General features: G+C 38.7%; 2 protein-coding genes across 2 annotated transcripts in view; both read left to right on the plus strand.

Annotated features, from left to right (window-relative positions):
* The first annotated feature begins 3,181 nt into the window (after window positions 1-3,181).
* LOC127946850 (beta-1,4 N-acetylgalactosaminyltransferase 2-like) lies at window positions 3,182-38,128 on the plus strand. The gene is made up of 11 exons (XM_052543673.1): window positions 3,182-3,425; window positions 24,878-24,928; window positions 25,042-25,179; window positions 25,253-25,359; window positions 25,769-25,806; window positions 26,241-26,421; window positions 27,284-27,370; window positions 33,280-33,461; window positions 33,548-33,691; window positions 37,031-37,256; window positions 37,630-38,128. Exons 1-11 carry the CDS (start codon window positions 3,313-3,315, stop codon window positions 37,809-37,811), a joined length of 1,449 nt encoding a protein of 482 aa, XP_052399633.1. The 5' UTR covers window positions 3,182-3,312; the 3' UTR covers window positions 37,812-38,128.
* Window positions 38,129-64,438: 26,310 nt separating this feature from the next.
* The window catches only part of LOC127946880 (beta-1,4 N-acetylgalactosaminyltransferase 2-like), a 22,582-nt gene continuing 14,931 nt past the window's right edge, over window positions 64,439-72,089 (plus strand). Inside the window, exons 1-6 of the mRNA XM_052543704.1 lie at window positions 64,439-64,443; window positions 65,906-65,956; window positions 66,046-66,183; window positions 66,257-66,363; window positions 66,752-66,789; window positions 67,255-67,435. Coding sequence (XP_052399664.1) covers window positions 64,439-64,443; window positions 65,906-65,956; window positions 66,046-66,183; window positions 66,257-66,363; window positions 66,752-66,789; window positions 67,255-67,435 — 520 coding nt within the window. The remainder of the gene's footprint in view (window positions 64,444-65,905; window positions 65,957-66,045; window positions 66,184-66,256; window positions 66,364-66,751; window positions 66,790-67,254; window positions 67,436-72,089) is intronic.

Raw genomic sequence — 72,089 nt, forward strand, 5'->3', positions numbered from 1 at the left:
ATTGGGCTGGCCACTACATAACATTAATTTTGTTGGTTTGGAACCAAGACTTTGCCCGTTTACTAGTGTGTTTTGGGTCATTGTCTTGTTGAAACAACCATTTCAAGGGCATGTCCTCTTCAGCATAGGGCAACATGACCTCTTCAAGTATTTTAACATATGCAAACTGATCCATGATCCCTGGTATGCGATAAATAGGCCCAACACCATAGGAGGAGAAACATGCCCATATCATGATGCTTGCACCTCCATGCTTCACTGTCTTCACTGTGTACTGTGGCTTGAATTCAGAGTTTGGGGGTCGTCTCACAAACTGCCTGTGGCCCTTGGACCCAAAAAGAACAATTTTACTCTCATCAGTCCACAAAATGTTCCTCCATTTCTCTTTAGGCCAGTTGATGTGTTCTTTGGCAAATTGTAACCTCTTCTGCACATGCCTTTTTTTTAACAGAGGGACTTTGCGGGGGATTCTTGAAAATAGATTAGCTTCACACAGACGTCTTCTAACTGTCACAGTACTTACAGGTAACTCCAGACTGTCTTTGATCATCTTGGAGGTGATCATTGGCTGAGCCTTTGCCATTCTGGTTATTCTTCTATCCATTTTGATGGTTGTCTTCCGTTTTCTTCCACGTCTCTCTGGTTTTGCTCTCCATTTTAAGGCATTGGAGATCATTTTAGCTGAACAGCCTATCATTTTTTGCACCTCTTTATAGGTTTTCCCCTCTCTAATCAACTTTTTAATCAAAGTACGCTGTTCTTCTGAACAATGTCTTGAACGACCCATTTTCCTCAGCTTTCAAATGCATGTTCAACAAGTGTTGGCTTCATCCTTAAATAGGGGCCACCTGATTCACACCGGTTTCTTCACAAAATTGATGACCTCAGTGATTGAATGCCACACTGCTATTTTTTTGAACACACCCCTTTCAACTAATTCAACTAATTGCCCAATTGCACAGCCTTAAGAGCGTGCATATCATGAATGCTGGGTCTCATTTGTTTACTGAGAATCTACTGAACCTACTGGTAACTTGTTTGCCACGTAGCAATAAAAAAATATACGAAAAACCTTGATTATTCTGGTTAGTCACATTGTACTGCTATTATTTTGAACAATACTGTAAATTCAAAGTGAGAATTAGAATAGACCCTATACTTAAAATCACTCTTTTTTTTTTTTTTCCTTCTTGTACAACCAACCAATCACTGTTTTCAAAAGATTGTGTCATACATAGCAACGGGGTCAACCCCGCCTCCTCACTAAGATGAAAGTTTTTGTCTTTTCCTTACTCAGAGTTGCTCTCAGATCGAGCTAAGACTCCTACGTAAACGTTTTTAAGCTAAATTAAGAGTTGTCTGAGAGGATTCTTAGAATCTTTATGAATACGGGCCCTGAACTATATACCTGAACTAATTGTGTTATTGTTGAAAGAGTTTTGTTATATCACCTCTTGTTCAGATTAAAATGATGCCATGCTTGTATACATAGGTTTTTACAGATACTAGAGGTTTGTGAAGTTTTTTGAAAATTAATTCTTAATTTTTCTATTGTAAAAGGAAAGGCTGCTGATTTTTACTTCGCGCAGGAAATACATGCCTTTAACGAATTTGAAAGGTTCTGGAGGAGTTAATGGGGAAATGACATGGTTTTCACATTGCAATACTGGATCTGCAGGGGTCGCTATATTAAAAGGAAATTTCAGATGTCAGACGCAGACTATGGATATAATGATAATGTAAAAAAGATATCACACTATGTTACTTTTTACAATGTTTATAAACTTCAAATTGTGTAAATTCTAATATCATAAATAAAATAGTTTAAATAATTAGTTTCAGATGAAGGTAAAATGACTTCATTATTTGATAGCAGCCAATCAAAGTTATTTGTCATGTGCCATGTATTTTACAGTCGAAGCTGTGGAAGCTGTGGAAGCATTTTTTCTGCTCCATTAGACACCGATGGACAGAGGAGAAGGACAGGTCTGTCAGGTAACAGGTTATTGATATGCCTGGTTTTCCAGTGAAGTGGAAACTTAATCAGAATGTGTAGTCTTTTATAAACAGACATTTATAAAGTCTTTGATAAACTAACAAAGACTTTATTTACTTTGTTGGAACAGCAGTTATGCTAATGATGTCTCTATTTGTTTCTCTGTTTTGCCATGGGACACAAGCTCCAGTCTGGACCCAGAACACCTGAGAAGAGATGATTCTGACCCCTCAGAGGACCCCAGATGATGATAACCCTGAAACCACAAACAGAACTAACAAATATTGCTTCTTACTATGCAATCACATTATAATTGTTGTTACTAGTGTTCATCGTCTGGTTGACTATGTCTTGTATTAATTTTTCTTAAAAATCCTGTCATATGCACATAAACTGACAGTCACAACTTTTAAGCTACTACTTAATATTGTAGACTTAATCTTCTGTAGAGTTGCTTTGCAATGATATGTTTTGTAAAGAGCACTATACAAATAAACTTGAATTGAATGAACATACTGAATACTGGGTTGCACTTCTAAATTGGTTTAGGGCTGGTTGCATTTTTTTGCTCCAACTGATAATGCTTGCATCCTGGTCCTGAAGCGTTCCAGGGAAGCATTGTTGTAAAACCAATAAAATGTTGTAAAATCAATATATTCTCAAGAGGTCTAATGTTTGCATTCCTGATAAATTTATCCATGTTTACATTATATACAAATATACACGTGAGACGGATTTTTTTTTTTTTTTTTTTAATTTAGCTTAACTCACCTCTCAGAATGACTTTCTCATAATATTCTGTGATATTATATTCTGTGATATCCCCCCATCAAAGGATGTCGAAACAAGGTGGAACTGATTTTCGGACTGATTTTGAATAGTAGGCTAATTGGTCACCCCTGAAACGGGTCATAGGCTACCACTGAGCTTTAAATAAATCTGACCTCTTTAATGCTGTTAAAGAGGATGCACGAAGCAAACTGCTTTCCAGTTGAGCAAGATACCCCCAAATAACATAAATTATGCGTGTGTGTATATATATATATATATATATATATATATATATATATATATATATATATATATATATATATAGTTATAGTTATCGCTGATTATGTAGCTCCAAACAGTCACATATCCGTCCTCTATGGTCGGTCACTCCCTTCATTCAACTCTTCCTCTTCAACAGGTAACATCCGATACAATTTATTTTGACGCTTATTAGCGTAATTTGAGTTTCAAAGCTTCATTATGATGTGGATATAGACCGCCTATAAGTAAATATTACATTGTTTTTATTTGCGACAGATTTAATCATGTACGGATCCCGCAGAACTTTATTCATCGCCATTGTTTTAATAGGCTTCATTTTAGCCTTATTTTATGCTGGCATGGATTTTTGGAGTAAAACTTCACTACCGACACTAAGGTAAGTGCCTTGTACATCAATGAGCGTTATTTCTTTTCTTTTATTTGTTATTTAGGCTATTTATTTATTTATTTTTTGTCGTGGCCAAATTTATTTAGATATATTTGGCCAAATAACAACATATAAGCTATCTCACTTGTATACGATTAATTCAGTATAATACAATACTTCTGACTTAGATGAATCCAATAATGATGGAGAACATTTTATAAGCTCGATATAACGTAGAAATATGTCGTGTATGGACTCTTATACCTACTTGATAGTCCGTGTCAATCAATTAAAAATGATGTTTTTATACTATTTAATACATTTCATAGTAATTCCAGCTTTGCAGGGAAACAACAGTGCACGATGAATCAAAAACGCCCTGTAAAGTTAAAGTACAAAGAAAACGTAGGCCTAATGGACAATACAAGACAGTTGTTAGACAACGACAAAAAAAAAAAAAACCTTCCATTACAGTGACGAGGCATCCTTGTATGGTAGGCTTCCCAGAACCACTTACCATTGAGGAGTTCATGAGGGATAAGTTCTGCCTGGTATTAAAATAGCAGAGGTGTAAAGAGTACCCGAAAACCATTAAAGTAAAGATGCCTTACAGTGAAAATGACAACTCCAGAACAACTTGAGAGTATCTGATTTTACTTATACTAAATATAGCCTACAGTGCCTATAATTGTTTTCATATAAAAATAAATAAATAACACAAAACAGTAACATAATAAAGCATGAAAAAAAATATAGGGGTATGAATACTTTTGCAAGGCACTGTTGGCTGAAAGATGCACTAGTCAAAGAGACATGCCAGTGATAAACCACAAAGAGGAGGGCTATCATGTTTATTTTCTAATACCCAAAATTGAGTTTTAGAAATTTTCTTGCACTGGATGTGCAGACATGACCTCATCTCATATATACAATACCTGTAATTTACAACTGTTTGTTAAAGAGCTCACAAGCATTGACAAGTTTGGGTGAGTAAGGGCAAAATGCACAAGATTTAGTATATTCATTGCCCTGTAGTTGCGATATCACTTCTGTTGTAGCAGAAGTAAACTTCTGCAGAAAAAGCTAGGTGTCATGCAAAGTGTAATGTGTAACTGCCAAACTCATTACTAAAGTAGTGGAGTAAAGAGAACAGATCCTTATTCAAAAATGTAGTGAAGTAGAGAGTAAAAGTTGCTAATAACTTTGATAGTACAAATACAGAGTCTCCAAAAAGACAGTCAAGTAATTAATTACATTTAAATACTTTACACCTCTGGAAAACAGTTCACGTTTTTTATGCAATCCAAAAGCGGTCAGATTTAAAGAGCCTGTAAGATGAAAATTCTAAGCTTCCTATCACTGTTTATAATTCCTGTACAACAGGTTTAAATCCATCCAAGGTTAAAAAACATTGTCATTTTGTCAAAATATCATTTTAAAATTACCTCAATTCTCAGAGATCCCCAAACGGTTCGCGCGAAGCTGTTCAAAAGATTCAGTTTCCTTAAACCCCACCTTTCTGTAGCATACTGTGTTCTGATTGGTCAACTAACATAGTCAGGTTTGATTGGTTGTTCCGCACACAACTTCACGGTAAACAATGCGTTAGCATCTTTTTGGGGTGAATTATGTCTTATTCCTCTCATCGCGAAGCAAACAGTAAAATAAAAAACTTGAACAGTCTCGCTGCTTTTTCTTCTGTGTGGGTGTATTCAAGCCGTGCGCTTCAGTTTGAATCTGAATAGCGCGTTCAGCGCGGGGGCGTGGTCACATTAGATATAATTAAGGGAGACATGAAAGATTGGACATCACGTTGTTTTCATATGGATTACTTTATCACAGAATATCTGTTTTTGGCAGCACTTGTTTGGTTTTAAAGTAGACATGTCAAGCTTTCTATAGATATCTATCTCATGTCTCTTCGTTGAGTATTCACGGAGTTACACTTCATTTTAATGACGTGTTTGTAAATGAAGATCAGCGCCGACTTTTTCTGGGTTATCAGGGGAAAATTACTCATAACGCGTATCCGCGTTAATCGACTCCAGAGGGTTTTAACATATAACTGTTAGTGCTAGCACGACATACTGATAAGATGCTTGGGAGAAAACAAACACATAACTTCATAATCATACTTCGCGTTGTGATTCGGAGATGCTTGTTGGTCTAAATAAAGTTGGTAATGAACCCTCTTTTATGGCCAAACGCTTTGAAAATCCCGCCTTGAACTCACAAAGATTAGAAAAGCAGTCATCAGTGAAATGCCATTGGTTCTTCTGATCTTCATTGTTTGGCAGTGAAAATAAAACAAACTTGCCTTTATAATTAAAAACACACTGTCTCCTCGACATGATGCTCTCACACCAACCAGAGCGTCTGTATGTGTGGGGGGGTGGGGCAGGTCAGAGGTCCGTTTCTCTCAAGACGGTAGGCGGAGATTATTATGCAAAGTGTTCCTAGTGACGTACATAGAGATGGGCAAAAGATTTGAAATCTATAACGACTCGTTTCAGCGATTCAGAGTCGACTCCTTACTTTAGAAGCCAATAACTTTATAAATCGTGTACTTTTTGGTTCAATTACTTTGCACATTGTTTACACTGATGGACAGCTACATTATACACTGTAATACAGGTAATTTTTGATTTCCCATCTGTGTGGCTCTTTAAGTCTGAAACCAGATAATGTAAAGTCTTGTCTGAAAACCTGCGACTTGCAAGTGACCCCTTTAAATTATTTCTAGGTTATAGTGAAGGGCAGGTGTGCTGATTCTTAGATATGATTCTCGATCATCGCCATGGAGTGTCAGTAAGGAAACAGAGACAGGAATTCCAGTTAAGTTACTTTAATGTCCATCAAGTTTGCTGGTTACATTGGTATGTTGGCATTGGTCTACAAACTTGTGCATGGTCGTGTGGATATACATGTATAGGAGTGAGTCACTTTCCTTTTCTACATATAGTTTTGTATGAATATTTGTAACATTGATTAAAGCAAAGCAAATAGTTCCATCTCTTTGGAGAAAAGTGATGTGGAAATAAAAATCAATAATAGACTGAACATGATATGTCTGTAACATCTACCACTCTCGTCTTTTATGTCAAAAGGCACTAGGTATGTGTGTGTGACATTATTATTTTGAACAGTTTTTACACTGTTAAAGAGTTGGATTCCCATGCTAAACATGGACAAAGTTTCAAAAATTAAGTTGTACGTTTGAAGGAGTATTTTTGTTCCCAAAATACTCATTCCGGTTTGTCACAAGTTTCGGAATTTTTCGAGTATGGCTCTATGTGACGTTAGATGGAGCGGAATTTCCTGATATGGGTCCTACGGGCACTTCTGCAGGAAGAGCGAGCGCTCCCGTAAAACGAGGCTAAGCACAGACATTTCACTGATCAGAGCGACAGCGTCACGAAAAGTCACAAAAGAAGTGTGTTTTTGGTTGCCAGGGCAAGACAACCTTGCACAGATTACCAAAAAAAAAAAAAAAAAAACAGCATTAAGGGACCAGTGGATGGAGTTTATTTTTACAGAGCATCAACGGAGTTGTGCAAGTGTTTGTGTTTGTTCCCTGCATTTCGAAGATGCTTGTTTTACAAACAAGGCCCAGTTTGACGACGGATTTGCGTATCGTTTATTTCTTAAGGATGATGCAATCCCAACGAAAAAGGGTCACGATCGTGTTTTGGAACCGCAGGCGGTGAGTAAAACTGCTTCAAATATCTCTGCCTCCTTGTTAGTGCATCCGCCTCCCATCGGAGACCCGGGTTCGAGCCCCGCTCGGAGCGAGTCGTTGCTGCTGCTGCTCTCGTTCAGTTTCAGCCTCGGGATCTGATTCTGGATCATAAATATATGTCTGAATCTGACTGTAAGCCATGGTTTGTTTTGGATGATGGTTTTTCCCTCACGGTAATGTCACAGCTTCCAAATGCTCTCAACGCAAAAGCCTACTGGCGCTCGTGATTCTTTAGCTCCGCCCACACTTCACGCCTCCAGCTGGTCGTGTTTTTCCGGGAAAAATCGGTACAGACTATCTTTCTCTTATGAATATAATAAAAATAAAGACTTTTTGGAGTTATGAAGGATGCAGTACTACTCTATAGGTACTCAAGATTAACAGGATATTGAGTGAAAACGAGCATCTCACCCCCCCCCCCCCCCCCCCCTTAAGTTAATTTTATGAAATAAATGAGTAATATTAGTTTTATTACATACTAAATTGGTTAATGTTTCTCTTCTTAGTCGTCTTTGTTAGGCTTGAGAAAGCCAAGATATATTTAATCATTATTGTTATTTATTATAAGAGTAATTGACACCGATTAGAACTTTAATGGTTCACCAAGTTCAGCTCAGACCTTCAGACTCGTCTGACTCGCATTTCTTTATAAGACTTACCTTCCCAAAAAAATCCTATTGACTTTCGTTATCTGAGAAATGAAGGCCTTAATATTTAATGTCCACTAGAGGTTGGACAGGATTTTAAAAATCCAGTCTACTCTTTTTCTGTTTACATCAGTTTAAATGACAAATAAATTAATTAATTTCATGTGTACTGCCATGAATATGCCACATATGTGTACAAGAATAAACTTGACACTTAAAGCTGTACAACTACTTAAAACTTCCCTTTCTGGCTTTCTCAACCTACCTCGAAATTTATTTTAAGATATTGTTTATTCACACTGGTTCATGCATTTAATGTTTGTCCATCTGGAACTTTTAATTTTCATGAGCTGTATATTTTAAGATGCACTAGGTGTTGATAAATCACATGCACTGAATGTAAAGAGCAAATGTCAAGGCGCTCAGTCCTGCTCCTGGAGGGCCAGTGTCCTGCGAAGTTTAGCTACCCCAAATAAACACACCTAAGCTAAGCAAGGTCTTTAGGACTAGTAGCAATTTCCAAGCAAGTGTGTTGGAACTGGTTGGAGCTGAATTCTGCAAAACATGGTTCTCCTGGATCAGGACTGGGTTTTAAATCTATAAATTAATTTGTACATTTGGGTGTCTGCATGTAACGGTGAAAGAAGGTGCGGAAGCAAATGCAAGTAAATGGATATTTAATAAACACAGTAAGACACACAAGTAACATAAAACGGAATAACAGGTGGGTGAGGCAAAGTCTAATGGCGATCCGGGAAGTAACAATGTCCGATGGTGATCCAGGAAGTGGTGGTGAGGAGGTGCACCAGGAGAGCGTGACACAGGAACTGAGATGAGCGAGACGTGGGGGTGAGAGGTATAATCTGTGGGTGGTGAGGAGTGGATGGGATTCCAGAGAAACAGACAATCCAACGAAGAGAAGAACACAGAGAACAGGAACGAGAGACCAGGCATAACACAAGGGACAGCAAAAAAAAACAAACAAAAAAAAAACGCTCTGACAAACACAAGACAAAAGACAGGGCAATAAGTAGGGATCGGGTAATGAGTAGCAGCTGGTGAAGATGAACAATTAATGGAAACAATCAGTGCTGACACAAGGCACACAAACTCCTATATAGGTGTAAAGTGGCATTAAAGTTCTAGTCGGTGTCAATTACTCTCATAATAAATAATAATAATGTTCAAATATATGATGGCTTTCTTAAGCCTAACAAAGACTAAAAAGAGAAACATCAACCAATTTGGTAAGTAATTAAGCTAACCAAATTATATGCATGAAAAATAGGAATTTTATTTGCCTTAAACCCTTTTAATATTTGTCAGTAAGGTGCGTTCAGATTCTACCTTCTCTCTTTTCTATCTCGTTCTTTTCATGTGAACTGACTTGGCTACACATGCCCACATTCATAAATTTAAATGTTATTTCTAATTTATTTAATAAATTGAAATGTATTAATTTACACAATTATTTATTAATTTCACACACACACACCTAGTGCCTTTTAACTTAAAAGATGAGAGTGGTAAATGTTACAGATATATTATCATGGAACTGTTCAGTCTATTATTGATTTTTATTTCCACTTCACTTTTAACCAAAGAGATGTTTGCACTGTATTTACCAGTGGGACAATATTAATACAAAACTATACTTGGGTCACTTGCAAGTCACAGCAGCGTGAATTATGTGCCCAGCAACATCTGATTCAATTATTATGCTAATTAACAGTGAGCGGTGGTTTCAGACATTACAGTGCTGCACTCGTAATGACTCTTATTCTGTCTGAAACAATGAAAAGACCATGCTGAAGGCAGAGTGATTCAACCAATCAGATGAAAGGAGCATTTCAGCACTTCCCACACGTGTGAATTGACTATTGAACCCATAAACGGATTTGTAAACCTCAAACAAAAAAATGAGAAATCCAGCCAAAATCGAATTTTCCATTTGTTAAACTAAAAGGAAAAATGAATAAATGAGCCATTTTTCAATTTCTTAATATTGCATTCTAAATAGGAAATTAAATTATCAAAACGTATACGTATACGGACCCTTGTCACATCTCGTTTGTTTGTGAAACAGTTTGCGTACCAGACAGAGTTGTCAGCGATTCTTCCTATTGTAAAGCCATGCAGTGTGAAACCTTCTGTCAGCGATCCATCGTGCAGTGTGAACACAGCAGCGACTGAATGCTGGCCAAGATAGTCTTCTTTTCTATTGTTAAAACATATTCTCACTTTGCCAACTTGTTTTTGAATATTGTATAGGTGTCTGCCCTTTAAATCATTGTACCACATTTCCTGCCACTTTTTATCCATGTATTCTTTGATTCTTCCTTTTATTTTTTCTTTGCTCAGTGGAATTTGTACCTCAACGTTCATAAATTTCAATGCTTGTTTGGCCAGTTTATCAATGATCTCATTTCCTAGAACTCCTACATGTGCAGGTACCCCTATAAACCTCAGGTCTATACTCATTTCCTGAATCCTAAACAGATTTATAAGTACTTCAAAGATGAAATCCTTTCTTGATGTTAATTGTTCACTTATTAAACTATTTACAACTGACATGGAATCCGTACAAATGACTACCCTAGTAGTCTTAACTTCCTCCACCCATTGAATAGCTAATAAAATTACTATTAGCTCTGTTGTTAAGACTGATACAAAATTAGTTATCCTTTTCTGAATTTTGACTTGTAATCTTTGGATATATACAGCTGCAGATTAATTTCTTATGTAGGATCTTTAGAGCCATCTGTGAAGATATGGAGCACTGAAGAGTAATTTTGATCTAGATATTGTTGAACAACAACCTCCTTAGATATCGTTTTCTCATTCTTAACCATATATTGGACAGGAAGCATCCATGGAGGAATATTCAGCATAAATTCAGATACATTTTTGAACATCATATAACATATCTCATCCTTTCCTGGTGAAGTTTTTTTTTAACTCTACCGACAGCACTCTTTAATTCATTTATTGAGAAATCCATATCAAGATGTACACTCAAAAAAATATTTAACCCCAAAAGTTAAAACTTATTTAATTCAATTAGATGTCAATTTTCCATCCAATGTAATCACATAAATCCAACGCAAAAGTTAATATTTGTTTAAGCTTCACCTTTTCATGTTCAGTTAATGTAAATGAATTAAATACATTTTATGAAAACTGATGAACTGTGATTTAAGCTTGTATAATACATGAACTTTACTCATTTTCAATAACTTATTGTTACTTGCTTTATATAAGCACCTTACATTTTCTTAATTCTATTAAATAAATGGACAAAACATGTTACATTTTCAAACCTTTATTGTTGTAATTGAAAGTGACATTCAGCAAAGTATTGTGAGCCATAACCAGAATTTGTGCTCTGCATTTAACCCATCCGAAGTGCACACACACAGAGCAGTGAACACACACACACACTGTGAACACACACCCGGAGCAGTGGGCAGCCATTTATGCTGCGGCGCCCGGGGAGCAGTTGGGGGTTTGATGCCTTGTTCAAGGGAACCTCAGTCGTGGTATTGAAGGTGGAGAGAGAACTGTACATGCACTCCCCCCACCCACAATTCCTGCCGGCCCAAGACTCAAACTCACAACTTTTCGATTGCCAGTCCGACTCTCTAACCATTGGGCCGCAACTTCCCTATTTTTATAATTTTAGCTAATTTGGCAGGTCCTCAACCCAACCACAAGCTCCACACTTCACCACAATGGTAACTCGCACAAAATACACCAATATAAAGTCTTTTAAAATGCCCACATAATAGAGCATTAGACATGAAAAAGTCTCCTTATTATCACATTTTACTAAAAACTGCATAAAATAACACTTTATTTCAACATTTTCTCTCCCCATATCCAGTCCTGTGCAAAGCATGATGGGAAGTGTAAAACTTATTTTGAGGTACTTGATTGAGAACACACAGAAGTGGTGTGCACATCACATGAACCCAAATTTGGGCCAGGTGCAAGACAACTGGATATGCAATCAATAAATACAAAAATGCAGTCTGCACACTGAAAAATACTGCTCCATACAAAACGAGGCACGTGCCTGATGAAGACCTGAGGGTCGAAACGTTGCCTTGTAAATAATTAAATACACTTTTGTATGGAGCAGTATTTTTCAGTGTGCAGACTGCATTTTTGTATTTATTGAGGTACTTGATTGAAACATGTTCTTTCAAAATGAAAACTTTATGTTAAACCAACGAGTGACAGTTTTAAGTCAGTTTAACATGACACAATCATGTTGAACTGAAAAGTAGCCAAAATGACATTAATTCAACATGAATTGTTCAGGTAAAGTGAACAATTATGCTGAATTATGCTTTGTTACATAATTCAGTCCATCATGGTACTGATTTCTTTCTTATTCCCCTTTACTCTTCCCCATAACCTCTTCAGCTGTACTGTACAATACTTCACATAATTTCTTGTTATATTCTTCTACATCCTCCATTTCCTCATTTACGCTCAACTCTTGAAACTTAACATCAGTAATATATTTAAATACTTCCCAATTTGTGGATTTAAATTTCCATCTACCTATCTTTTCATCTAAATCTTCACTAACACTTACATCTACACATATTTTACAACAAATCACATAGCGATCACTTCCAATAATATAAAAATATAAAAATATAAAAACAGCTTCCCTGAGCCAGGTCAATTATAGTATCTCTACCATCTTTCATACACACCAGACCTTTCAAATCCATCATTTTTTTTGTATTATCTTACCATTATGATCAGTGTTTTCACTTCCCCAAAGAATACTGTGCACGTTAAAATCCACACACCAAATCACTTTTTGATTACCTATTCCCAAGATACTTTCTAACTCTTCCATACTAAGTCTATTGCAAAGATTATAATAATTAATCACTGTGATACACTGTCCTTTTAATAACACCTCTAGTATGATTGATTCATATTCATCACTCACTTCTATAATGCTATGTGAAATTTATTTTCTAACAAATGATCAAGATTCCTGGGGCAGACACAGCAGATTTTAGAGCGGAAAACTCATTTTGATGTTAGACAGTAAGGTGTTTTTTGTTTCTTTTTTTTTTTTTTTTTTTACTAATCAAAGCTAAATTATGATATCTGAGTGTATGTAGTTATTTTTAATGCAAATGTTTTGGTTGTTAGCTTGAAGGTGAGCTAGTTCACCTAGCTACAGGACTCGGGGTTAGTTGTAACATCAATGAAACAATTTGCCACCTACCCCAAGCCAATTTTAGTTTGATTAGTATGTTTTCTTTGAATTTCAGTATGGTTAAGGCTTGAAAGAGAAAGAGAAACTGAGTGATATCTCTCAGCATTTTGAATTTTAAACGACAGTAACAAACATGCTCCTAAACAAACTATACTTTTATTATGGCCAATTGCCATTACTGACAGAAAAATGCTCACATACATGAAACTTTAATCTTTTTTATTATTATTATTTTTATTTTATTTATTTTATTTTTTTAATGCTTATTTCATAATGTTACATTTCCCCCCCCCCCCCCCCGGTATGTTACAACTAACCTGAACTATAGGATGAATTGTAACATTGAAAGCAAGGGTTTGAAGGGAGCCCTCTGCAGTGCTGATAGAACCACTGCGAGGTCCCAAGAGGGGACTTGCTGAGGACAAAGCGGATTGAGCCTCCTGGCCCCTCTCAGGAAGCTGATGATTTTTTTCAATTCAATTCAAGTTTATTTGTGTAGCGCTTTTTACAATTTTTGCTTATTCTACAGTATTTAGTAGTAGCTTCTAAGTGGTGACTGTCAGTTTGTGCGCGTATGACAGGATTTTTCAGAAAAAAATTAATACAAGACGTAGTCAGCCAGACGATGAACACTATTAACAGCAATTATTATATGATGCAGTCACACTTGTAGCAATATTTGTTAGTTCTGTTGTTGATTCAGGGTTAGCATCATCTGGGGTCCTCTGAGGGTCAGCATCATCTCTTCTCAGGTGTTCTGGATCCAGACTGGAGCTTGTGTAAATCCTAGTTACAGAACCCTAATGATCAGATCATGCTTCCCAAGAGACCTACCTTCAACAGGGTCATGGTGAGCCAAAATGGGGGCCACATAGACCTTCAGGGTGGAAGGAGACAGCCTTCATTCCAACCCTTCCTGAAGGAAGGAAAGCACTGACCCGATCAGGCATTTCCAGGGGTCCTCATGACGTGAAGAACACCAATTGATGAAGAGGTTCCACTTCAAAACATAGGCATGCCTGGTTGACACGGCTCTAGCTGAAGTGATGCTAGCTACCACCTGAGATGGCAAGGTACCTAAACCTTCTGTGACCAATCCAGAACCCACACATGTAGGTTTCAAAGATCGAAACGTAAGTGCCAGAGTGTGCCCCATCTCTGAGAAAGAAGGTATTTCCTTTCCTCAGAGGAATTGGTCAGGGAGGGGCTGTCGCTAGGAGTACAAGTACAGGGAACCAGGTCCGACTGGGCCAAAAAGGCGCAACCATGAGGACCTGCTCCTCATCCTCCCTGATCTTGCACAACATCTGTGCAAGAAGGCTCACTGGGGGAAACGCATACTTGCACAGGCCCAGCGGCCAGCTGTGTGGCAGAGCGTCCGTGCCAAGGGTACCCTCGGTCAGGGAGTAAAACTGAAAAAAAAAATCTGGAGAGGCAAACTGTTTAAACTGAGTGTCTTCGAAGCATTCCCAAATCAGCTGAACCAACTGGGGGTTGAGTCTCCATTCCCGTGGACAAGACTGTTGCTGTAAGAGCTTGTCAGCTGCATGGTTGAGCCTGCCCTGGATGTGAATGGCACGAAGTGACCTCAGATGATTCTGACTACACAAGAGGAGATGATGAGCAAGTTATGACATGCGGTGGTACCGCCCTGATGGTTGATGTACGCTACAGTTGCAGTGTTGTCTGTACGGACCAGAACGTGCTTGTCCTTCAGCAGGGCCCTGAAGCGGTGCAGAGCAAGCCGTACTGCAAGCAACTCAAGGCAATTGACATGCAACTGAAGTGGGGTTCCTGCCCAGGAGCCTGAGGCAGCATGCCCATTGCACATGGCACCCCAGCCCATAGCAGAGGCATCTGTTGATACTACAACATGTCTGGACACAGGTTCTAGGGGATCACCAGCCCATAGAAACGAGAGGTCCAACCATGGGGTGAAGGTTCAGAGGCAGGCCAGAGTGACGGTCACTCGGAGTGTGCCCTGTTGCCATGCCCAGCTCGAGACTCAGTCGTGAACCCAATGCCGAAGCGTTCTCATATGAAGTAAACCGAGCAGTATGACTGCCACTGCGGATTCCATATGCCCCAGGAGCCTCTGAAACAGTTTCAGTGGAACCTCTCTCTTGCCCTCGAATTGTCTCAGGTAATTCAGCAGTGACTGTGCGCGCTGGTTCATGAGCTGCGCAAACATGGTGACCGAGTGTATTTCCATACCGAGAAAAGAGATCCTCTGCACAGGGGAGAGTTTGCTATTTTCCCAGTTGACCCGAAGACCCATCCGGGTGATGTGTCTGATCACCAGATCCCTGAGCTCACACAACCATGCTCGAGAGTGAGCTAGAATCAACCAGTCATCGAGGTAGTTGAGGATACGGACACCTCGTTCCCTGAGAGGAGCCAAGGCTCCATCAGTGACTTTCGTACACACACAGGGAGACAGGGCCAACCCGAATGGGAGAGCCCTGTACTGAAATGCCTGACCCTCGAAAGCAAACCGAATAAACGGTCTGTGTCAAGAAAGAATGGAGACATGAAAGTACGCATCATTCAGGTCGATTGCTGCAAACCAATCGAATGGACGAATGCATTCGAAAACTCACTTGGACGTTAGCATTTTGAACAGAAGTCTGTGAAGAGCTCGGTTCAAGACACGCAAGTCCAGGATTGGCCATAACCAACCTGTTTTCTTGGGTACTATGAAGTAGGGGCTGTAAAAGCTGGACTTCATGTCGGCTGGAGGGACCGGCTCTATCGTGCCCTTTGCCAGCAGGGTTGTGACCTCCGCATGTATGACAGGAGAACGAGAGCTGCGAGGAAGCCCATTGCCAACTGTCATTCGCGGCCTCTTGGGACCCGGAGGTATAGGAAACAGCTCTTTTAGTGGAACAAAGGATTCTCCCCCGGCCCTCCTCTGGGGGAAAGAGTGGTCCTGCTACCATCTCCTGACGAGTTGAGGTCACCCGTCTCAGGAATGTAGGTAATTTGGCTCTTGGGCGAGATCCCATTCGTCAGTCTCTTTCTGACGTAACATAGAACGTGACCGACTGAAAGGGAACACTCGTTCTTATGGAGACGCGGTGTGCACGGTGGTGAGGAGATGTGTGTGCACGCAAGTGAGTAATGCACACATTACAGTTTTAATTAGTTATCATTTATATATATATATATATATATATATATATATATATATATATATATATATATATATATATTAGGGATGTAACAATTCACTCGTTTTTTCGATGTATCGATTACAAACCCTGTCGATTCATATGCATCGATCTTGAAACATGATTTTTGAATCGTGAATCGCCCGATCTTGAACAGCAATCGATTCAAAATGCTAAGAATCGAATGAATCACGATTTCTATAGCGATTCAATGCTTTCAAAATGTATACATATTCAATTACTACACGCACAAATTAATGGAGACCTTGAAGAGTGTTCGTGAATCGTGCCTCTTATCTGTCCTTCACGTGCTCCACTGTTTACCGCCTGAGACTGTCACAGGATTGCACTCGCGCTCCGTTCGTCTCTGACGAAGCTGACGTGTGATCTAAAGGACTCGTGGCCAGTGCGGGAGCCGTCGACAGCTGTATTTATTGCATGGACGGAGCAGAAATGTAAGTGTCTAAATCATACGCACAGATCCACTGAATGATAAATGTTTTTAAACATTGCGGATGAACCGAATATACGAAGGAAACTTTTAAAATTGACCACAGCATTAACAACGACCTTGAAATAAGCTCGAGACTCAGTCGTGAACCCAATGCCGAAGCGTTCTCATATGGAGTAAACCGAGCAGTATGACTGCCACTGCGGATGCCATATGCCCCAGGAGCCTCTGAAACAGTTTCAGTGGAACCTCTCTCTTGCCCTCGAATTGTCTCAGGTAATTCAGCAGTGACTGTGCGCGCTGGTTCATGAGCTGCGCAAACATGGTGACCGAGTGTATTTCCATACCGAGAAAAGAGATCCTCTGCACAGGGGAGAGTTTGCTATTTTCCCAGTTGACCCGAAGACCCATCCGGGTGATGTGTCTGATCACCAGATCGCTGAGCTCACACAACCACGCTCGAGAGTGAGCTAGAATCAACCAGTCATCGAGGTAGTTGAGGATACGGACACCTCGTTCCCTGAGAGGAGCCAAGGCTCCATCAGTGACTTTCGTACAGACACAGGGAGACAGGGCCAACCCGAATGGGAGAGCCCTGTACTGAAATGCCTGACCCTCGAAAGCAAACCGAATAAACGGTCTGTGTCGAGAAAGAATGGAGACATGAAAGTACGCATCATTCAGGTCGATTGCTGCAAACCAATCGAATGGACGAATGCATTCGAAAACTCACTTGGACGTTAGCATCTTGAACAGAAGTCTGTGAAGAGCTCGGTTCAAGACACGCAAGTCCAGGATTGGCCGTAACCAACCTGTTTTCTTGGGTACTATGAAGTAGGGGCTGTAAAAGCTGGACTTCATGTCGGCTGGAGGGACCGGCTCTATCGTGCCCTTTGCCAGCAGGGTTGTGACCTCCGCATGTATGACAGGAGAACGAGAGCTACGAGGAAGCCCATTGCCAACTGTCATTCGCGGCCTCTTGGGACCCGGAGGTATAGGAAACAGCTCTTTTAGTGGAACAAAGGATTCTCCCCCGGCCCTCCTCTGGGGGAAAGAGTGGTCCTGCTAAAATCTCCTGACGAGTTGAGGTCACCCGTCTCAGGAATGTAGGTAATTTGGCTCTCGGGTGAGATCCCATTCGTCAGTCTCTTTCTGACGTAACATAGAACGTGACCGACTGAAAGGGAACACTCGTTCTTATGGAGACGCGGTGTGCACGGTGGTGAGGAGCTGTGTGTGCACGCAAGTGAGTAATGCACACATTACAGTTTTAATTAGTTATCATTTTTATATATATATATATATATATATATATATATATATATATATATATATATATATATTAGGGATGTAACGATTCACTCGTTTTTTCGATGTATCGATTACAAACCCTGTCGATTCATATGCATCGATCTTGAAACATGATTTTTGAATCGTGAATCGCCCGATCTTGAACAGCAATCGATTCAAAATGCTAAGAATCGAATGAATCGCGATTTCTATAGCGATTCAATGCTTTCAAAATGTATACATATTCAATTACTACACGCACAAATTAATGGAGACCTTGAAGAGTGTTCGTGAATCGTGCCTCTTATCTGTCCTTCACGTGCTCCACTGTTTACCGCCTGAGACTGTCACAGGATTGCACTCGCGCTCCGTTCGTCTCTGACGAAGCTGACGTGTGATCTATAGGACTCGTGGCCAGTGCGGGAGCCGTCGACAGCTGTATTTATTGCATGGACGGAGCAGAAATGTAAGTGTCTAAATCATACGCACAGATCCACTGAATGATAAATGTTTTTAAACATTGCGGATGATCCGAATATACGAAGGAAACTTTTAAAATTAACCACAGCATTAACAACGACCTTGAAATAAGAGCACGAAATTTATCTCATAATCAGATGAAAGTAGCGTTTGTTTCATTAGCAAACAGACATCTGGCACGTTTTCTCTCAGAATCATTCGCTGATGGAGAGGAAAAATTAAATAGAGATGAAGACGTTTTCACAATGAAAGAGAAGCGATCTCACTCTCATAGACGTGCCAGGCTATATCTGCAGCTAAACTGAATAAAAGCAGAATGAACTGATGAAACAAAAAAACAAAAAAAAACACAAACAGTTTATGAATGATGCAGTGCTAATTGACATTTATTATAGTACAGAAACTATAAAGTTTATTTTCTACCTTATTCTGTGCAGAAAATTTAAATAAATGCTAATTAAATGTAGCCTAGTATATAAAACAACCATAAAATTGCCATTAGGAAAAAAATATCGATTACAAATGATTGATTGTTGTCCAGCAGTGTATTTGATTTATTACAGCTAATTAAAAGTAATTAAAAAAGAAGATAATTCCTTGTAAAAAAAAAAAATATATATATATATATATATAATTATAATAATAATAATAATAATTATTATTATTATTATTATATAGGCTACATGCATAAAATGATTGTATTTGACATTTCTGTCACTTCTGAAATTATGGCTACGCGCCTGGTGTGACAAAATGTTAGCTTATACATAATACTCAACAAACAAAACTTGGCTTACATAAATTTTTACGTATGCCATGTCGCATCATTAAACTAGCATTTAACAATGGACAAAAGGTTTTTTTTGTTTTTTTTCTAACCTATGGTTCTCTAACCATAAATGCTACTGTAATTTGCCCCCTGACTAAGCATTTAAGGAATTTAGTAGAAGCATTTAAATAATCCCGTTAATGCACTTAAAGAATGCAGAATCGAATCGCTATTATCGAATCGAATCGAATTTAATTGTGAATCGAATCGAATTGAACCGTTCTAAATTTGCAAAAATTGTTCTTGAATCGCATCGAAAACCTATGAATCGTAATCTAATTGAATCGCTGCCTTGCCAAAGATTCACAGCCCTAATATATATATATATATATATATATATATATATATATATATATATATATATATATATATATATATATATAATATGCCTTTTTTTCAGTTAACGTCAAAGTTTTTCCCCACCTAGTTTTCATTTTTTTAGTTTGTTTTCGTTAACAATTTTAACCTTGGACCCCCCCCCCCCCCCAAACTGTAATGTGCTTTGCATGTTTTCTCCTCCCCCGCTCCCAATTTTGGTGGTTATCAGTGTTTTACAAAGATACTAAAAAAAAATCTGAACTTCAATAGGTTTGCATATTAACATTAAACACTTAAAGAAATATGCTTTTTAATTGTAAATTTAAGTTAAATGCGTGAAACCTAAAATGTTGCTTCCGTAATTCTTAAGCTAAAATTTAACTGTAAATTTTCTGGATTTTTGTCTTTTACAGTATACAGGTACCATATTATGCTCTTAAAAATGCTGGGTTATTTTTCAACCCAAACACTGGGTTGAGCCTGTTTTTTTGTTCTTTTTTTTTTTTTTTTTTTTTTTTTAGTTTTATTCTAGTTTTTGTATTAGTCAGCTGCTTGGTCAGTCTTGCAGACAGCTGAAAACAAATTCACCCCTCCTCCACCCTGATGTAACCCAGCCAGTTGAGTGCAGGTATTTTGAATTCTCTTCAGGAAATAGCAACTCTCAGCGCCATAGATTAGTTGCATTTTTGAAAAACTGTTTCTTTATGGGCAGCAGACAGGGGCGGACTGGCCATCTGTGTGATCTGGAGAATCACAGAACGGCCGGTACTCCAGGACGGCCGGCGAGCCGGCCCACCACCCGCCACACACGCAGTCATCACCTGTTTTTTTTTCCCCGCTAATCTGTTTTACACTCCAGTACTGTAGGTGGCAGCAAAACACCTTTAAACCGGAGCAGAAGGTGGCAGTAATGCACCAAAAGCTGGTTGCCAACCGCCGTTAAAAACAAAGAAGAAGAAGAATACACCTTTAAGTTGGATGCAGGGGGCAAGGACCTCGACCGGAAGTTGAAGTCGGGTGGGGGCTGCCATCTTTTAGCAGAACTTCACTTGCGTTAGCATTCCCATTGACTCCCATTCATTTTGGCGTCACTTTGACAGCGAATAACTTTACATCTGAGGCGTTTAAAGACTCCATTTGTCCATTATTTATTTCTAAAGATAGACGACAATGTATAAAGGGCTCCATTACCTTCTATGTTACATTATGGACCCGTATAAACAGTTTTTTGTAAAAAATAGGCTAACGATTGCGTCATAACCACTCGTCTCTCTGTCGCATTACCGTTCAGACAGGAGGAGAAGCTCGCAGGCAATTATCTTAATATGGCGTACTGGCGTTACATTTTAAAATACTATACAAAATAATTAATCAGAATACTTACTCCTGCTCACTCACGCCAAAGAACTCCCCACTCAAGCTCGCCGTCTCTGCAAGATTAATGATGGCAGTTTGCACGCACAGCCACTTAGAAGATTTACATCTGTCAGACAGGTTGCTGACGTCGTCAAGCTTCGTTTGAGTCTGCGCGTCAGAAACGGAAGTGCTAAAAAAAACGCTAAAAATGGGCTTCACTTGTCTCAATTGAGTTCCAATGGGGTCCCTGTGTCCATTTCTTTTACTGTCTATGGTTGGATGCCAGCTGCACTGGCCGTGGCCGCCAAGTAAGAAGAATAAAAAGTGGAAGAGTAGGAAGAAATGAACAGCAAAGACGTTAACTTTAGATAGAAGAAGCATAGAAACAAACAAACAATATGCATAACGTGGCCGCGGGTAAAAAAAACGGAAAGAAAAGGGTGAGGCTGAGAAGGCGAGAGAAAAAAAAAGCGGAATTTAGATACTGAATTCCGCTAAGTTTTTTAAACTAACTGAAATCTATAGCAATATTTTCCAGCAGCAGCACCTCGCAGTTAAATATTAGTAGCAGTAAAGTGAGCCAGACATCTATGCAGCAACATGCCACCAGTGATGATGATGAGGGACAGAAAGATGAGCTGGTTCCACAGGCAGATCCAGATCCAAGTATGGAACATTAGAGGAGAAAGAAAGTTACTTGCTAGGTATGATGTTAGGAAGTGAATTTCAGGTTGCTACATTTTTATTGATTACAGTAGTTAAAACAGGTAAACTTCAACATTTTAGCTGTAAAATGTCACATGCAGTAGCTAATATTAAGACATATGTTGTGCTTTTACTTTTAAAAATGTTGGTAACATTACAGTTAATGCTTACAAACTTTGAAGATTTTGAATACAGAATTTAAATTTGTAATGGTGTATTTTCATTTAGATGTGGTATTATTATGTGCAGTAAGATTAATTAATTACTGCATAATTTAAGATTATTAAGTAATACATTTATTTTAAGACAGAATGGAATAGATTGTATAATATTCTGTTATAACAGCATATTATATAAACTATTCCATGCTATCTTGGAATAAAAAAAAATCTATTCCATCGTTGTTTATTCAGGTTGAGCTTAGACCAGAGAAAGACACCCACTCCAGCTCAACATCTGTGCTATTGCTATAATTTGGATGGTATGGTATCATGAGCCACAATTAAAGTCTTGTGACACTAATGCCAGGCGTTATTGTTGTTGATGTTGAGTTTACGCGTGCCGATTGCTTTGGGCCGGGCCTAGTCAAAGTCCCGGGCTGTATTTAAGTCCCAGTCCGTCCCTGGCAGCAGGTTACACAGTCAGTCACTGCAACTTTTGACTTTGAGTGAAACCAAACGCCCTTCAAAGCAAAGTTCACTCAACAGCCATATTTGCAACACATCAGTCCAGCCAATGCGCATGAGCAGTTTTAAGCACACATATACTGTCTGAACGAGTAGGGTATTCCTGCATTACCGGAGGCTTCAGTTGCAGGATCGCATTTCCAGGACCCTATTTCTTGTGACAGTGCAACCTAGCCAATTCTGTTCTCACAGAGGAGACCTGATGGGTGGAAACTGAACTGAACAAAACTGCTTCCCCCATTCTTAGTAATATTTGTATATCATGTTTGTATTTCTAAAGTTTTTGGGTTAGCCCACCATGCAGTGGCGGTTCTACATTGAAATACACCCTGGGCGAGACCCCTTTCGAGCGCCCCCCCCCCCCCTGAGGGCCAGTTAGCAGGGTCGGTTGACAGAGGCTCATCCTCACCAGTGGGGCTCAGTGGGGGCTCAGCTCCAGGCATTTCTATCAGACAGCATATTGGCATATTACTCAAAACACATAGCAGTGAAAAAACACAGTCCTACTCAAAAATTATCAGAAATATTAAAGTTACATTAAATTGCAGTTATACAGTTGTCTTGTAGCCCACACACACACAAGCAAACATGATATGCACACCTGAAAGCTCATGCTGGGGAGAAGTAGAGGAAAAGAGGTCTTCATCCTCAATATCAGATATTTGTGGAGACATATGTGTAGCGGAGGAGGTGGTTGGCTCATCCTGACCAGTGGCAGAGGATGCTCCAAAATATTTTAGAAGTGCCCCTGAAATTGCAATTGAACTGCATTTGAAATCAAAAGACCATAGGATAATGTTTTATAAAGCTAAAACAGCCTGGGGTCAAATTGACTCAAAACATAATAGAAGGGTTACATAAACATGCTCTTACACACTAAATGTACTAAATGTCATTACACGCTATATCCTCCTAGACCCGGAAAAAAACATTTATTTATTTTATTTTTTCCCCCATGTCATCACATTGTTTAGAGCATAGAAACAAGTAGTAAAAAAATATATATATATTGAAAAATTCTATTTTATTCATGTTATGCTATGGTCACTGGGACTCAGTTGTTTAAAAAAATAAAATGACTTTAAATTATATGTATAGGCAAAAACAATGGGATTTAATTTTTTAATCACCAAAAACTTTTTGGGTTTCAGGATATTTTTCAGCCCAAATGTGTATGTTAATCTAACTTTCATGGAGGTACCATTAGCCATTAGGATACTGCCTCAAATTATACGCATGACACACTTTTAGTTATGACTTGTAAAACTATATTTAGGAAACTATACTTTGCATACTGTGTAGCAAATAAATTGCAAATGTTCATCTTTAAGCTACAGATTTGAAAATGCCGTTGGTTATTTACAGGGCCTAACGTTAAAAACATGATGGAAATGATAACTGAACTTGTAACAGTTTTATTGCAAAGCACAATATTATAAATTAGATCTCGTGATTGAGTTGAAACCAAATTATTGTTGTATAAGCATATCAAGCATCATAGCAAAAAGGATAAGCAAAGAGTTATACCCACCACCAATTAACATTAGCCCTTCATTCATGAAATGGATACTGTAATGATACAGAGACAATAGTTGCATACCTTTATCTTTTGCTCGTTTCTCCTCTTCTTCTTTTCGAAACTGGGCACCTGATGGCTCTGATGTTTTCTTCTCCATCTCTGTTTATTTGGCACTCGACAATCAACAGATTTCCCATGCCCCCAACTGTCACTCAGGACCAGAAGTCAAGACTAAACCAATTCACCTTGATGACCGCATAATCGTCTTGTATTACCTAGTTTCATTTGCAGGAACTATAGGCCTGTATTATAACATTATGAATGAAATGTGCGTTATTTGGAAGAAAGTCGAGGTGTGTGACTGACTTTAGCCTATTATTAATTATATTACTAGTGTGGATCCCCCGTCCCCGTCCAGTCCGTTCCATTTGAGAGAGACCCAGAGGTGAAATGTCGCACGCGCCTCTCGCCCCACCCCCTTACACTTCTCTCACAACACAAAGCTTCTGTTTGCATTTTCAGTGTACATTTTCAGCAAGCAGGGGCGCCGGCAGCTGCAGGGAGCCCCAATTTGCCAATTCCACACACAGTGAAATTATATAAATGATGAAAAACCGCTTCGCGACACAGAGGATTTTTTGTTTATCTGCTCGTGCTGCCGCCCCCCAATGTGTCACGAAAAAATGACGCCCCGGACGGCTGCCCGGTTCGCCCGTGCCTAAAACCGCTACTGCCACCATGCATTCTGAAAACACTTAAAACAACCCAAACTGGGCAATTTTAACCCAGGAGATTGAGAGTGTATAGCTACAAATAAAAATATTACTTATTAATTAAAATGTTAACTCTTACAGGTAACCCTTAACATCTTTAACATACCACAAAAGTGATTTAATTCTGGTGTGGGAAGATATTTCATACAATCCACTCGTGTTTAAGTTTTATTTGGTTGTAGACAATAAGTCCATGCAAACTGTTCTCAAATTCATTCTTTTTTCTCCCCACTTACACAACTTTCTCAAGATTCTCAAATTGCAGCCATGACCCAGAGATCCCAGACTTTCCCAAACCAAAGTAAGTAGATTCATTTTTTCAAAGTAAGTAGATTCATTTTATTTTTATGAGTGACCCTGAAGCAGTGAATTCCTTGTTTCTGATTTTCACATGTTGCTTGTTACACATCTCAGTATCGGGCCTTTTCGTAATGAGAATCCAGCACCCTGTACTTGCCAAAACACAAATCCAGCAAACCAGTTTGTGTCAGAAGATGAGATGGATGACCTGCAGAAACGCCGGGCAGAAGAGTTCAGACAACACCAGATCAGGTTACCCACAATTCCTCAGATCTCTTTAGTGTGGCACACACTTATTCCTCTGACTGAATGAGCTGTCTTTCAGATCAGGTAAAGAAAATGATGTTCTTCTTCTCGTCCCGGCCAACACACCGCTCCAGTATCCGATGAGAGGATTCAGAGTAACTCCCATGAATAAAACACTCATTCCTGGTGAGTCTGATTTCTGTCTGTCCTTTATTTGATTGCTAATGATCTCAGGTTTCTTAAATGCATCTCCAGAAGGTTACAGATTAAAAAAAAAAAATTTTTGAATGCAGTCTCTTATTCTTATTCAAATGATCCTTCAGAAATCATTCTAATATGCTGCCGTTAAATAGTTTAGGGTAAGCAAGTTTAAAAAAGAAAAAGAAAAGTTATTCATAAAGGATGAATTAAATTGGTTAATTAAAAGTGAAAGTAACAACATTTATGATGTTAAAAAATATATTTTCAAATAAATGCTGCTCTTTTTAATATTCTGTTCATCAAATCCTTCGATCTCCTATACAATATAAGACTGTCAGTTGTTTTATTCATTTTTAACAATTTAATTAATTAAAGAAATGTATCACTATTAAAGGTCTAGCCCTGCAAACACAAAAGAGAGCGCTTTACAAGGTTTGTCCTGCTGAATATGGTGTTCTCACTAAAGGTGGTGGGTTTTGTTATATTGATCGTAATAATTTGTTTGTTTCAGACGGTCTCTGAATGGGGGTCTGCTGTTTTTCCTTCTTTTAATTGATGCTTTGTGAGCTTTTGATCTAAAGCTGTTAAAGCTAGGGTAGGTGATTTCGTAGAGGCTAGCAATAGCAAGATCCCACCCTCTCTGCAAATCAGAATCACAATCAGATTATATATATTCCACAGATGATAAACAAATAAATACATTTAGACCACTTAACTATTGATTGCTATTGGGACGTTAATAGTCATTCAACCAGCATGTTTTTGAACCAAATCACCTACCCTGACTTTATTTTGGGTGTTTTTCAAAAGGATTCATCAAGTGTGAAATGTATAAAATGAGGTCAAATTATATGAAACCTCTCCAGGTTTCTCTAAGGGTGCATAAAGGAGTGCTTTCAGTGATGAATGTCCAGGAAGGAGAGCAGGTGGAGGGCCAGAATGAGCAACATCTGAGCATCTCATCCAGCAGCCTCCAACAGCTCAACGACCTGCTGAGCAGACTGACCTACACCAGCACCATCTACCACATCAAGACCGAAGACCTCGGTACGTAACCTGTGACTTAAAGAATAGTTCACCTGAATTATATCATTGTCATGTCATTCTATACCTGTTTAAACTTCTTCTGCGGAACACAGATTTTTGTTGAAGAATTTTAGGTTCCAAAAAACATTGGACCCAACTAGCAGAAAAAAAAAGAAACCGACATTTAACAAAAAATGACTTGGGGCTTGTCCAAAATCCCACACTTGCGGTCTTTGCACTTGACCACTTGTTTACATGCCTGATGTATTTCCTGTATTTGACCCAAGTTTTCAAGTGAGCATGAAGACCAGACATGTGTGTAGAGCTTTTCATTATGCGATGGGATACACTTATGGTGTTTACAAAAATGCAAGTGTTTACAGAACTTTATTTTGATTTTAATCAATTTTGCATTCTATATGTCTGTTCAGTTTAGTAATAGTGGTGCTTCTAATTAAGTTATTAAAAAGCAGTTGGAAATGTTGTACAAAATAAACATACTTATCCTAAAATGAGCAACACTTTGTTTTACTACCAAATCTAATTCTCTTTCATATTTAACTTACACTGGAAAGGTTTCCACAACACGTTGTGAGATCTCTGCAAAAGTCTCACGATTTATTTTCAGAACATGATGCATGATGGGATACTCTTAGCCTCAAATACCGTTCCAGAGCAGTATTCAGGGTGTTTTAAGGGTGCTGCATTTTGGTGTTTTACTTCCAGTAGCATGCACATGCTCTCAAATGGCCAAGACCACAAATGTGGGTATTTGGACAAGCCCTTGAAATATAATGAGTCACACAGGGACAACTTTTATGATTATTTTTAGTTAAACATTAATCTGAATGTACTGACTTTACACATGCATTAATTTCCATAGCGTACTTCTCTTTTGAGAATCATGAGGTCATATTCCCGATTGAGATCAGACGTTTGTCAGTTCCTGTTCTGTTTGACCCGGGGAAAGGTGAGCTCAAATACTAATACTTACACTGTACAAAAAATTACAAATATTTTTACACTGCAATAATAAAATAGATAAATAAATAAAATAGAACTACTACTTATAACAATAATAATAATAATCTGTGAAATTTATTGTAAGCAATATCTCTGTTACATATGGTAACCTGAAGGAGGGAATAGAGACGTCTCTTCGGTGACAGACTAATTGGGATCCCTACCAAAGCACCATGGTTGCTGTCCCTTTCAGTGCCCTGTGCGCCCGCCTGTGCCCCTACTGGGTGTAGGCCGGGGCTCAGCACAAGTAGTTCCACTCACGATTGTCAAAGCACTTCCTCACTGAGTGAGACTGGTTAATACTGGTAAAATGTACCGGTTCAACTTTGAACAGGGATGCCGCAGAATCCCCAACCTTCCCGAAGGAGTTTTCAGAAGAAAATGCACTCATAGCATCTATTTTGGTGTCTAATGAAAAATTTGAGGTGATTAAAACCCTTCTTGGGAAGGCAGAAGTCTGCTGGGGAAACACAAGCTCTAAGCCTAGAGAGCTGAAGAGAGCAGGAGAGCACCACTGTAATCCTCAAATGACCCGCACTACTGCTGGAAGTGGTTCTCATCTGTTGGCCACCGGAATGAGCCCCAGATCGCAGCAGCCCCAATTTGCCTTTGAAGTTGTCCAAATGAATTCTTAGCAATGCATATTACTAAAAAAAAATTAAAGGTCCCATTTTCGTGCTTTTTTGAAGCTTTGATTGTGTTTACACTGTGCAATATAACATGAGTTCATGTTTCGCGTGTAAAAAAACAGTATTTTTCACACACTTCACCTTTCATTCACAATTCATCTGTATACCTCTATTTTCACTGTCATAAAAACGGGCTGATGACTTCCTTGTTCTATAAAGTCCCTCCTTCAGAAATACGTAACAAGTTCTGATTGGGCCAGCGGTTCCTGTGTTGTGATTCGACACCAGCTGAGCGCGCGCTGCCCTCCTGGAAACATGATTGGGCTAATTTTGAGAAGCAAGTGGGTAGGATTTGTTTTGAAAACCTGGCAATCCTGATCTGAACCATAGACAGTAAAAGAACGCACGTGCTGGAGATGTACTTCTAATCACAGGAGCGTTTTTTACTGACAAGATGCGCATGAAAATCGCGTTCGTTTTTTTTTGCACAGCCCTAACATCTAGTTAACAAAGCTAAGTAGCGTTGCCCTTTGTGTAGTAAGTTACAGAAACTGTTAAACGCACCAACTTAAATAATAAAATACACTTACCAGTTGTGGTCCATAAACAACGCCTTGTCCAGACAAAGAGGGAACTGCTCCATCTTTCAAGAATAATCTTTGTGCGAATCCAGCATTAAAGGTTAGTCCAAAAATTGTTTTAGTGATGTCAAACGGGTAATTTTTTTTAGGTGAATTCTGTTAAATAAAATATCTCGCTTGGCATTGAACTTTGAGCTTTAGAATTTTACAGATATTGTTTATACTCTAACAACAGTTAGAAAGGGACCTTTAAAGTGACAGTAAGTAGGAATTACTCCCATCTAGTGGTGAAATTGTATTTCGCATTCAAACTAATTTTGCTCTCCATCGCCTCGCTTTTTCAAATGCGCGTAGCATCTACGGTAGGCGATATGTACCAAAAAGCTTTGACGGGATGTCTTCTAATAGCACTTCGTTGAGTTTTCCTTCAGGTGAACAGGTGTGTTATTTCAAACAAACTGCAACATGACAACAAACAAACGAATGTTACAGTATGAATTACTGACTGTGGAAAACATGAAATATTGTAATTAGTAGTTATGTCTTCTTTATTCGTTATATTTTCTGAATAATGTGCATTGTTAGATATAAAAAAAATATTGTAATATAGATTGTAACACTGTCTTACCTGTCGAGAAGAAAACTGGCCACTTCAGCGTCTCTTTTGAAATCTTTATCCAGCATTAGCTCTTTCCACCTAGAAAAAGCTTAACTCTTGTTTTCTGTAATCTACGGTCACGTTTCCTTTTACGTTCTATTTTTGACTGTTTTGGCGACGATGTTTTCTTCTCCTGTGGCGTGGCATATGTATGGTCCATAATAAGAATGCAATCCAGACTTTTAAACTTGCCGGTGCAGTTTCAAGCGCCTCTCACTGCTCTGCACCTGCGTTTCTGGCTCTGACCGAAAATGCGTTGTGGAAACGCGTTGGCTTAGTACTTTTTGTCCCTCTCTGCTATCCCAGGCCTACGCTGGCGCCGATACAGGATGGCTGCCTCCGTGACGAGCTCTGCATATGTTTTTGTGTTTTTGTTAGTTTGTCCTGTCTTTAGTTATATTCCTGCCATCAGTTTCACCAGGGAAGAACTGCTGAACATTCGGCAGAACGCACCACAAGATTTTTTTCCGGATTTCAATTATTCAGATGTTTTACTGAACGTTGTTATCGGAGGAGCGGCGGCGCTGATCAAGCGCTTCAGGACGCGCAGACGGGGGAAGCGAGCGGGAGCGCTCGTCAGACTCAGGAAGCGCGGATTTCGAACGCCGTTGCCTAGCATCCATCTGGCAAACCTCCGCTCTCTACCCAACAAAACGGACGAACTCCTTCTGCTTTCTCGGACTAATAAGGATTTCACACACTCTGCTGCTCTGTGTTTCACGGAAACCTGGCTGAATGACACCATACCGGACAGCGTGCTCCATCTGGCGGACTTTCAGCTGTTTAGAGTGGATCGCGACGCAGAATCAACTGGGAAATCGCGCGGCGGCGGGACATGCTTTTACATCAATGAACGGTGGTGTACAGATGGAACTGTGTTAAAGAAGACGTGCTGCTCAAATCTCGAAACACTCTTCATTAACTGCAAGCCGTTCTATTCGCCACGGGAGTTTCATTCGTTCATTCTGGTCAGTGTTTACATCCCTCCGCAAGCGCATGTGAGCTCAGCTTTACAGAAACTCGCTGATCAGATCACAGACACAGAACAACAACACCCGGACTCTGTTTTAATCATTCTCGGGGACTTTAGTAAAGCCAATCTGTCCCATGAACTGCCAAAATACAGACAGCATGTTACTTGTCCTTAAAATAAGGACTCAGTTCACTTCCAACGACTCCGCATCAGTGTGGAAAAGTCTAAAGAAGATCACCAATTACAAGACACCACCCCCCAGCACTGTAGAGAATCAACGACTGGCAGACAATCTGAACGACTTTTACTGCAGGTTTGAAAGAACACCCATCACCTGCCCTGAACGTCTCCCCACACAACCATTCACACCCTTCACAACTCCTGCAACCAGCCCTGAATGCCTCTCCAAACTACCGTTCACACCATTAACAGCTCATGCAACCCATCCTGAACACCTCTCCAATCAAGCACTCTCACCATTCTCACCTCCTGCATCCCCCCTCTCAGGTGGGGCACCTGCAATTCAGATCAGCGAGGATGCAGTGCGCCAGGTCTTCCGGAAGCAGAAAAGGAAAAAAGCACCAGGCCCAGATTGTGTTACACCAGCCTGTCTGAAATCCTGTGCTGACCAGCTGGCCCCCATCTTCACACAGATCTTCAACAGATCGCTGGAGCTGTGCGAAGTCCCTTCATGCCTCAAACGTTCCACCATCATCCCCATCCCTAAGAAACCCAAAATTACAGGACTAAATGACTACAGGCCTGTGGCTCTAACGTCTGTAGTCATGAAGTCATTTGAAAAACTGGTGCTGGCCCACCTGAAGGACATCACTGGGCCCTTGCTGGATCCTCTTCAGTTTGCCTACAGAGCAAACAGGTCTGTGGACGATGCAGTAAACATTGGACTGCATTATGTTCTGCAACACCTAGACAGACCGGGGACTTATGTGAGGATCCTGTTTGTGGACTTCAGCTCGGCCTTCAACACGATCATCCCAAACCTCCTCCTGCCCAAACTAAATCAGCTCTCCGTGCCCACCTCCGTCTGTCAGTGGATCAACAGCTTCCTGACAGACAGGCAGCAGCTAGTGAGGCTGGGAAAATACACATCCAGCACCCGTACAATCAGCACCGGAGCTCCCCAGGGCTGCGTTCTCTCCCCACTGCTCTTCTCCCTGTACACTAATGATTGCACGTCTTTTGCAATCATTTTGCAACCCCTCTGTCAAGCTCCTGAAGTTTGCAGACGACACCACACTCATCTGCCTCATTCAGGACGGTGACGAGTCTGCTTACAGACAGGAGGTAAAAGAGCTGGCTGTCTGGTGCAGTCTCAACAACCTGGAGCTTAACACGCTCAAAACAGTGGAGATGATCGTGGACTTCAGGAGAAACTCCCCTGCACTTCCCCCACTCACCATCATGAACAGCACTGTGACTGCAGTGGAGTCATTCAGGTTCCTGGGAACCACCATCTCTCAGGACCTGAAGTGGGACATTCACATTGACTCCATTGTGAAAAAGGCCCAGCAAAGGTTGTACTTCCTCCGCCAGCTGAGGAAGTTTAACCTGCCACAGGAGCTGCAGAAACAGTTCTACTCCACCATCATTGAATCCATCCTCTGCACTTCAGTAACTGTCTGGTTCAGCTCAGCTTCTAAATCTGACCTCAGAAGACTACAGAGGGTAGTCCGGACTGCTGAGCGAATCATCGGTTCAACTCTCCCATCTATTCAAGAACTGTTCTTATCCAGAGTGAGAAAAAGGGCTGTCAAAATTACTCTGGACCCCTCACATCCAGCACATTCCCTCTTTGAACTGTTGCCATCTGGTCGACGCTACAGAGCACTGAGCACTAGAAAGACCAGACACAGGAACAGTTTCTTCCCCAGGCAATCCATCTTATGAACAGCTGATAATAACTGCGAACACACTACACTTTATATTTATATACACACACACTTATTTATCTAACACACATACTTAGTATACACTTAAATTTTGCACACAATATATATGTACATACATAACTTCATTTTGTAATATACCTGCCTACAATTGTCATTTGTACATTGTCATTCACTATCTACATATTTGTATTTTTTATTCTTTTATTATGTGTTTTATGTTCTGTCGCTGTCATTCTGTTGTACTGCGGAGCTTCTGTCACGAAAACAAATTCCTCGTATGTGTAAACATACCTGGCAATGAAGCTCATTCTGATTCTGATTCTATAGTTTTGCAAGATGGCGGAACTACATGGAAGCCTCCGTCGACCTACCCGTCCCATGTATATAAAGATAATAAATTCTTCATTTACGAGGATTAGTTTAAACATTGGCATAGGTATTTGTACACCATTGAGGGCATATTTATGAATAAAAATATTGATTTTAGATAATAAAATACCTAAAAAGTTACTTATTGTCCCTTTAAGTTTTGATATATTCACGGTAGGAAATGTACTACATATCTTCATGGAAAATATTTACTTATTATCCTAATGATTTTTGGCATAAAAGAAAAATCTATCATTTTGACCTATACAATGACTCCAGGGGCACATATGATGAGTCAATGTTCATGCACATTTCTATATATATATATATATATATATATATATATATATATATATATATATATATATATATATATATAATTTTTTTTTTTTTTTTACATGATTACATGAAAATTGCCAATTAGATTTTTTTTTTTTTTAATAGTAAGTTTGGACCACAGCACTTTTTTTAATTAATATTTTTACACACAGTTCTTATAGAGTTCTTAATGTGTGTTTCTGAACAGTTATTTTAGTGTAATTTATATACTATTTTAGTTTTATTATTATTTGGAATAGCATTTATTTTTATATTCAGTTTTCATTTTAGTTTTAGTGATTTTGTTAAGCACTTTCTGTCATTTTTTATTTTATTTTAATATTACAGTTTAATCACAGTGTCTTTATCATGTGAACACAAACACCATAATAATTGCCCCCCCCCCCTCTCTCTGTAGATGTGAACTCTCAGGTGACTGTGCTAGTAAAAGCATTTCTGCGTTACAAAGAACTAAATGTCCTCATCAACAGTATCCGTGTGAACTACCCAAAAATAAAGATCATTGTTGCTGATGACAGTCTGAACCCAGAGAAGGTGGTCGGTGACAATATAGAGCACTACATAATGCCCCCAGCACAGGTACAAACATCAGGTTTTTCAAGTTGACTGTTAATATAATCTTCCTGACGTGTGAAGGTTACTTGTTTCATTGTTTGGCTTTTCAGGGCTGGTTTGCAGGAAGAAATCTGGCAGTGTCGCAGGTCACCACTAAATATTTCCTGTGGGTGGATGATGACTTTGTGTTTCTCAATGAGACGCGCATTGAGAGCTTTGTGAACATTATGGAAGCCGTTCCTGAACTAGATGTGGTAATTATGTCAATTCTATAATCTTGATGACATTTGCAATTACAAATAATAATAATAATAATAATAGCATACAATTTAAAATAATCTATTTCATATACATTAAAATATGATTTATTTCTGTGATCAAAGCTTAATGTTCAGCATCATTACTCCAGTCTTTAGTGTCACCTGATCCTTCAGAAATCATTCTAATATTCTGATTTGCAGCTCAAGAAACTTTTTGTATTATAATCAATATTGAAACAGAAGTGCTGCCTAAAATTATCATGGAAATTTTGGTCCATTTATTTTCAGGATTCTTTTATAATTAGAATAACTTAATTTATTTGAAATTCTTTTACCATTATAAATGTATTTTACTGTTACTTTTGGTTCATTTAATGAGTTATTATACCTGTGAATTTTGGACTGTTTCACATGTGCATGTGCAATAAATGTTTATGGTTCACTAAAGTAGCTATGAAAAATATTGTTCAAACCAATGAAGACTTTTATTGTGTCCAGATCTTATTTTTATGTTTGTGAAAGTGTCACGCTGTCAGTCTCTGTTTTCCTGGGTGTTCCCTAGTGAGCTCACTTCTCCTTAGGCACTTCACCATAGGCACCTTAATTCCTCTAGTCTGGTTCCGTCTTCACAGTAATTGCACTCCAATTAAATCACACAGGTGCTGACAATCCTTTGTCATTAGTCTCCCTATGTATAGCTGTCTTTCTCTGTCATCTGTATGGAGTCCTTACCCTATGTGTCTAATGCTCTCGTCTCCCGAGACTTCCCCTTACCTTCTCGTTCCTCCGAGTTTCCTATCTGTTTCATCCGGTTCCCTCTTTTGTTTTGTTTTGTTTTGTTTGTCTCTCAAGACTGTTTATTTTGTATTTACCCTCCTGTTAATAAAACCAATACCTTGCAATTGGATCCTACCCTCTCCTTGTGTTTTTCCCTAAACCAAACCGTCACAGAAGGACTCCATCAACATTGGATCCAGCAGTATGTCTACTACCATTTCCTCCCCAGCCAGCAAACGGGAGAGAAATGGTTTTGAGGGCTCTCACCTAGTGGTGTTCCGGGGGACCAGGGGAGGTCGCTCCGGAGCAAGCGGTCGAGAGGATGTCCGGCAGCGATCTCCACTGTGGGCTCCCGTCGACCCGGGATTCGGTTGGGGGTTGCCATTTCCCCAGCTTGTCCCGAGAGGAGAAGGGAGAAACAGATCGGCCGAGCCAGCGCCGTGGTACCAGATGGCCGCCAGTCCTGTGCAGCGGTACAAAATGGCCACCAGCCCAGCGCCACCGCACAAGATGGCCGCCAGCCCAGCGCCACCGCACAAGATGGCCGCCAGCCCCACGCCACCACACAAGATGGCCGACTCAATGCCTGAGTCGCCAGTCAAGGAGCCACCAACTCGCCATCATGGAGGTCGGAGGAGGAGGAGACAGGCGTCTGCCGTTCCTCAAAGCCCGGAGGACGCTCCCAAGCGGGCCGTTGTCGTCCAGGAGGACGTTCCCGAGGTGGTCCCCGATGCTGTTCCGGAAGCCAAGGCGGTGCCCGATGCTGTTCCGGAGGCGGAGGCCATTCCCGAGGAGGTGCTCGATGCTGTTCCGGAGGCCGAGGCGGTGCCCGCTGCTGTTCCGGAGGCCGAGGCGGTGCCCGCTGCTGTTCCGGAGGCCGTGACCGAGGCCGTTCCCTATGCGGTGACCGAGGCGGTGCCCCAGGCCTTTCCAGAGGTCGAGGCGGTGCCCGCTGCTGTTCCGGAGGCTGATGCGGTGACCGAGGCGGTGCCCGAGGCCTTTCCAGAGGCGGTGCCCGAAGCAGAGGTGTCTCACGTCTCCACAGGCAGTCCAAAGTCAAGTCAGGTGCCCATTGACTGTTCAGAGTTGAGTCAGTTTCCGGTTGACCCTTCGGAGTCGAGTCAGGTGTTCATGGACCCTCCAGAGTCAGGGTTAGTCACCATCGACCTTCCAGAGTCAGGGTTAGTTACCGTTGACCCTCCTGAATCTGGGCTAGTTCCTGTTGACCCTCCAGAGTTGAGTCAGGTGTTCGTGGACCCTCCAGAGTCAGGGTTAGTCACTGTCGATCTTCCAGAATCAGGGCTAGTTACCGTTGACCCTCCTGAATCAGGGCTAGTTCCTGTTGACCTTCCAGAGTCGAGTAAGGTTTCCGTGAACCCTCCAGAGTCAGGGCTAGTCACTGATGACCTTCCAGAATCAGGACTAGGTACCATGGACTTTCTAGAGACAAGGCTAGTCACCGGTGATCTTCGAGGACTGAGTCAAGTCACCGGTGATCTTCGTCCTCCCATTGGGCCGACCACAAGAACATGGTGGTCTTCCACTCCGCCCTGGGGGACTCCGGCCTCGACCGCAAGGACGTGGTGGTCTTCCGCTCCGCCCTGGGGGGGGCTTCTGCCTTGACCACATGGGTGTGATGGCCCTCTGTTCCGCCCGGGTGGGCATCACTTAATGTACCCCATGTACCCATGTTTTTGTTTTCATTTTGTTTTTCTATTTATCTCCTCCTTTGGACCTGGCCCTCCGTCCCTCCCCTTCATCCTCCGCCGGTCCACCACCCTCCTGGACTCCTTGTTTTGTGTTAACACTTTCCTGCCTCTGCCTTTCCATTCCATCTGGTTGTTCCGTCTCTGTTTTTTCCATTTTACCTGGTTGTCCTGTCTTTGTCTCTCCATTCCACCTGGTTGTTTTGTCTCTGTCTGTCCATTCTCTATGGTTCTCCTGTCTCTCTTTTCTGAACCTCCGTCCCTCCCCCTAGTCCGCCGCCATTTCACCTCCCTCCTACCTCTTTTTCTGTTGGGGTTTTCCTGGGCTTCAGGTGGAGCATCTGGGAGCTGCTCCGTAGGGGAGGGGGTAATGTCACGCTGTCAGTCTCTGTTTTCCTGGGTGTTCCCTAGTGAGCTCACTTCTCCTGAGGCACTTCACCATAGGCACCTTAATTCCTCTAGTCTGGTTCCGTCTTCACAGTAATTGCACTCCAATTAAATCACACAGGTGCTGACAATCCTTTGTCATTAGTCTCCCTATGTATAGCTGTCTTTCTCTGTCATCTGTATGGAGTCCTTACCCTATGTGTCTAATGCTCTCGTCTCCCGAGACTTCCCCTTACCTTCTCGTTCCTCCGAGTTTCCTATCCGTTTCATCCGGTTCCCTCCTTTGTTTTGTTTGTCTCTCAAGACTGTTTATTTTGTATTTACCCTCCTGTTAATAAAACCAATACCTTGCAATTGGATCCTACCCTCTCCTTGTGTTTTTCCCTAAACCAAACCATCACAGAAAGACCTTGACTGATTTTGACCTTCTCTTTTTGTATCTTATTCTTTCTCTCTCCATCAGGTTGGTGGTCAGGTAGGAGGAAATCAGTTTGTCTTCCAGCTGCAATACGAGGAAGGGAACAGTGAGGAAGGCGGCTGTATCACGCGTGTCACTCGTACCCATGCGCCCCTGCCGGGTTTCAACGGCTGCTTCTTTGCAGATGGAGTCGTCAACTACTTCCTGGGCCGGACAGAGGCTGTGCGGAGGGTCGGTTTTGACCCATTCCTCAAAAGAGTGGCTCACACTGGTGAGTGGATCTTAAAACATTCAGATCAGATGAAGTCAACCATTTATTTTAGATTAAGTCTGTTATCAAAGTTGACCAAAGACCTGCTTATTATAAAACTATAAATTTTAACAAACTATATTCATTCATTGTAGTAAAATAATTAATGGCATATAGGCTTAGGTCTTAGGTATTTCAAAGCAATGGGTATGGTACAGACAATCTTGATATATTGTCAAAGAACAGTTTATGACAGCTGACAAATGAGAAATGTGAATGGAGCTTATTCTTGATCCATGGTGAACAAATCATTTACATGCCAGCTATAGAGATAGAGATGACAGAGATAATAAGTTTCATTCAAGAATCTGTTTTTATTCTATATTCCCAACAGAATTCTTCGTTGACGGGCTTGGAGATTTATTAGTTGCCACCTGTAAAGGTCTCAGTATTGGTCATCAAAAACACAGTTCCACGAACAAGTATGGTTCCTACAGGCATCCTCCCAAAAGTGATTCACAGGCGAAGATGACCCACCATTTTTTCAAGAACCATCTGAAATGCATCAAATACTAAGGAGCATTTGAGGTGAAACATGCCATGCCTCACACCTCATTAATCATTGGATTTGTTTATTGTTTTATTTAATCTACAAATCAAAGGTTTGGTACTACTCATTCACATGAAAAGGTGTTTTGTTTTTTTAGTTTTTTACCACGGAATAAAAAAATGCTAATTTTCAAAATTTAGATTTTTTTTCTTCACTATTCTGATTTTACATCTCAAAATGTAGACTTTGTTTCTTGCAGTTCTGCCCTTTTTTCAGATTTTATGGTTTAAATTTCTAGAAACTTTTTTTTCCTCATAAGTCTGAGAACATATTCATTTATCTTTTTTTCCCCAAAATTTTTGCAAATGTTTTTCTTTTTTTTTTGCAATTGTAAGTTTATATAACAATTATTAAATATTTACTGAACTTAATGGTTTCATGGTCTGTTTTTTTTTTTTTTTTTTTAATGAAATTTAGTTTGTGCAAATGAAGTAATGGCCTATGGGTTGAATGTTCATGTGGGTAACTGGTAATGATTTCAGGATAAGGAGGGTGAAAATGATAGTGTTACATTCCTGTTTTTTTATAAGTGGATCATACACAATTTTCACTGAGAGTGCAGAATTAAACTGCAGTTCATTTTTGCTCGAGGTAGAAAAATCTTAACAATATCTTTTAATTTATACTTTTTCAAAAAATTTGATGGTGTAACCTGCATATTACTTATTTATAAAAGAGTCAGAATTGTATTTTATTTGATAAAATCAACATGCCGGCAAAGTCACCATTGTCACCACTTTAGCTTTGCATGTTTACTGGATCAATATGGACACTAAATACATTGCAGTGCCAATAAAGATTCAATGCTCTGTTGTCATTTTATTTTTTGAGAAAATAATTTATTTGTTTCTACTCTTCAGCTTTTGTATCCACTGTAGAAGTAAGCTATTTCCTGCAAATGTCCAACTTCCGATTCTTTAGTTAATATAGGTAAATAGCTAGAAGAATAAAAAAGTGCAGTAAACCTTAAACTTGTGCTATAAACCAATGTGTTCATGATTAGGACAACACATTAAAATATTATGATAGCACATGTATGTATTTCACGTCTGGCTAAAAAGTGTACCCAGGTACATTATGCCATGAGACCAGGTAGGCCATTTTTAATACATAAACTGATCCAAATGCAATAATATATAAAAAATGCTAAAAAAAAAATAATAAAAAAAAACTACACCCTATATGTAATTTTAAGAACATTCATCCTGAAGTAAAATCTCCAAACAACCAGATGCATTGACACCGGATCCTTGTGTCGTCAGGCTGAGAGTCCAAACAGCTGATAAAACTTAACAATACTCCACAAGTAATCCATAACACTCCAGTCCAACAATTAACATCTTGTGTTACATAACTGAATTATAAGGTTGTCCTAGGTAGTTAAAAGTAGCACATGTAAGAATGTTAAATGCTTTATGAGCAAAGCAATAACATTATGCTCTCTATACCCACTCTTTCAAACTATTTTCAATAGAAAAGTCACTAAATTATCAAATTGATGTCACTGCATCACCTTTTCATCAGACTGGTACTGTATTTTAAATCACTCAATTCCCAAAAACACTGTTCTCATTTAGATTTCTGTTTTCAGACAATGGACCAAATTCGAAATAGTAACTTAAACACAACCCATTATAGGGGACATTGAATGACATTTTCAGACAAGTTAATAATCTTTGTTCAAAAAATACAATTCTTAGTTCATGTTAAAAAATAACACAGTTGCAACTTTTGATTTTAACAACGTGTTTTTAAATATTGGAATACCTAAGATTAATGCATGTTCAGAAAAAAATTTCATTGGCAGATTATGTTAACTAATGAATTAACTAATGTTCATAAACAATAAATAATCAAAACACTTGCAAACAATATTTTCGACATGTTGTAGTCCAGATTAAATAAAAAATAAAAATAAAGGTTTGAAAATGAATAGCCAATTAAGTCTAAATATTTAAGTATTGGGTGCTGTGATGAACATGATAGCAAATACACAAATCTGAATGGCTATTTCAAATTATTTAATTATGTTTAAGAAAGTAGCCAGCTGCTTTATTTATGGGGTTTCCAGGCTGCATTTTCTGCAGCTTAGCACCATCTGCTGTCAGAGAGTGAATGTGGTTTCTCTCTGTGTTCCTCCATGTGCTTCTCATGCGTGCTTGTTTACATCAGAGCATGTGTCTTTTAAGCAGCATACAGCGGTGTTTAACATTTTTACAAGTTGATGGGAATATTATTCTTAAAATGCATTTCAAATTCAGAATAATTTGAAATATATAATTATTCACGGTATTTGGAGTGCCCACAATAATAATATCGTGCACATTCATTACTGTGATTTATTGCATTACAGAATACCTGCATATTTCTAATATATGTATAGTTGCATGATATATTATTTATGAAGCACTAATATCATTATGTAATAAGCTGGTTGTCATTGTGTCTACTCTGGTGCAGAGGAAGAAAAGAATGTCTCCGATTAAGTAATTGAGGTGTTCTGTTGTTGCATGTATGTAATAATGATCATAGCAGTCGTCATTTACTCCTGACATCTGAGCTGCTGAAGATGCAGAGGATTAACGTTACTTTCGTTTTGGAGGGAATGTGCCGATCCCCAATCTACCTAAATGCTTATATGTTCGTGCTAATCATTAGTGATCGGGCTTTGTCTACAGAAGAAATTAGTATAAATGAAGAAGGTTTTTTTATGAATCTTCGTAAATTGCCTTTCCTAATATGAGCCAGTAAGCAAGCTTCACGGCTAAAGTATACTGCCCACTATTTTTTATTTTTTTGGCATGGTGGTGGAAAGTGTATGACCTAGAACCTTATGTCCGAGTTCACCTCCTCCAGGCAATGGAAGAAGCCTGCTTAGACATAATAGATGCATGCCAGGGATGGATTAGGCATGCACAAGGATTTTACCCCAGCTGCCTGGATATAGGGCCAATATAGCCTGTGATTCAGACCAGATTCTATGGCCTGACCCAGACCAGAGACGGAATGCTGAGGCGGAATAATTTTTGTGTGTGTGTGTTATTGTGACATATCAGGACACAACTCTGTATAATGACATGGGTATGACACCGGTATTACAAGGAGAGTGTGATGACACCGGTATTACAAGGAGACTTATGAGATCATAACCCATGTCCCCATTTTTCAAAATTCTTATAAATCTTACAGAATGAGGTTTTTTTTTTTTTTTTTTGAGAAAGTAAAAATGCATAAAGTTTCCTGTGAGGGTTAGGGTTAGGTGTAGGTTTGGTGTAGGGCCATAGAATATTCAGTTTGTACAGTATAAAAACCATTACGTCAATGGGATGAACCAACTTTCCACGAAAACAAACATGTGTGTGTGTGTTTGAGGGCTTGTGTGGATGTTTGGGGAATTGGGTGAGATGTTATGGATTTGTGTTTACTGTTCTGAGAATCTGAGAACATGATAGTTTCAAGAAATGAGTTTAAGCATTCAAAGGAAAAACTGTACCTACCTGTAGAAGGATTACAGGTTGGACTACTTTTAAACTGTTGCTGGAACAATTTTGATTATTTATATAAGAAAATAAGGGTCAGAATAAGGGACGGTCAAAATATTTTGTCATTTCCGTGTCTGCAGGTAGGTAAATTAAAGGTATAGAAAACTCAGAAATAATTACATATGTTTTGCCTATCCTATTTATGCACTATTATTCTAAAAGGAACTGTAATGTCATACCCAAAAAATTTTTTTTGAATGTCACACTTACTACACACAAACCATTGGCCATTATAAAATAACCATTATAGAATTGTGACTGAACAAGTAATTCAGGAGGTGAATATACTTATTGTTAAAATACATACATATGGCATAAAATCTGAAAGCATAACAACTGAACGTGTATGAAACGTCATTTAATAGAGCAGTTTGTTTAAATAATGGCACTGGAAATTGTTAGCTAAAATAGCAACAATAGGCTATAAATAAATAAATGCAAACATAATTTCCTTTTAAAAATACTATCACTGAAAGTATAATGTTACGTTATGACGCGTTAGGATTGTTTAAGCATTCATCAGTTTGGTTTTTTGTTCTCATGTTTCAGAGTATCTTAAGGTTAGTCTCACAGAGGTGTTTATATGTTTATATGTTTATATATATATATTTTGAAGCTGTCTGCAAACAAAACATATGCACTATAAATACATACATACACACATGTATACACATACATATACAGGTCCTTCTCAAAAAATTTACATATTGTGATAACAGTTCATTATTTTCCATAATGTAATGATAAAAATTAAACTTTCATATATTTTAGATTCATTGCACACCAACTGAAATATTTCAGGTCTTTTATTGTTTTAATACTGATGATTTTGGCATACAGCTAATGAAAACCCAAAATTCCTATCTCAAAAAATTAGCATATCGTGAAAAGGTTCTCTAAACTAGCTATTAACCTAACCATCTGAATCAACTAGTTAACTCTAAACACCTGCAAAAGATTCCTGAGGCTTTAAAAAACTCACTTTCATTACTCAAAACCGCAATCATGGGTAAGACTGCCGACCTGACTGCTGTCCAGAAGGCCATCATTGACACCCTCAAGCGAGAGGGTAAGACACAGTAAGAAATTTCTGAACGAATAGGCTGTTCCCAGAGTGCTGTATCAAGGCACCTCAGTGGGAAGTCTGTGGGAAGGAAAAAGTGTGGCAAAAAAACATTCCTCATAAACGAGAAGAGGTGACCGGACCCTGAGGAAGATTGTGGAGAAGGACCGATTCCAGACCTTGGGGGACCTGCGGAAGCAGTGGAGTCTGGAGTAGAAACATCCAGAGCCACCGTGCACAGTCGTGTGCAGGAAATGGGCTACAGAGAAGCAGCACTGGACTGTTGCTCAGTGATCCAAAGTACTGTTTTTGGATGAAAGCTAATTTTGCATGTCATTCGGAAATCAAGGTGCCAGAGTCTGGAGGAAGACTGGGGAGAAGGAAATGCCAAAATGCCTGAAGTCCAGTGTCAAGTACCCACAGTCAGTGATGTTGCCTGGGGTGCCATGTTTAGCTGCTGGTGTTGGTCCACTGTGTTTTATCAAGGGCAGGGTCAATGCAGCTAGTTATCAGGAGATTTTGGAGCACTTCATGCTACCATATGCTGAAAAGCTTTATGGAGATGAAGATTTCGTTTATCAGCACGACCTGGCACCTGCTCACAGTGCCAAAACCACTGGTAAATGGTTTACTGACCATGGTATTACTGTGCTCAATTGGCCTGACAACTCTCCTGACCTGAACCCCATAGAGAATATGTGGGATATTGTGAAGAGAAAGTTGAGAGACGCAAGACCCAACACTCTGGATGAGCTTAAGGCCCGGTATCAAAGCATCCTGGGCCTCCATAACACCTAAGCAGTGCCACAGGCTGATAGCCTCCATGCCACGTCGCATTGAAGCAGTCATTTCTGCAAAAGAATTCCCGACCAAGTATTGAGTGCATAACTGAACATAATTATTTGAAGGTTGACTTTTTTTGTATTAAAAACACTTTTCTTTTATTGGTCGGATGAAATATGCTAATTTTTTGAGATAGGAATTTTGGGTTTTCATGAGCTATATACCAAAATCATCAGTATTAAAACAATAAAAGACCTGAAATATTTCAGTTGGTGTGCAATGAATCTAAAATATATGAAAGTCTATTTTTTATCATTACATTATGGAAAATAATGAACTTTTATCACAATATGCAAATTTTTTGAGAAGGACCTGTATACGTATGTATAGTGCATGTGTCTCTGTTTGCGAACAGCTTTCCCTGCCAAACAAATAAAAATCAAAATATCAAGTGGGTTCAGGAAATGCTTAGAAATGCTCCACGTCTCATTGACTGGTTCATGCAAACCGTGACCTGAAAGCCTTAGTGATCTGAAACAAAGAGACGACAACCAGAAGGTGCACAGTAATATGCTCATGCTTATAATGGGGAGGGAGGGTTGCGTGCTATTTGAGCATACTTACCGAGCAGTGGTGCCACGTATATATGTCCCGTGTCTAATTGGAAAATGGTTGTGATTGGAGCGATGACAGCTGACCGCATCAGTTGGTCGCAGCCTGCCTCCGTGGCCTGACTGAACTAACGCTAAAAAGTATGATAATAAAAAAATGATAAAAAATACATTTGACTCTTTAGACATGCATAACTCATGCAGTGCAATAATGATGTGATTTTCAGCTGTCGCACTTTTCATAATGCCATTATTGCATTTTATTTTGAAAATGGAAGTAGGCCTGCCCCCTACTAAAGATTGTTCAAGCCAACTAGTCGCACGTTTTATTAAATTGATTAATATAATCATATATTAACCATACTTTAATTGCCTGAAAGCATCTGCAAAGGGATTCTGACTTTGTCAGAGGAAAGACATTTTAATTATTTATTAATAAACTAGTGCTTTCTGAGTCCGACGCTGACTCGCCATCTCCACATGGACGTGCCTTTAATAGAAATTATAGAATATTACAAAATCGAGTGGGCAAATTTTCCTTATATTTATTTTATTATTCATATGAAAAATAATAATAACCTGTTTCGGTTTTATTTATAGTATTAATTTCAGGTCTTCAGACTGCGACTGACTACATTTTGTGAGCGGACAGATTGGCACAACCACCGTTTGTTCAATACGTAAAAGCTGCCATTTCTGTTGCATATGAGAAACATCAAATTCAACTCGTTTGACCTGCGCAAATAAATAATATAACTTTTTTATTAAAAACACACACACACACACACACACACACACACACACACACACATTTATGAACTTTTATTTCCTTATTTGGTCATCTTCCTTTTCTTGTTTTTGGTAATTGATCATTCCCCACCTGTCACCAGTTCCCTCATTACCTGTGTGTTTAAATTACCTGGTCTGTTCAGTTCTCCCTCATCCGTGATTGTCTATGCATCTGTCTATGTTAATGCCATATGTATATTGTTAACCTGAAGTAATACTGTTATTGTGAAGTTAATATTTGTGCTGTATATAGTCTGTAATCTCTGTCGTCATCCAGTAAACTCCTCATTTGATCACCATCCTCTTCAAGCTCTTTAGTTATTTTCAAATAAAATAATGTAGTTTTTCAAGAATTACAAAAATAATAATCTGAATTTAGAGTTTGACAATGGACACATTGCAACCAATGCTTGAGACGACCCACATAAACGAGCACAAATGCATTATGTCTTGAAATAATTTCTAAACATTAAAAATTGAACAGTCTTTATTCACCTGCTTCTCGTTGTTTCTCATTAAAATTAATTAAAGTGAAAAGTCTAAATTACATTGTTAATGTCATAGAATAGCACATTGCAACGCAGTGTTTCAAAGGTACCTCATCTGTGCTAATGGAATTTAAAACTGTTTAGTGTCTTCTGCTAGAGATCAAAGCAGTAAAAAAAATGATCCATAACAGATTGAAGATTAAAATAATAGAAGATTTGTCTCATTATAAATGAATAAAGTAAACTGAGATGAAAAATTTACTTTGACAGAATTGGAATTTGACAGTAGTAAAATAAATGTTAAGCGATATCTTCAAAAGATTTATGAATTTTAGCAAAGAAAATTTGCCCGTGAGCGGAGAGATTTGCGCTTGCACATTGTATTAATGTTTTCGCACTACAGTAATGCGCTCTTGACATTTGTCAGTAAAAATAAAGCCATAAAAGGCTGATTTATACTTCTGCGTCAAAAATACGCCTAGGTTGTGCGTAGGTCTAGAGTGAGCGAAGGCCAGCTTGAGCAGAGGCAGGTGGGTTTGAGAAGGAGGAAAGAGCTTGCAGCAACCACATGTGGCGACCCCAGAGCTGGACTCCGCTTCGTCCACTGTGTAAGCCGATCAGCTCCAACTATAACGAAGCAGATATCGTCCTCTTTTGGAAGGCCAAACAAAGTAGTTTCGCTCTCACAGTGAAACACACAGCGTCTATACGACATGGCAGTGGCGGCAACAACAATACTACAACGACAATAAAAGGTACGCCGTTTCTTTGCGTGAACATCTGGGGTGCATTATGCAAATATTCCCACATAGGGACGTAGATTTGGGGTCATGTTAGAATGAGCCGTTTTAGGGGGGGTGTGGATGAGTCTTAACTTTTATAAAGAATATCTCTTTGGATCTGAGACTTTAGTCTTTGAAACTTTACATATCTTCTTTATGCACCAAGAGCTTGTTACACTCCAAAGAGAAAGAAAAAATTTAAATTGCATCATATGACCCCTTTAAGTAAATTATCTGTTCTTTAATGTTTATTTACCGCTGTCACGACTGATGCTTCTCTGACAAGCTACTTCTTCAGCTTTTGCCGTAGTCTGCGGGTTATACAGGCAACAAGGTTGTATTTGCATCTGTGAATCATAAGCATGTCAGAAATCACAACTGAAATCTTGCTTTTGACTTATCTCCGGGGATAATCTTGAGGCAGTTTATGAGAAGAAGTCATTTTGTGACCATCTACATTCCAGACTTCTGATCTGATGGAAGGGGAAAACTAAATATTTCAGATTTGTACTGAAGTTAATAGCAAGGCTGCATCACCTACGAACATATACATACACATGGGTGGCACTGGGGAAGGGCTAGCAGGTGCTTCAGCACCCCCAAGAAAAACTAAAGCACCCCCACATATTTTTTTCCTGGAATCAATTATATACATGCTCTAATCTTTTGTATTTGAATAAAGTTGTTATTTTTTTATTTCTTTGCATACAAAAAGTATTGTCGTTGCTTCACAAGTTTACAGTTAAATTACTGATGGCATATGGACTATTCTGACAATGTGTTTCATTACTTTCTGAAGCTTGACCATGTAAATAACTTGGCAGTCTATGGGACTGTCACAAGCCTCCTGGTTTTCATCCAAAATATCTTAAATTCTGTCCCGTTTTTATTTAGAAATATCACGATTTATGATCAACACAATTCTTTGTCATGTCATATCGCACACCCCTAGTGGTGACTATGTCAAATTAATGAACATATGGCAGAAATGTACTGTAAAATTCATTTAATGACTTAATCAAACAGACAATGAACACTTTGCATCATCTGAGGTCCTCTGAAAGGTTTGCATCATCTCTTCTCAGGTGTTCGGTCATTAGGTCTTTGTAAGAGCTGGATCCAGACTAAGGCCCAATCCCAATTTTACCGATTCTCTTTTGGTTGGAGAGGTAGGGGTAAGAGGAAGGGCCAGATAGCCCTTCAAATGAAGATTTTTCGGGACCACACTTCAAACGAAGGGGTATGAATTATCTCGGAAACATGGCTGCTACAGCGAACAAAAAGACACATAAATGTAAGCTTTTTGGCATAAATAAAGATTTTAATGAAAATGAATCATTTGTTTTATGTTAAATTCAATTGTGAGTTCATATTAACGGTCATGTTACTCAAAGAAATGTTAGGAAGATATCGCTAATATTTGCTAACGTCATATCATTACAGATTGCATGACAGTGCCACAGCATATGTCTGATCAGGGCGATAACTGCCGTAGACATTGATGGGGGCTAATCCCCCCAATAATTAGAAATTGCAAAAATATATATATATATATATATATATATATATATATATATATTGCCTATTCGAGAGAGAAAGAGAGCGAGAGAAAGAAAGAGAAATGGAAGTTGCATGTATTCGCGTCTGTGCATTTATCTTTTTAGTGTGAGTTTACTTAAAAACAGCTATTGTATCCTCTCATCGCTGGAAAATATAATATAGCGATTTAGTATTTAAACTGTATTTAACAAAAGTAATGGGGCAGCGTTGACAAGTTTATTTTCTCCTTGACGTGTAAGCTTGCGCGATTTCTGATATGTGTATGTGTCAGTAAGCAGCTCATTACTACAGGACGATAATTAAAGGCTCTAATGCACACCAGCACACCAGTATATGTGTGTATTGTTAGAGCTAGATGAGGAATGATGACGTGTGACAGCATAGTAGTCGTGTCCCAATCCTTAGGGGAATATTTTCACCCCTACCCCTTGACAATCTGTTTCAAGGGACAAGGGGAAGGGGTAGGCGGAGGGGTAAGGGAAGGTGAAGGGGTATAAAAAAAAATTGGGATTAGGCCTAAAGCTTGTGTAATTCCTAGTTAAAGAAGCAGAGAAATAAATAGAAATATTATTAGCGTAGATGCTGTTCCAACAAAGCAAACTTGATTTGTTCAACTCAAAATAAGATATAACTGCAGTATAAGTCTGTGAGTTGCATAATTTGAATGCTTTGTTAAAGATAAGTGTCTCTAATCTTGAAGTGATCATCTGACCCCTAACATCATCAGATAAGCTTCCCATAAATGATGAAATCAACGCTTTCTTGTACTTCCTCTTTATCAGTTTATCAGTGTCAGTTATCAGTTTCCGTGTAGACAGTTTGTGATATCCGGTTCACAAACGAATCATTCGATGTAACCGAATCTTTTTGAACCAGTTCACCAAATCGAACTGAATCATTTTAAACGGTTCACGTCTCCAATACGCATTAATCCACAAATTTCTTAAGCTGTTAACGTTTTTAATGTGGCTGACACTCCCTCTCAGTTAAAACAAACCAATATCCCGGAGTAATTCATTTACTCAAACAGTACACTGACTGAACTACTGTGAAGAGAGAAGTGAAGATGAACACCGAGCCGAGCCAGATAATGACTCGTTCACAAGTCAAGAACCAGTTGTATCGGTTCTTTCGGACAGTTCGATTCAATAAACCGGTTGAAGAAAATGGTTCACCAGTTCTTTTGCGCTCAACGTAATGGCATCATTGGCGATGATTGCCCTTGATTCAAGCCTTCGGTTTACCCGCGCTCATAACACTAGCACAGAATCAGTTCAGAATTAATCACCAAAAGAATCAGTTCGGTTCAGAGACTCTGTGTGTCCTTCTGCTTCACGCTGAATCACACATGCGCAGTATCATCAGCTCCTCGGTTCTCGAATCGGACGCGTCTGACAGAAATGGTTCATGACTCGTGTACGAGTCAGTCTGGTGTTCATTATCTGGCTCGGCTCGGTGTTCATCTTCAGTTCTCTCTTCACAGCAGTTCAGTCAGTGTACTGTTTGAGTGCATGCATTACTCTGGGATATTGGTTTGTTTGAACTCAGAGGGAGTGTCAGCCACATTAAAAAAGTTGACAGCTTAAGTCATTTGTGGATTAATGCGAATTGGAGACGTGAACCATTTAAAACGATTCAGTTCAATTTGGTGACTTTGGTGACTTCCTCTTTATCAGTTTATCAGTGTCAGTTATCAGTTTTCATGTAGACAGTTTGTGATATCCGGTTCGCGAACGAATCATTCAATGTAACCGAATCTTTTTGAACCAGTTCACCAAATCGAACTGAATCGTTTTAACCGGTTCGCGTCTCCAATACGCATTAATCCACAAATTTCTTAAGCTGTTAGCGTTTTTAATGTGGCTGACACTCCCTCTCAGTTAAAACAAACCAATATCCCCTAGTAATTCATTTACTCAAACAGTACACTGACTGAACTACTGTGAAGAGAGAAGTGAAGATGAACACCGAGCCGAGCCAGATAATGACTCATTCACAAGTCAAGAATCAGTTGTATCGGTTCTTTCGGACAGTTCGATTCAATAAACCGGTTGAAGAAAATGGTTCACCAGTTCTTTTGCGCTCAACGTAATGGCATCATTGGCGATGATTGCCCTTGATTCAAGCCTTCGGTTTACCCGCGCTCATAACACTAGCACAGAATCAGTTCAGAATTAATCACCAAAAGAATCAGTTCGGTTCAGAGACTCTGTGTGTCCTTCTGCTTCACGCTAAATCACACATGTGCAGTATCATCAGCTCCTCGGTTCTCGAATCGGACGCGTCTGACAGAAATGGTTCATGACTCGTGAACGAGTCATCTGTTGTTCGTTATCTGGCTCGGCTCGGTGTTCATCTTCAGTTCTCTCTTCACAGCAGTTCAGTCAATGTACTGTTTGAGTGCATGCATTACTCCGGGATATTGGTTTGTTTGAACTCACAGTGAGTGTCAGCCACATTAAAAAAGTTGACAGCTTAAGTCATTTGTGGATTAATGCGAATTGGAGACGTGAACCATTTAAAACGATTCAGTTCGATTTGGTGAACTGGTTCAAGAAAATCCGGTTACATCGTATGATTCGTTCGCGAACCGGATATCACAAACTGCTTTGTTTTGAACTCATAACAGACATGGTCGAGAAGACAATGCTGAATAAAGTGATAGTTTTTGCTATTTTTGGACCAAAATGTATTTTCGATGCTTCAAAAAATTCTAACGGACCCTCTGATGTCACATGGACTACTTTGCTGATGTTTTTCTTACCTTTCTGGACATGGACAGTAGACCGTACACACAGCTTCAATGGAGGGAATGAGAGCTCTCAGACTAAATCTAAAATATCTTAAACTGAGTTCCGAAGATAAACGGAGGTCTTACAGGTTTGGAACGACATGAGGGTGAGTTATTAAAGACATCATTTTAATTTTTGGGTGAACAATCCCTTTAAGATGAACAGTGTTGCCATTTTGTATGGACGATTTCCAGCCCAAAAGCTCACAAAAACCCGCCCACTCCAACAAAAAAACACCCAAAAACTTTAAATGTCTCCTTACAAAATAATAACGTTAGATAAATTTCCCATTGATCCAATCGGGGCATAATATTTTAAAGAGAATGACCAAATATGATTAAAATATGCAAGCAGTCACTGTCAAAACGTCATTCAAGTAATTTACCAATATCCTCGAAAAAACAAATGCAAAATTTACAATGTCACCAGTTAGAATTTAACTGCAAAAAAGTGCCCAATATAAGTGATAAGAAAAAGCAGCGTAATTATGTATTTCACACTTGTTTATGCAAACATATGACAATCAAGATTGTGTCGTCATTCATTAATCCGACATTAAAAAAAAAAGAAAAAAAGTAAAAACAACAATAATAATCGCCATCCGTAAACCATGAGTTTTATCACTTAAGTCATATGTAAATTTATTTAATTTTTTTACAGCGGTCCCCATATACAATTAGGCTACCCTCCAAATCGGGCTTAAGTCTTTAGTGAAGTTCATATTGTAGAACATTATTGTGATGAGTTTGGCGGGGCCGAGGGATGTGGGAACAGGAGCAAGGCCAGTGGAGTGATTGGGAAATGAGCGACACCTGCTCGACCCACCGGTCTCGAGTCCCACGGAGGAGATGGCGGGATATAAAACCGAAGTGACAACAGTGATGGACGAGAGAGGACCAGGCCTGGGCTTTTAGTTGTGTTTGCTTTTTATTTGTGCACAACAATCGTCCGCGAGGGGCTGTTACCAACCAACGCTTTCACAGAACAGCTTTCAACATTAACACCACCAGAACAATTATTGAGAATTTTAATTTGCAGAAGAGATTGTCAAATTTGTTGTTCGTAATTTAAATGCAACGCTGGACATCACATGAAAACCCATGAGAGTACCGCACAAGTTCCATCGACTTCCCCCAACCAGCAGAACCAGACTGAAATTCCTAAGGGGGAAGGGCTTTGAACCTCTGGTCTCCACAGAAGATCCCTATGTCAGAGAATGACAAAGAAACTGTCTTTTGTACATATATATGGACCAGAATGAACTCAAAAAGACTTCTAAATGAATCAGTCCATCGCTTCACTCCATATTCATTTATGTGTAACCCACACATTTGACTATCATGTTATATTCACTTATTGTGTATGTATTTTAATAACTATGGGATAGCTTAAGGATACATAGTCATGTCTAGTATCTACGTAATCGAATCTACTTGCTTGAATTAGTCCAGACAACCTTTTATTTGTCAAATATATCATATTCGTGTTATAGGAATCATGTCCAAAATCAGACCCAGCAAGAGTGGGAAAATTCAGACCACATGCTTGGAAGAGATAAACATATGATTTATGATACCGCCGAGCCATGAGAAGAAACACCACCTTATTCTCGCCAAGGCAATGTACCCTCAGACATTTGTGCTGGTGTATCTAATATAACTTTAACCTCATTGAGGAACTCAATGCAAGGGATAATTAAGTGATTGATGGTTGTTCATGTCTATGCAATTTCACGTATTGCTGTAAACTTGGGATTCCATATTTCCATTCTCTTAAACTCATCTTTCCCTAACTTTCGATCTTCCTGCAACTTGTGTGAATGTGTGTGGGCGTGTGCTTATGTGTTAGATTAGTTTATATGTCTTAGATTTATCTAATGAAGCCTTATTGATATTGAAAAGAGAAGTATCTTGTATTTTGTGCTTACAAGTTAATGTCTTAAACTGCCGATCTTGTTACTGTGCTAATTGATAGTGTTTTCGCTATAGTTTGAATTATAATATCCAGCGCAGATTTGATGTGAGCAGATTGGCTCGTTCACTGAATCGCAGGGCGTCTCAGTGATCAGCCGTGAAACAGTGATTCTGTTCAAATTCCTTTTAAAATCTTAAATGATTCCCTTTGAGCTAAATTGACCTGTTTCCCTTACAGCACACTTGGGCATGTTTGTTAGCTGAGTAGCCTATACAGTTAGTCTGTTTGAAAACTGCCAAACTGACACCAATCCAGCTCAATTTTTTTCCATCCGACCAAGCCAATTTTTACCCGCACAATCAAATTCAAACCCGCATAACATGGCAACACTGAATGTGAAACCTGCTCTGTCAGGATTAGTTCAAACATGCCACGTTTCACACAGACGGAGACAAAATGACGATCACGTCAAGCTGATGGCTGATGGCTGATCGAAAGACAAAGAAGACATGAGTTTACATATCGATCTAGTGCTTGGTTTAAAAAAGTACAAATATGCAAAAATAACCTTTAAACAATTCACCTACTTTTTTTTATTGCATTGCACAGAATTACATAATCCATACAGTAACAAAAACAATACTGCTAGGAGAAATGTAAGCAAAATTATAGGAATACATTCAAAATTGTACAAGCTTCGAGGTTAATATAGATTCAATGTAGTATTTCACCTCAATTTAAATGCTATAATACATTACCTGCAAATTTACATTTATGGATATGAAATTTAGCCATTAAAATAAAGAAATATATAAAATAAATACAGGTCTATTTATCTTTGGAGTTTACAGTAAATGCCTAAAAGAACATCTTTCCAATCTAAAATAAAATCTCCATCAACATATCCAACAATAAAATCAAGTACATTCTTCCAGAAAAAAAGACACAAAAGGGCAGTGCCAAAATAAATGAACAGATGTCTCTGGCTTCTGCTTGCAAAAGCTACAGTTAACCATAGACAGTAAAAGAAATGGACACAGCGACCCCATTGGATTCAATGGAGAAAATGAAAATGAGAAAACATCACTAAAATGAAGCAGGGGGGCAGGGTTTTTTAAATTTTTTGCTAGCGATTGGCTAGCGCACCCCCACCTGCTGTTAGCATTCCATTGACTCCCATTCATTTTGAGACACCCCTCGCTGCAGACTGCAGCACGGTGATGTCACGTACGTACAGTACACTTTGTATATTGTAATATTACACTTTAATGGCACCTTATATTTCTTATTGAGCTAGTCAAAATTACAACAGATAGTACAGTCGTCGGCTCTAATAGTGCAGATGGTAAAACGTGTGTGGTTCACAATTTGATGCAATCGATCCGGGTCCGAATCTGCCTTTTGAATGTTTTTTTCTACCTTTTCAAAATTCAAATCACATCAGAAAAGCATTTATTTTAAATAAAAACGAAGGAAATAATCAAAAAGTTCTGAGGGAGGGCTTTTTTGTCCTAATGTGGTGGCATCCATTTAATAATTTGAATTAAAATTATAATTTACACTCAGTAATTATTGCATACTGTTTTATAATGTACTACAATACTGAGGTGCAAATAATTGACACTATTTCCAATAAGTAATATAAATAGCAGAAAATCCTGCCATTTTAACATAGTATAAATAGAATCTATAGCCATTTGCACTTAGTGTAAATAGCCACTGCCTTTCTTATACTATGGTTCTTGTTTATCTATTTTTTAACTATAAATGTGGACATTTTTCTTTTGCTTTGACAATTCTGCATGTGAAACATTTAAAGGGGGGGTGAAATGCTATTTTATGCATACAGAGTTTTTTACACTTTTAAAGAGTTGGATTCCCATGCTAAATATGGACAAAGTTTCAAAAATTAAGTTGTACGTTCCGGTTTGTCACAAGTTTCGGAAAGTTTTTTTCGAGTATGGCTCTGTGTGACGTTAGATGGAGCGAAATTTCCTTATATGGGTCCTGAGGCACTTCTGCTGGAAGAGCGCGCGCTCCCATAGAGCAGAGCACTGAGAGCACAACAGACATTCACTGATCAGAGTGTCGCGAAATGTCACAAAAGAAGTGTGTTTTTGGTTGCCAGGGCAAGACAACCCTGCACAGATTACCAAAAAAAAAACAGCATTAAAGGACCAGTGGATGAAGTTTATTTTTACAGAGCATCAACGGAGTTGTGCAAGTGTTTTTGTTTGTTCCCTGCATTTCGAAGATGCTTGTTTTACAAACAAGGCCCAGTTTGACGCCGGATTTGCACATCATTTATTTCTTAAGGATAATGCAGTCCCAACGAAAAAGGGTCACGATCGTGTGTTGGAACCGCAGGCGGTGAGTAAAACTGCTTCAAATATCTCTGTGTTGTTAACTTAGCTATCGGCACGTGAGCACATCAAGTAAACAACATGCAATGTTGTCATCAAACTGCACTTTCCACATGTACAGCTTTAAAAAAATAATAATAAAAAAAATAGACGACATAAAATGGAACTTAGTCATTTTCCAAAACCGCTAAGCAAATATATACAGTTTCCGTACATACCACATAGAGACGTCGTTGCTGATGCTGCTCTTGTTAAATTTCAGCCTCTGGATCTGATTCTGGATCATAAATATACGTTGAATCTGACTGTTAGCCATGGTTTGTTTTGGTTGGTTTTGTCCTCACGGTAATGTCACAGCTTCCAAACGCTCTCAACGCAAAAGCCTACTGGCACTCGTGATTCTTTAGCTCCGCCCACACGTCACGCCTCCAGGCGGTCGTGTTTTTCCGGGAAAAAACGGTACAGACTATCTTTCTCTTATGAATATAATAAAACTAAAGACTTTTTGGAGTTATGAAGGATGCAGTACTACTCTATAGGTACTCAAGATTAACAGGATATTGAGTGAAAACGAGCATTTCACCCCCCCCTTTAAGCCAATAAAGTAGTTTTAAGTTCAGTTGACTACATACAGTATATTTTCAGTGTGTGCATCTCATTTTTTGCAAGGTGCCTCCAAAAAACCAAACTGATGACAGTGATCTTTTTTATTTATTTCAAAGAACAAAACAGAAAATATAATTGTGTATACAAATATAGATTAAGACTATAGACATGACACAAGAAAAAAAAATCGGAAATTCACCTCCATCACTGATAAAACAATAAGTCATTGTCAAAATACTTTGAATGGATAAAACCCACACAGGACTCTCCTCCTGCGGTTCCTCACACAGCCAGGTGGACAGTCTTTAAATATCTCACTGCACCGTATGCACTGACGCCCGGAACTCAGGTTGTATTGTTCAGACAATGCACTCCAGTTCACGACACCTAATTTACATAAAAGAACAAACAATACTAAAGCAATATTAAATCATTTTGAAGAAAGGCAGAAGAGCCATACAAGGAAAATATTTAAAATGTATTTTTAGATATATTATAGCATGGTGTTAGAAAAAGTGTTATTTGCTGTATCTGTAAACTACCTAAGAGATTTAATTATAATAACAAGCATTAACATCAACTAAAATTAATAAAGTTTGTCAAGTCAAAATTTTACGTTATCATTTTAACGTAAAAATTTTGGTTATCTATAAATCTTTGATAATGTTAATGAATGGCGTTACTTACATTAATAAAGTCTTTCTGCTCTATTTTAAGACATATGTAATGGTTCATTTTAGGCGAAATAAGACTTTGAAAGACCAGCATTCGAATATTATATCATAAAACATGTCATAAATGTTTGAAATCGCACACATTTGCAATGACACTCTCTATGATTATGACCAAAGCATTTTTACAATTAAAAGCAATTTAAACACATTTTTTTATGAAAACAAAAGTAATATCTGGAGCGTTTAAAGACTCCATTTGTCCATTAATTGTTTCTAAAGAAACACTAAAATGTATAAAAGGCTTCATTACCTTGTACATTACATTATGGTCCCATAAAAGCAGTTTTTGTAAAAAAATAGGCTAACGATTGCGTCATAACCTGCGACTCTCTGTCGCACAGTAGAGAAATTACTGTATGGACAGGAGGAGAAGCTCGCAGGCAATCTTTTACTGTCTATAAGGCTATCGGGGGGACGTGGAGGCATAAAGTCAAGGGAGACTATGAAATGAAGTCGATTAGAAGCGCGCACTTCCTGGGGGTCAAGCGTACTGCGCAGACTCAAACTGAGCTTGATGACGTAGGTGTCACTTGAGCAACCTGTCTGACAATTCTAAGTCTTCTAATCGCTGTGCCAAGAGAAATCTGAATCACCCACTGAATTTTGAAAAGAAGCGTGAACAGGAGCAAATTTGGGTAATTATTCGGATTAATTATCTCCCTTGACTTTATGCCTCCACGTCCCCCAGATAACCTCATAGACAGTAAAAGATAGTCTGAGAGCTACTCCTCCTGTCCATACGGTAATTTCTCTACTGTGCGAAAGACTTTTTTCAATTAAAAAAAGTCTTTGCTATTGACCACTTGTATGATGTATTTCCTATATTTAGCCCAAGTGTTCACAAGTGAGGATGAAGACCACACGTGAGTGACAAACGTTTCATTACCGGATGGGAAGAGTCAGACTGAAGTCAAATTTTTTTGACTATAATTTTTACAGTGTACAGCCCACAGTGCATATTGTAAGATTAAAAATTGAAAATTGTTTAGAATTTATCATTTCTGAAGTCAAAATTAAAATTGAAAAGAGAAGAGAAAATGGCAATTGTTTATTTATGAAGTAGAAGTGAGTGATGCCGGCGATTAAATGCACCTGTTTCGTAATTTGTATACTTTTATTATTAAATGAATGTTACTCTACACACACACACACACACACATATATATATATATATATATAGAGAGAGAGAGAGAGAGAGAGAGAGAGTAACGTTTCCCGGCTTCACAGAATTAACCAGGTGTCGCACGTGGAACTAAATGTTTCAAAAGTTTTTAAGTCTTGTTTACAGAATTATGCATTGCTGCTGTTCCTCTAACACGGACGAATTTACATGCACGACATCATGCCTGAAATGCCCAGTCATCAGAGTGAGGCCCCTGTGTGTTTCCTGAAGCGTCGCTCTGCCCACCATTAACATACAGATCGCCAAAAGACACACCACCAACGAATTGACTGGACAGGACATAGACACAGATCATGCTCTGGAGAAGGATTCTCATCGGTTGACAGTTGTCCTTTGCTTTTGTGCTGCTTCACATGTCCTGGTAGGTAAACTGGTGAAGCAGGGGGCCAATAATGTACCTCTCAGGGGGAGCAATCAGGTTACCTGCGAGAGTCAAGAGTATGAAGAGCCAAAGGAGAGCTGGAGACACACACAACAACAGAAGAAAACACATGGTACTATGAAACCATTACAAAAATATACTTCTTTGGACGTAACAAAAAAGTTGTGGTTGAAAGTAATATATATCTAAACTAATTGTGTTATTGTTGAAAGATTTTTGTTCTTTCACCTCTTGTTCAGATGAAAATTATGCCTTGCTTGTATCCATAGGTTTTTACAGATACCAGAGGTTTGCCAAGTCTTGAGAATTCAACCTTTCTTTTTTTTGAGAATTAAGTCTTAATTTTTCTATTGTAAAAGGAAAGGCTGCTGATTTTTACTTAGTGCAGGAAATACATAACGAATTTGAAAGGTTCTGGAGGAGTTAATGGGGAAATGACATGGTTTTCACATTGCAATACTGGATCTGCAGGGGTCGTTGTATTAAAAGGAAATTTCAGATGTCAGGCGCAGACAATGGATATAATGATAATATAAAAAGATATCACACTATATGTTACTCAGATTTACAATGTTTATAAACTTCAAATTCTGTAAATTCTGATATCATAAATAAAATAGTTTAAATAATTAGTTTCAGATGACGGTAAAATGACTTCATTATTTGATAGCAGCCAATCACAGTTATATGTCATTTTGAAAAACCAATAAAAGCACCAACCATGCCATGTATTTTACAGTCAAAGCTGTAGAAGCTGTGGAAGCATTTTTCTGCTCCATTAGACACCGATGGACAGAGGAGAAGGACAGGTCTGTCAGGTAACAGGTTATTGATATGCCTGGTTTTCCAGTGAAGTGGAAACTTAATCAGAATGTGTCGTCTTTTATAAACAGACATTTATAAAGTCTTTGATAAACTAACAAAGACTTTATTTACTTTGTTGGAACAGCAGTTATGCAGTTTCTATGTTTTGCCACAGGATTGACATCCCTGGTAACTAGGATTTACACAAGCTCCATTCTGGACCCAGAGCACCTGAGAAGAGATGATGCTGACACTCAGAGGACCCCAGATGATGATAACCTTGAAACAACAAACAGAACGAACAAATATTGCTTCTTACTATGCAATCACATTATAATTGCTGTTAATAATGTTCATCATCTGGTTGACTATGTCTTTTATTAATTTTTCTGAAAATTCAAGTGCAAAATCATATCCAAAAAGTCTTGAGGCTGTAAAGGTGCTTCAACTAAGTACTGATTTAATGGTATGAATTCTTGTGCAATAATTCCGTGTGTATATATATATATATATATATATATATATATATATATATATGTGTGTGTGTGTGTGTGTGTGTGTGTGTGTGTGTGTGTGTGTGAGTGTGTGTGTGTGTGTGAAGTTTTGACAATTCTGTTTTTGCTAAGTAGTTATGGTGTGTGAAGTGTAGATTGATTTAAAGCAGTTTAACATAAAGTGATGTGACATACATCCAAGTATAGTGACCCATACTCAGAATTCATGCTCTGCATTTAAACCATCCAAAGTGCAAACACACAGCAATGAACACACACTCAGAGCAGTGTGAGCACTGTTGGCTCAAAGATGCACTAGTTAAAGATACATGCCAGTGAAAAACCAGAAAGAGGAAGGAAATCACGTTCATTTTGTAAAACCAAAATATAATCAAACTCCAAAATTGGGGGAAAAAATATTTAAAAAAAAACAACAACAACAACAAAACCCACAATATCCTCCAAAAAGTTATCTTCATTATGACAGATAAATAAAATAAGTTAAGTAAAATTTTAAATCAAATCCTTCTTCCACTGGATGTGCAGTCATGTCCAAATCTCATATAGAAAACACCTGTAACTTACAACTATTTGCCAAGGAGCTCATATTCACACAAGAAGCCACGCTGACAAGTTAGGGTGAGTAAGGGCAAAATGCACAAGTAAAATGCCCTGTATTTGCGATGTCAATTCATTTGTAGCAGAAGTAAACTGCTGAAGAAAAAGCTAGGTGTCATGCAAAGTGAAACGTGTAACTGCAAGTCTCATTACAAATATAGTAGACTAAAGAGAACAGGTCCTTATTTAAAAGTGTAGTGAAGTAGAGAGTAAAAGTTGCTAATATCGTTGATACTCAGTACAACTAGACTCCAGACAGATACTCCAGTACAGTAATTAATTACATTTACTCAAATACTTCACACCTCTGAAAAACTGTTCAAGTTTTGTATTAGATCCAAAAGTGGTCACAATTAAGTCTGAAACCAGTTAATTAATGGTAAAGTCTTGTCAGAAGACGGTGGCAGTGGCTCAGTGGTTCATGTAGGTTGTCTACAAACCGGAAGGTTGGTGCTTCAATCCCTGGCTCCAACTGACCAAGACACCTTGAGCAAGACACCTAACCCCAGCTGCTCCCAACGAGCTGGATGGTGCCTTGAATGGCAGACACCGCAGTCGGTGTGTGAATGGGTGAATGTGAGGCAAATTGTAAAGCGCTTTAGATGGCCATGTGGTCTGTTGAAAGTGCTACATAAATGCAGTCCAAGACCTTTTTTTGTCAAGAGACAGACAGAGGATGACACAAGAGACACAAAAGTTAATTGCAAAAGAGGCTGGCTGTTCACAGAGTTCTGTGTCCAAGCACATTAATAGATAGGCGAAGGGAAGGAAAAGATGTGGTTGAAAAAAAAAGTGTGCGAGTAATAGGGATAACTGCACCCTGGAGAGGATTGTGAAACAAAACCCATTAAAAAATATGGGGGAGATTCACAAAGTGGACTGCAGCTGGAGTCAGTGCTTCAAGAACCATTAAACACAGACGTATGCAAGACATGGGTTTCAGCTTCGCATTCCTGGTGTCAAGCCTCTCGAACAACAGACAGCGTCAGAAGCGACTAAAGATGAAAAGGACTGGACTGCTGCTGAGTGATCTAAAGTTAAGTTCTCTGATGAAAGTACATTTTGCATTTCCTTTGGAAATCAGGGTCCCAGAGTCTGGAGGAAGAGAGGAGAGGCACACAATCCACGTTGCTTGAGGTCCAGTGTAAAGTTTACACAGTCAGTGATGGTTTGGGGTTTCATGTCATCTAATGGTGTTGATCACAGCCGTATACCAGGATGTTTTAGAGCACTTGCTTTCTGGTGCTGACCAACTGAACAGAGATGCAGATTTTACTTTCCAACAGGACTAGGCACCTGCACACAGTGCCAAAACTACCAGTACCTGGTTTAAGGACCATGGTATCCCTGTTCTTAATTGGCCATCTGACCTTAACCCCATAGAAAATCTATGGAGTATTGTGAAGAGGAAGATGCGATATGCCAGACCCAAGAATGCAGCAGAGCTGAAGGCCACTATCAGAGCAACCTTGGCTCTCATAACACCTGAGCAGTGCCACAGACTGATCGACTCCATGCCACACAGCATTGATGCAGTAATTCAGGCAAAAGGGGCCCCAACTAAGTATTGAGTGCTGTACATGCTCATACTTTTCATTTTTAAACTTTTAAATTGGCCAAGATTTCTAAAAATCCTTTCTTTGTATTGTTCTTAAGAAATATTCAGTTATAATTATCAAAATTAAAAGAAATAAACATTTGAAATATATCAGTCTGTGTGCAATGAATGAATATATGTTTCACCTTTTGAATGGAATTAGTGATATAAATCATCTTTTTGATAATATTCTAATTTTATGACCAGCACCTTTAGTTCCTGTTGCACAAGTACTTGGTGAAGTGAGAAAAAAGTGTTGTGACCAATGTCCTGTTACACATTTGTACTTACACAAACCATCTGAGGGTGTTGTTACAGAAATATTACAGCTGTATATGCTATGTACCTATGTGTACGTACACTATGGTTACATACTACCTACACATGCAGTTACTATGCAAGTACACAGGTAGGCACACTTAAAAACAAAAGCCCTAACAGAAAACCTAAATGTACATAATTGAATAAAAAAAAATAAAAAAAAAATAAAAATTGTCTCAATCAACAACCATTAATTGTGAAATGTCTTAGAAGGGATTCTGGGTATTATTTGTTCTTTTATAATTAAGAGATGTGACAAAAGCAGCTACAGAAATCAATTCATAATTAGACGGTAGCTGCAACTTGGAGCAATGGGCGTGCCAAAAGGTTTCTCATTGGTGAAAGGAGTTTTACTGTATTGGCCAATCAGCGGTAAAAATAAATTTACTTAATTTCCTTTAGACCAGAGAAGGATGGCGATAAGACGTTAGGTAATTATTCATCATACGTTTGTCTATACTTTATATATGTACAGTGTGACAAAACGATGACCGCATATGCATGCATCGAAGGCGAAGCCCCTCAGAGTTGGTCGTTTGTGTCGAGGAGGCAGTCCGTCAGTACTTGGTTTACTTTCGGTTTCATTTTCTCTGCCGCTATTTTCAATGAATGGGAAATGTGCGTGCATGAACGTAAGTTATAGTTATATTTGTATCTTTATTTATCTATCATATTGCACTAATGTCGCCATAGCATGTCTGGGTTTTTTTTATATACTTTACTGTATACAGACGGATATTTCATTTGTTTATTTCAGACTAAACCACATTTGCCACCTCTGTTAATTTAAGAACTGTACAATGCTGGATGATATAAAGTGACACAACTTGTCAGATGCAAGCCAGAGTTGGTCATCTTCACATTCATCGTCACATTCATATTCGCAGCATCACGACATAGCCTTGCCCCCATCCCCTCTGCTAATTACTGGGCCTTACAAACCTTATCAATAGCCGAAGATGAAATATGCAGCGGCACCGTTGATCCTCAGCTTGCCTCGACTGGGATTCAGCCGATTAGCCATGACTTGTTATCTTTGTAGTATACACCAGGTCCTTTCAGTGGGAGCAATATAGACGCTGTATGCAGAACTGGCATCCTCATCCAGTGGTACCCACCATTCCAAATATGGCAGCCCCCGCACGTCCAGTATACCAGCCAGTCTTTGCTGCACCTCCGTTGCAACCAGTCCCAGTCCGATCATTCAGATCTGAAAATAGCCCTAGACAATCTGCTGAATCCACGAACTGATCTCAGCGAATACTACAAATATTGTGTGCTCATAGGTTTTTACATTTCAAATGTATATTGTAGAACACTGTATACAAAATAGTTATGCAACAGAAATGACTTTAAAAAAAGGGGTGTTGATTTTTACTTTGCGCAGAAAATATATGCACATGCTTGTAAAGAACATAAAAAGTTCTGGAGGAGTCGATAGGAAATTATATGGTTTTCACATTGCAATACTGGATCTGCAGGGGTCGCTATATTAAAAGGAGATTTCAGGTGTCAGGTCCTGACTAAACCGTGGATAGAATGATAATATTGCACGTCAACATTAATATAGAAATGGTGAATTAACCTCTATAAGTATATTGTTAATTAATAATACAATTACAGAGAACGTTAAAAAGATATCACACTGTTACTCAGTTTTACAGTGTTTATACACTTCAAATTCTGTAAATTCTGATATGAATGACTTTTTACACAATATTTCAGATGAAGGTAAAATGACTGAGGAAGATTTAATTTCATGAGTTTTTCATTGCTTATATGCAAAATATTCTGGACTGATATGGAACATTTAATTAAGATGAAACAGCAATGGTTTATTGTATTTTTTGTTTGTTTGTTTAGTTTTTTTGGTCTCTATCTTTGTCTGTTTTGCAATGAATAATTCTCATTTGTATTGTTTTTGGTTATGGCATTAATAATAATAAAAAGCACCAAACTTGTCATGTATTTAACAGTCAAAGCCTTAAGATGCTTTTTTCTTTGGGAAGCGTTTTTATGATGCATTAGTCACAGATGGATAGTAGAGAAGGACAGGTCTGACAGGTTATTGATATGCATGGTTTTCCAGTCAAGTTGAAACTTCATCAGAATGTTTTAAATACGTCTTTTATTAAATGTCATTCTCGACAAAATGGGAGCCAATTCTGGTTTAGGGCTGGTGCTACAGTATATTTATTTATTTATTTATTTATTTGTATTTAACAGATTCTTAAAAAAAAGTATCCATACATTATATACACATATAAGCTATTTTTTGTAAGTTCCCACATGTAAAGTACATGTGTCAAGGCTGGAAGTAACCATCTTTCTGAGGTGTTTTTTTTTTTTTTTTTTTTTTTTTTTTTTAAGCCAGATATTCTCCTATATGTCATGTTCCTATATGTCAATGACAACATTTTAACCCAGTTGACAAAAAATTATTTAGCCTTTCATTTTATGCTTTTATGTTTGTGGTCCTAGAGAATTAATTCAAATATAATTAATTGTATGGATTGACCTCATCGGAGGATGTCGAAACAAGGTGGAACTAATTTTGTGACTGATTTTGAATAGTAATTGGTCACCCCTGAAACGGGTCATAGGCTACCACTGAGCACTAAATGTGCTTTTATAAAACACATTCAGAGACATGGAAGAAGGAAGTATATAAAGCCTAATGTAGGTGTTTAAAATGCATACACAGTTCGTAATAATAAATTGGACCGCTTTAATGCTGTTAAAGAGGATGCACGAAGCAAACTGCTTGACATTAAGCAAGATGCAACCAAATTACAGAAATGTTATGTGAAAATCTTTTCTTATTAATAAAAGCGATCGCTTATGTCGCTCCAAACAGTCACATATCCGTCCTCTAGTCTCTGTCACTCATTCACCTGTTACTCTTCAACAGGTAGCATCCGATACAGTATCTGTAATAGTCCTGTCTTTATTTAGACGCTTATTAGCGTAATTTGAGTTGCAAAGCTTCATTTTTATTTGGATATAGACCGCCTATAATTAAATATATTACATTGTTTTTAATCGCGACAGATTTAATCATGTACGGATCCCGCAGAACTTTATTCCTCGTCATTGTTTTAAGTGGCTCCCTCTTCGCCTTATTTTATGCTGGCATGGTTTTTTGGAATAAAAATTCACTACCGATAATGAGGTAAGTGCCTTGTACATCAGTATAAACTTTATTTATTTATTTATTTATTTATTTATTTATTTATTTATTTATTTATTTGTCGTGTCCAAATGTATTTGATGTATTCAGCCAAATAAAATCATATAGTATCTCACTTGTATTTCGATTGATTCTGTCAAATACAGTCATAGCCTACTTCTGAATTAGATGAATCCAATAATGATGAAGGACATTTTTTAATGCTTAATATAACTTATTAAAATATTAATATTTTGTGTAGCCTATATGGATATATAAAACAGTGTACATTTTTTCCTCGTCATTATCAGAATACTATAGAGTCCGTGTGAATCAATTAAAAATTATGTTTTTCATACTAGGCTATTTAATAGATTTCATATTCATTCCAGCTTTGAAAGGTAACAGTGCACGACGAATGAACAACGCCCTGCGAAGCTAAAGCACAAAGAAAACGTAACGCACAAGTGGTTAGACAGACAAAGGCAAAAAAAAATCGTTTTCCATTACAGTGACGTGGCATCTTTTTAATGACAGGCAACCCAGAACAACTTAACATCGATGAGCTCATGAGGGATAAGTTCTGCCTGGTGAAGAGTACCTGAAAACAATAAAATAACCAGATACCTTACAGTGAAAATGACTCCATTACAAGTTAAAAGTCTTAGAGTATCTGATTTTAACAGTATTTAAGTATTTTACTTATACTAAATATTGCCTACAGTGCCTTAAGAAAGTATTCATACACCTTCATTTTTTTTCTTCACATTTTGTTATTCTGCTGCCTTATGTTATAATGCTTTAAAATACTTTTTTCCACATCAATTTACACTCCATACAGTAGTGAAACAAGATTTTCTGGTCTGATGAAATGCAAATCCATGTATAATGTTAGAGGAAACCAGCTCTGCTCATCTCAAAAGTAAAGTGTGGGGGTAGAAGCCTCATGCTGAGGGACTGTTTTTCAGTGGCAGGGACTGAGGGACTCGTCAGAGTAGAAGGAAAACTAAATACACCAAAACATAGAGATAGCCTTAATGAAATCCCAGTCCAGAGCATTCAGAATCTCAGACTGGGCAGAAGGTTCTCCTTCCAATAGGAAAATTACCCTAAGCACACAGCAAGAGTGGCTTATCTCTGTGAATGTCCTTAAGTGTCCCATGCATCCACAGTCTGAGCTTTAACCTAATCAAACATTTCTGGAGAAACCTGAAAAGGTTTAACCCAGAAGATTTAAGAGTGTAAAGGCTACAAATAAAAATGTTACTCGTTAGCTAAAATGTTAACTCTTACAGGTAACCCTTAACATCTTTAACATACAACAAAAGTGATTTAATTCCGGTGTGGGAAGATATTTTATAAAATTCACTCCTGTTTAAGGTTTATTTAGTTGTAGAAAATAAGTCCATACAAACTGTACTCAATTGTATTTATTTTTTCCCCCCACTCACACAACTTTCTCAAGACTCTCAAACTGCGACCGTGATCCAGAGATCCCAGACTTTCCCAAACCAAAGTAAGTAGATTCATTTTATTTTTATGAGTGACCCTGAAGCAATGAATTCCTTGTTTCTTGTTTCACCTTTTGCTTGTTACACATCTCAGTATCGGGCCTTTTCGTAATGAGAATCCAGCACCCTGTACTTGCCAAAACACTAATCCAGCAAACCAGTTTGTTTCAAAAGACGATATGGATGACATGCAGAAACGCCGGGCAGAAGAGTTCAGACAACACCAGATCAGGTTACCCACAATTCCTCAGATCTCTTTAGTGTGGCACACATTTATTCCTCTGACTGAATGAGCTGTCTTTCAGATCAGGTAAAGAAAATGATGTTCTTCTTCTCGTCCCGGCCAACACGCCGCTCCAGTATCCGATGAGAGGATTCAGAGTAACTCCCATGAATAAAACACTCATTCCTGGTGAGTCTGATTTCTGTCTGTCCTTTTTTTGATTGCTAATGATCTCAGGTTTCTTAAATGCATCTCCAGAAGGTTACAGATTAAAAAAAAAAAAAAAAAATTGAATGCAGTCTCTTATTCTTATTCAAATGATCCTTCAGAAATCATTCTGATTTGCTGCCAATAAATAGTTTAGGCTAAGCAAGTTTAAAAAAGAATTAAATTGATGAATTAAAAGTGAAAGTAACGATATTTATGATGTTAAAAAAGATGCCTATTTAAAATAAATGCTGCTTTTTTGAATGTTCTTTTCATCAAATCCTTCGATCTCCTATATAATATAAGACTGTGAGTTGTTTTATTCATTTTTAACAATTTCATTAATTAAAGAAATGTATCACTATTAAAGGTCTAGCCCTGCAAACACAAAAGAGAGCGGTTTACAAGGTTTGTCCTGCTGAATATGGTGTTCTCACTAAAGGTGGTGGGTTTTGTTATATTGATCATAATCATAGGTTTGTTTCAGATGGTCTCTGAATGGGGGTCTGCTGTTCTGTTTTACTGTCTTTTAATTGATGCTTTGTGAGCTTTTGATCTAAAGCTGTTAAAGGTAGGGTAGGTGATTTCGTATAGGTTTGCAATAGCAAGCTAGCTGTGAAAGCATAAGATCCCACCCTCTTTGCAAATCAGAATCATAATCAGATTATATATATATTCCGCAGACAATATGAAAACATATAAAAACATGTAGACCACTTAACTTATTAATTGCTATTGGGACGTTGAGAGACCTTCAACCAGCATGTTTTTTAACCAAATCACCTACTCTGCCTTTATATTGGGTGTTTTTTAAAAGGATTCATCACATGTGAAATATATAAAATGAGGTCAAATTATATGAAACCTCTCCAGGTTTCTCTAAGGGTGCATAAAGGAGTGCTTTCAGTGATGAATGTCCAGGAAGGAGAGCAGGTGGAAGGCCAGAATGAGCAACATCTGAGCATCTCATCCAGCAGCCTCCAACAGCTCAACGACCTGCTGAGCAGACTGACCTACACCAGCACCATCTACCACATCAAGACAGAAGACCTCGGTACGTAACCTGTAACCTAAAGAATAGTTCACCTGAATTTTATCATTGTTTATTGTCATGTCATTCTATACCTGACTTGGGGCTTGTCCAAAAACCCACACTTTAGGTCTTTGCACTTGACCACTTATTTACATGCATGATATATTTCCTGTATTTGACCCAAGTATTCAAGTGAGCATTAAGACCAGACATGTGTGTAGAACTTTTCATTACCCCGATGGGTCACTCTTATAGTGTTTACAAAAATGCAAGTACAGAACTTTATTTTGATTTTCAGCACTTTGCATTTTACAGGTGTTGGTCATATAATTAAAATATCATCAAAAAGTTGATTTATTTCACTAATTCCATTCAGAAAGTGAAACTTGTATATTATATTCATTCATTACACACAGACTGATATTTCAAATATTTATTTCTTTTAATTTTGATGATTATAACTGACAACGAAGGAAAATCCAAAATTCATTATCTCAGAAAATTAGAATATTACTTAAGACCAATACAAAGAAAGGATTTAAAAAAATATTGGCCAACTGAAAAGTATGAACATTAAAAGTATGAGCATGTACAGCACTCAATACTTAGTTGGGGCCCCTTTTGCCTGAATTACTGCAACAATGCGGCGTGGCATGGAGTCGATCAGTCTTTGGCACTGCTCAGGTGTTATGAGAGCCAAGGTTGCTCTGATAGTGGCCTTCAGCTCTGCTGCATTCTTCCCAGACAGCAACATAGTTTTGGCCCAGATCCGGCCCAGATCTGGCCCACATGAAATCCATGTGGGCCAGATGTGGGCCAGACCTGGGCCGAAACTGCTTGCTGTCTGGGTTGGGTCTGGCGTATCGCATCTTCCTCTTCACAATACCCCATATATCTTCTATGGGGTTAAGGTCGGGCGAGTTTGCTGGCCAGTTAAGAACATACCATGGTCCTTAAACCAGGTACTGGTAGCTTTGGCACTGTGTGCAGGTGCCAAGTCCTGTTTAAAAATGAAATCTGCATCTCCATAAAGTTGGTCAGCACCAGGAAGCATGAAGTGCTCTAAATCTTCCTGGTATATGGCTGCATTGACCTTGGACCTCAGAAAACACCTTGGACCAACACCAGCAGATGACATGGCACCATAAACCATCACTGACTGTGGAAACTTTACACTGGACCTCAAGCAACATGGATTGTGTGCCTCTCTTCCTCCAGACTCTGGGACCCTGATTTCCAAAGGAAATGCAAAATTTACTTTCATCATAGAACATAACTTTGGACAACTCAGAAGCAGTCCAGTCCTTTTTGTCTGAGAGACGCTTCTGACGCTGTCTGTTGTTCAAGAGAGGCTTGACACAAGGAATGCAACAGCTGAAACCCATGTCTTGCGTACCTCTGTGTGTAGTGGTTCTTGGAGCACTTACTCCAGCTGCCGTCCACTCTTTGTGAATCTCCCCCACATTTTTGAATGGGTTTTGTTTCACAATCAGGTCAAGTCAAGTCAACTTTATTTATATAGTGCGTTAAACAAAATACATTGCGTCAAAGCAACTGAGCAACATTCATTAGGAAAACAGTGTGTCAATAATGCAAAATTATAGTTAAAGGCAGTTCATCATTGAATTCAGTGATGTCATCTCTGTTCAGTTAAATAGTGTCTGTGCATTTATTTGCAATCAAGACAACGATATCGCTGTAGATGAAGTGACCCCAACTAAGCAAGCCAGAGGTAACAGCGGCAAGGAACCAAAATGCCATCGGTGACAGAATGGAGAAAAAAACCTTGGGAGAAACCAGGCTCAGTTGGGGAGCCAGTTCTCCTCTGACCAGACGAAACCAGTAGTTCAATTCCAGGCTGCAGCAAAGTCAGATTGTGCAGAAGTATCTGTTTCCTGTGGTCTTGTCCTGGTGGTCCTCTGAGACAAGGTCTTTACGGGGATCTGTATCTGGGGCTGGGATCTGGTGGCTACGGTGACCTTGGAATAAGAGAGAAACAGACAAATATTAGCGTAGATGCCATTCTTCTAATGATGTAGCAAGTACATAGGGTGTTATGGGAAGTATTCCCTGTTCCGGTTTACCTAATTAATGCAGCCTAAAAATCCTTTAACGGATTTGGATATTAAAAGCATATTAGTATTTTATTTGTAAGCCAGGTTAAAGAGATGGGTCTTCAATCTAGATTTAAACTGCAAGAGTGTGTCTGCCTCGCAAACAATGTTAGGTAGGTTATTCCAGAGTTTAGGCGCCAAATAGGAAAAGGATCTGCCGCCCGCAGTTGATTTTGATATTCTAGGTATTATCAAATTGCCTGAGTTTTGAGAACGTAGCGGACGTAGAGGAGTATAATGTAAAAGGAGCTCATTCAAATACTGAGGTGCTAAACAATTCAGGGCTTTATAAGTAATAAGCAATATTTTAAAATCTATACAATGTTTGATAGGGAGCCAGTGCAGTGTTGACAGGACCGGGCTAATATGGTCATACTTCCTGGTTCTAGTAAGAACTCTTGCTGCTGCATTTTGGACTAGCTGTAGTTTGTTTACTAAGCATGCAGAACAACCACCCAATAAAGCATTACAATAATCTAACCTTGAGGTCATAAATGCATGGATTTACATTTCTGCATTTGACATTGAGAGCATAAGCAGTAATTTAGATATATTTTTGAGATGGAAAAATGCAGTTTTACAAATGCTAGAAACGTGGCTTTCTAAGGAAAGATTGCAGACAAATAGCACACCTAGGTTCCCATATGAGGACAAAGAATTGACCGAGCAACCATCAAGTCTTAGACAGTGATCTAGGTTATTACAAACAGAGTTTTTAGGTCCTATAATTAACACCTCTGTTTTTTTTTTTTTAGAATTTAGCAGTAAGAAATTACTCGTCATCCAGTTTTTTATATCGACTATGCATTCCATTATTTTTTCAAATTGGTGTGTTTCACCGGGCCGTGAAGAAATATAGAGCTGAGTATCATCAGCATAACAGTGAAAGCTAACACCATGTTTCCTGATGATATCTCGACTCCCAAGGGTAACATATAAAGCGTGAAGAGTAGCGGCTCTAGTACTGAGCCTTGAGGCACTCCATACTGCACTTGTGATCGATTGTCACGCTGTCTGGTCTCTGTTTCCCTGGGTGTCCACTAGTGGGCTCACTTCCCCTTAGGCACCTCACTGTAGGCACTACAATTCCCACCAGGTGTCTTCACTTATTAGTCATTAGCCTCCCTATATTAACCAGTCTTTTCCTGTTGTCTGCATGGAGTCCTTTCCTTACGTTTCCTGCCGCACCCAGTCTTCTCGTCTCCCAAGTTCCTCGAATTCCGAGTTCCTGTTCCCCTTTGTGTTCCTGTTCCTTCCTTGTTTGTTTATTTGGATTGTTTCTGGTTTTGATCCTGGCTTGTCTGGATTACGATTTGGATTACCCTAAATAAACACACCTGCAATTGGTTCTCTATCTCCCTGTGTTTCACTGGGTCACGATCGTCACATCGATATGATACATCTTCATTCACTGCTACGAACTGATGGTGCAACCATGCTAATGCACTTCCATTAATGCCAACAAAGTGTTCAAGTCTATGCAAAAAATGTTGTGGTCAATTGTGTCACTAAAATCCAATAAAAATAATAGAGATACAGCCACGATCAGATGATAAGAGCAGATCATTTGTAACTCTAAGGAGAGCAGTCTCAGTACTATGATACGGTCTAAATCCTGACTGGAAATCCTCACATATACCATTTTTCTCTAAGAAGGAATATAATTGGGAGGATACTACCTTTTCTAGTATCTTGGACAGAAAAGGGAGATTCGAGATTGGTCTAGAATTAACTAGTTATTTGGGGTCAAGTTGTGATTTTTTGATGAGAGGCTTAATAACAGCCAGTTTGAAGGTTTTGGGGATATATCCTAATGACAATGAGGAATTAATAATAGTCAGAAGAGGATCTATGATTTCTGGAAGCACCTCTTTTAGGAGCTTAGATGGTAAAGGGTCTAACATACATGTTGGTTGATTTAACAAGTTTATACAATTCTTCCTCTCCTATAGTAGAGAATGAGTGGAACTGTTCATGGGGTCTATAGTGCACTGTCTGATGCGATACTGTAGCTGACGACTGAATGGTTGCAATTTTATCTCTAATAGTATCGATTTTAGAAGTAAAATAGTTCATAAAGTCACTACTGCTGTGGTGTTGGGAAATGTCAACACTTGTTGAGGCTTTATTTTTCATTAATTTAGCCACTGTATTGAATAAATACCTGGGGTTATGTTTGGTTTCTTCTAAAAGAGAAGAAAAGTAATCAGATCTAGCAGTTTTTAATGCTTTTCTGTAAGATGGGTTAAGCAATACGAAATACCTCTAGTTTTGTTTTCCTCCAGCTGCGCTCCATTTTTCGGGCTGTTCTCTTTAGGGTGCAAATATGCTCATTATACCATGGTGTCAACCTGTTGTTCTGAGGTTTTGGATATGCTAAGGAATTTGGATACATCAGGAAGATAACTTAAAAAGCAGTCTTTTGTGGTAGAAATTATGGTTCTTCCATACTTGTAACAAGAAGTAGAATTTACAATTTTGGCTACATGAAGTTTGCACAAAACTAAATAATGATCTGAGATATCATCACTTGGCTGCATAATTTCAACACTATCAACATC

The sequence above is a fragment of the Carassius gibelio genome, chromosome A25 (assembly GCF_023724105.1).
Source record: "Carassius gibelio isolate Cgi1373 ecotype wild population from Czech Republic chromosome A25, carGib1.2-hapl.c, whole genome shotgun sequence".
NCBI classification, from domain to species: domain Eukaryota; kingdom Metazoa; phylum Chordata; class Actinopteri; order Cypriniformes; family Cyprinidae; genus Carassius; species Carassius gibelio.

What these genes read in the sequence shown, in the direction of transcription:
- LOC127946850 (XM_052543673.1), top strand. Translation starts at nt 3,313, where the DNA reads ATGTACGGATCCCGCAGAACTTTATTCATCGCCATTGTTTTAATAGGC. An exon ending in ACTTCACTACCGACACTAAG is followed by an intron (nt 3,426 to 24,877) that starts GTAAGTGCCTTG and finishes AACTTTCTCAAG; the next exon opens with ATTCTCAAATTGCAGCCATG. An exon ending in TTCAGACAACACCAGATCAG is followed by an intron (nt 25,180 to 25,252) that starts GTTACCCACAAT and finishes GCTGTCTTTCAG; the next exon opens with ATCAGGTAAAGAAAATGATG.